The 53,789-nt window shown below is 34.5% G+C and overlaps 5 protein-coding genes across 8 annotated transcripts; all 5 read left to right on the top strand.

Annotated features, from left to right (window-relative positions):
• The first annotated feature begins 1,034 nt into the window (after positions 1-1,034).
• LOC100261134 (uncharacterized) lies at positions 1,035-6,744 on the top strand. The gene is made up of 10 exons (XM_002263353.5): positions 1,035-1,578; positions 1,741-1,927; positions 2,232-2,365; positions 2,454-2,566; positions 2,731-2,854; positions 3,539-3,688; positions 3,844-3,999; positions 4,614-4,693; positions 4,782-4,831; positions 6,413-6,744. The coding sequence occupies exons 1-10, from the start codon at positions 1,180-1,182 to the stop codon at positions 6,550-6,552; spliced, it is 1,533 nt and encodes a 510-aa protein (XP_002263389.2). The 5' UTR covers positions 1,035-1,179; the 3' UTR covers positions 6,553-6,744.
• A 1,332-nt stretch (positions 6,745-8,076) lies between these two features.
• LOC104878449 (pathogenesis-related protein PRB1-3-like) lies at positions 8,077-10,921 on the top strand. The gene is made up of 2 exons (XM_010648895.3): positions 8,077-8,530; positions 10,722-10,921. Exons 1-2 carry the CDS (start codon positions 8,077-8,079, stop codon positions 10,919-10,921), a joined length of 654 nt encoding a protein of 217 aa, XP_010647197.2.
• Positions 10,726-25,394, top strand: LOC100245758 (protein CROWDED NUCLEI 4). 4 transcript variants are annotated; one of them, XR_009466238.1, is made up of 9 exons: positions 10,726-11,325; positions 12,662-12,871; positions 12,995-13,248; positions 13,624-13,894; positions 13,970-14,053; positions 14,235-16,114; positions 16,245-16,587; positions 24,610-24,801; positions 24,901-25,394. XR_009466238.1 is itself a non-coding variant. In XM_059738620.1 (8 exons), exons 1-8 carry the CDS (start codon positions 11,143-11,145, stop codon positions 24,736-24,738), a joined length of 3,354 nt encoding a protein of 1,117 aa, XP_059594603.1. In that variant the 5' UTR covers positions 10,758-11,142; the 3' UTR covers positions 24,739-25,394. The 4 variants fall into 4 exon arrangements, 2 of the variants coding, with proteins under 2 accessions (XP_059594603.1, XP_059594602.1); XR_009466237.1 differs by having other exon boundaries at positions 13,624-14,053; XM_059738620.1 differs by having other exon boundaries at positions 10,758-11,325; positions 24,610-25,394.
• A 2,348-nt stretch (positions 25,395-27,742) lies between these two features.
• LOC100853545 (branched-chain amino acid aminotransferase 2, chloroplastic) lies at positions 27,743-37,089 on the top strand. Its single transcript, XM_059738618.1, has 11 exons — positions 27,743-27,829; positions 27,910-28,104; positions 28,302-28,390; positions 28,877-29,051; positions 29,480-29,656; positions 29,752-29,883; positions 30,630-30,728; positions 31,482-31,598; positions 33,654-33,749; positions 34,810-34,922; positions 36,685-37,089. The coding sequence occupies exons 2-11, from the start codon at positions 27,979-27,981 to the stop codon at positions 36,800-36,802; spliced, it is 1,242 nt and encodes a 413-aa protein (XP_059594601.1). The 5' UTR covers positions 27,743-27,829; positions 27,910-27,978; the 3' UTR covers positions 36,803-37,089.
• Positions 37,090-49,991: 12,902 nt separating this feature from the next.
• Positions 49,992-51,671, top strand: LOC100244588 (transcription factor RAX3). Its single transcript, XM_010649185.3, has 3 exons — positions 49,992-50,376; positions 50,479-50,608; positions 50,739-51,671. Exons 1-3 carry the CDS (start codon positions 50,241-50,243, stop codon positions 51,490-51,492), a joined length of 1,020 nt encoding a protein of 339 aa, XP_010647487.1. The 5' UTR covers positions 49,992-50,240; the 3' UTR covers positions 51,493-51,671.
• Positions 51,672-53,789: the final 2,118 nt, after the last annotated feature.

Genomic DNA, 53,789 nt, shown 5'->3' on the forward strand with positions numbered 1-53,789 from the left:
TTTTACGAAGGAATTTCAAATTAATGAACTTTTAATATTTGGGAATCATTCACTTGAAATAAAAGTGATGGGTGATTCCCAAACAAGGGAAAAGGAACCATCCTAGGGGCACCTGAACATCATGTGGGCATCGAAAGTAGAATCCAAAATTTCCTACTTTTTGGCAATCAACTTGGCAAATTTTAAACCAATGATTCAGGGAATAAGAAAATATGGTACACTACAGGATAATTATTCAGTAATCATCCCACCAAAGGTGGAGATTACATTGATAAAACTATAAGCATTGTGTCTTATCATTCACCAATCACAGAGAGATTCATTTCTTATCACAATAATCCAACATCAACATGGTGGGTCCAAAGCTGCTTTACTTTTCCCCTTAGGTACAAGAAGATCTTTTCGTATAAGGTATACTCATCTCCTTGTGGTCAAACCACAATCATCTACTGGCTTTTCTTGTTCAATTTTCTTTTTTTTACAAGGGCCGAGATGCCTATGTGCTCTAATGGGTGATGCCCCATTTCATTTGTGGCTTCTATATTCTCTGTCTGCATTCATCATGGATTATTCCTTTTCAATTCAGGTCCTTATTCTAGTAATGCTCATTAGGCTTTTTCCTGGATTCATTCCCCTTCTGCGATTCAAAAACATGGAACGTTATTTCTCAGAAAAACGCATGGCTTGTGCCAAAAGTGATGAAATGTTTATTGGAAAAAAAATTATTTCTTTGTAGTTGGTCAGAAGAATCAGAAATTTCTACAGATTATTCGATAATACTATATATAGATTGAGATATTCGGGAATTTTTTGAAGATTTTGTTTGGTTGATGAGAAAATGTGAAATAAATTTGGGAATTATTATTACATTTCTCCGGTGGAGGGCGAGGCACGTACCAGCTTAGTGGACTGCAGGGAGTGCATGGATCTGGCACATCGTCTTGCATGAGACCCACTTACATGATGGGCCCAAACTAGCCCATACATGTTGCCCATGATAGTGAGTGGAGTGAAACCTCAATGCGCCTTAGCTAAACAACTGTTTGGGCTCCAAATCTTAAACAAGCCCAATCGAAGATCAACTGATTCAACTCCATTCCACCTCTATCAGCTCATCATCAATTCATCGTCACCGAAGCGAATTAACGGTTTCATACTAACTGTTACCGGGCTGGTAAAATGACGAAGCTAACCCTTACCTCTCTCCTCCTCCTCCTCCCTCTGATTTTCATCGTATTGACTTCAGCTCCGCCGACGATCGCATCAGAAGCGGCGACCAAAGGGTACTCCAAGTCAATCCCCCGTTTTCTGGGAAAATTCGCGTACCCAAACAGGGGGAAACCATTCCAATATGAGACCCGATATTTCGAACAGCGTCTCGACCACTTCAGCATCGCCGATCTCCCGAAATTTCGGCAGCGGTACCTCATCAGCACCCGACACTGGACTGGTCCGGACCGAATGGGCCCAATCTTCTTATATTGCGGCAACGAAGGCGACATCGAGTGGTTCGCTGCCAACACCGGCTTCGTCTGGGATATGGCTCCTCGGTTCGGTGCTATGGTCCTCTTCCCTGAAGTAAGTCATCTGTTTGGTTTCTGAGAAAATAAAAGAAAATTTTTGAGTTATTTTCTTTTCCAGTCAAGGCAACTAGTTTATTATTAAATACAGCGTGACTACCATTTTCGAAGTACAAAGCCAATTTATAACTGTAATTGATCTGGAGGATTCATTTGGCAGCATCGATACTATGGCGAGTCAATGCCTTACGGAAGTAGGGATAAGGCATATGCGAATGCAGCTTCCTTGTCCTATCTTACAGCGGAGCAAGCACTCGCTGATTTTGCAGTATTGGTTACTAATTTGAAACGAAATTTGTCTGCTGAGGGTTGCCCTGTTGTGTTATTTGGTGGTTCCTATGGTGGAAGTAAGCCACCAGTTCTTCCTACCTTCACTTTCTTACGCTTCTTATTTGTAAGTTAATAAGAGATATAAATAGGTACAAGCTTGATGAAGAAAATGCTTTTTTTCCTTCACAATTTGTTCCAAAACGCTATATAACTTAAGATTGTGAATACACTTTCAAAATTAACGAGAAACTGGTGGAATAATTGGGATTACATAGGATTACATCGACCCATATGGAATTATAATGTAAGTTTTTATTGAACATTGATATATATTCCTTGTTAGCTACATTTTAAGTCTTCTTTCTCATGTAACTGGAACAGTGTTAGCCGCATGGATGAGACTCAAATATCCTCACATTGCAATTGGTGCACTTGCTTCTTCTGCCCCAATTCTTCAATTTGAAGATATTGTGCCACCAGAAACATTTTATGACATTGTCTCCAATAACTTTAAAGTGAGTCACTCTTAATCTTATTTTCTTCCTTGATGTTTTATATCATATATATTCTGCATTTTAACCCTACTGAGTCTCATTCTCATAGCGTGAAAGTATCAGCTGCTTTGATACTATAAAGAAGTCTTGGGATGTACTAATATCTGAGGGCCAGAAAAATGATGGGCTTAAGCAACTGACTAAAGCTTTCCGCCTATGTCGGTAAGAGCAACATATAAATAGAATGTTAGTTATATAATCTGTATGTATGCCCTGTTATATTTAGGAGTGTCATCATTGCATTGAAATGGTCTTGTTTGTACAAATTATTCTGGTTTTGCTTGTTTTGTATTATTGAGTTTGTACTAATCAAAGACAAATGGTAGGGACTTGAAAAGGACAGAAGATCTTTACGACTGGTTGGACTCTGCTTATAGTTTTTTGGCAATGGTGAACTACCCATATCCTTCTGACTTTCTAATGCCTTTGCCTGGACACCCAATAAAAGAGGTAGGTTGGTATTTGTGACGTGACTTGTCTGATGATCTATTTGCTGCTTCCAAAGCTGCTGCTTTTCATTTATCTTCATAAAGAAGGTGTCATGTCCTAAGTGGCTAGGCTTGAACTGTCCATATTCAGAATATCTGTCTAATGATATTTTTGAAATAATATATCCTGGAATGGTAATCCAAAAGTTTCACAATTTAAGTCTTGGTAGTTTTGAAAGTTTCACTATTCAAGTCTCATTAGTTTTGATATTGTTACAGAATGGCCCTTTATGTGCATTTTTGGGTGTGTGTGAGTGGTTTCAACTTACAAATCTAGAAAGGGATGGTCTGTAACAAAGATAAACAATGATTGAAAAAATATTTTCTCAGCCCAGAATAATAAGGATTCAGAGATTTTTACTTGCACTCAATAGTTTATATCATGAATCATACCTACGCACCTTATGACCATCTCTTTCCTAAGTGAAAACTTCTCCCCCTTTTGTTCTTCAATGATTATTGAACAGTCCTTGACTTGAAATTTACTGATTCATGGTTTTCTGACTTCTGAATCTTTTCTTCTATGGCCTTTTTGTGCCTTTGACATATTTTTCTTTTTGGACTAATATTCTTGTATCTGGTAGGATATCTCGTTAAGATCTTTTCCTATTGAATTAAGTTAATCATTTTTTTTTTCATTGTCTAGGTGTGTAGAAAGATGGACAGTTGTCCTGAGGGAACAAGTGTTCTGGAGCGCATATTTGAAGGAGTAAGTGTCTATTACAACTACACTGGTAAAGTTGAATGCTTTCAGCTTGATGACGATCCTCATGGCATGGATGGTTGGAACTGGCAGGTTTACATTGATTATGATACTTTTTCTTTTCTCTATTTTTTTTTTTTTTTTTTGTGGAAATCAATTAATTGTTTCTTCAAAATGTTCGCACCAAATTTTCCTCAAATCACTATATCTAATTAAGGGCTTTCTATATTTCCATTTCCATTTTGTAGGCATGCACTGAGATGGTTATGCCAATGGCTAGTAGCCGGGAGTCAAGCATGTTTCCAACATATGATTATAATTACTCCTCTTTTCAAGAGGAGTGCTGGAAGGATTTCAGTGTGAAACCTAGGCCTACATGGATAACAACAGAATTTGGCGGACATGTAAGGAAGCATTCATTATAGATTTATCAGTGTCTCTATTTTCCTTCAGAATTTAAATGAAAACTCTCATTTCAAATAGCATATAGTCAGAAGAACAAGCACTAATAATATCATTTCAACTTCTTTTAATCAATTATCAACTAACCCAGCTTCATAAAACAGTTCCTCAGACACTGTGGATTGTGACTAAAATTTTGAGTGACCACTTCCTGTTATAATGTGATTTTGAATAACCTTTTAATTTTATGTTTACAGTAAATATAGATTTACTGTCTCAAAACTGGTGCCCTCTTATAACTGTAGAGTTGTTTGGCCAACCAAAACCTTTGAATAGTGAGATGTGCTTCTGTGACAGTAGGAACCATTCCAAGTTTGTCTTCTCTGTCACCCTCATGTCTTATGTGAATTATGATGCATGGTAATACTAAAATATGTTAATATAAGGTGGGTTTGATATTCAAAATTGTATGCCTCTTCCCTTGTGGGTTCTGTTGCTTTTGGATGATATGAATATCATGAGCTTCTCCCATTCTGTTGCTTTTGCATGAAATGAATATCATGAGCTTCTCCTGTGAAATAATTTGATTCTGATTTTTTTTCTTCTTACTGTGAAGGAGTTTAAGACCACATTGAAAGTTTTTGGAAGCAACATTATTTTCTCCAATGGTCTGTTGGATCCCTGGAGTGGTGGCAGGTGATTTTTTATTCTGAAGATTCAATAGTTTGTTTTGTCAAAGATTCATGATCTGAGTTCTGATGGATGCTGATGATATCTGTTGCAGTGTTCTGCAGAATATATCTGAAACTGTTGTTGCTCTTGTTACAGAAGAAGGTAATGCTTTAATCATTTTTCATTCTGAGCAGTTAGCAACATCACTCTTGTGCTAAAGCAACCATGCATTTGTTTTTGTTATATCCATAAATGGTACTGATTGTTTGGATGACCTTGACTTTTGCCATATTGGCCCAAGCCCTGAAGAGCGTTATAGCTGCTGTTAGATATGCTATGAACATGAAATGGACCATTGATGCACCAATCCTAACTGTTTTAACAGCAGACTACAACCTTGAGGATAAGATTTAATTAGTCTGACTACCCTGAATTGGTGTCTGGTAGTATGGATGTCCAATCATTTCAAAGGATCTGATCATGGATCAATTAGTTTGATTGGCTTGTTTGGTCCTGGTTTTAAAGGGATTTAGATATACTATCTAGGATAGGTTGTACAGATCCCTTTTCATTGTTCTTCTCTTAGGACCATAACTGTCGTTCATCCATACAGTTCCACTTCAATTATGGTAGCCCAAACCAAACCTAGTGGTTGGTCCAATCATTTCAAAGGATCTGATCATGGGTCGATTAGTTTGATTGGCTTGTTTGGTCCTGGTTTTAAAGGGATTTAGATATACCATATGGGATAGGTTGTACAGATCCCTTTTCACTGTTCTTCTCTTAGGACCATAACTGTTGTTCATCCATACGGTTCCCCTTCAATTATGGTCATCAGTCTTCATGATCTTTCCTTGTCCTTTTAATGTTTCCAATAAGAATCATATCACTCCTTATTGGTGCAATTACTTGTCATTATGGCATCCAATCAAACCATCTCAAAGCCTGTCCCATATCTTGGCTGCCGTTATGGACTTGTCTCATATGTTGTCTAATGTTGTCAGTCTGTCTCTTATCTTGTCTGCCACTGTCAGCCTTCTCTTATCTTGTCTGCTGCTGCCAGTACCTCTCCATCTCAGAATCCTGATCAACCATAGGGCATGTTCTAGAGCAAAGAAAGGAATTGCACAATATACCAAGTTAACTATTGGGTCATGCTCATACCTTCAACATGATGACAACCCAAAACACATCAAAGATAACTAGCCATATAGCTAACCATGTCCACCTCATTTTGTAATTGTTCAGCTTTGGAAGACCTGGGTTGTTTTATGCCTGGTTTATCATTCTGAACCATTCAATCATGAATCATGTGCTTGCTGAAAGCTTTGAATCTATCTGGTTCTACTGTGCACATATAATCTCAGTGCCAATTGGTCCTTTATATAATTTTATGTAAACTTCCTGCTTATATAACGGGAACTTCTAAAAAATATTGAAGAATTGTGTTTTGACCTACTTCCTGAGAGAGTGGAGTATGTTTCATGCTGCAAAATGCTAACTGCTGAGTCTTATAAAATCATTGTTGAGGTTTGAAACTGCTTCTGCAGCTTGACTTGCCTTCAGGCATCCATCCACAAGCCGGGAGAACTCCATGCAATATTGTCCTGAATGCTGTCAATAGCAAAAGGTCATTGCATGTGAATGGGTTTGGTTTGGTTGATCATCTCATGGACCTGTATTTTAGTAGCTTGACCAAATTAATTTATTATGCTAATAGTGATCCTTCCAATTCTTAATTAGGTGCACATCACATCGATTTGCGTTCCTCAACTGCTGAGGATCCTGATTGGTTGGTCGAGCAGAGAGCATTTGAGGTGAAGCTGATCAAAGGCTGGATTGAAGACTACCACCAGAAACGCAATTCAGTTTTCAGCATATAGAGCTCGAAGTTCCATGGGGCTAACATCTGTATGTTGTAGATATCTCTCCTTTTATGCCTCTTTTCAGCTCCTTACGAAGTGAACACTGCTGGTGTGTTCAATTATGCTTGGGCTAATCTGTTGTGTTTATTATCAAAGGACGATATTGTAAGGACTAAGAATATTATTGTAAATAAAGCTCATCTTAACCCACTCTAGCCTAATTCAAATTCTAACTAGTTATCAGAGCATCAAAGACGAAAATGATTTTTAACGGCTATAGAAATGGGCATGGCCTTAAATTCGAGTGTTGACTCATAATTATTTCCTTTATTTTTTATTTTTTTATTTATTTTTAGATGTTAATAATGTTCTAACCTAGTACTTTTTAACACATTTTTTTAATCGGATATCATCATCAGTTATGCAAGCTTTCTTGTATTCTCTTTTGCTTCCTATATTTCTTTCTTTTTTAGCTTAATATCCAATTAAATATAATTTTATTACACCTCAATTTTAGAATAAATTGAAACAAAAATAATAAAAGTATTTAATTTCCAATTTTTACGCATTTTATATCATTTTTTTCTCCTTTCTCTTTTCAGCATTTTAGCTGCAGAGAGCATCTGGCAGCAGATGAAGTAAAATAAAATTAATTAATGTGATTTAATTTTATATTTGAAAATTATATTTCAAAATATTTTTATTATTCCAAAAATTGTATTTACATTGTAACTTAGAAAACGTAAGTTGTTAAAATTATCTCAAAAACTAAGTATAGTTCTTCCTCTAAACAATATATTTTAGGGTATGTTTGATAACTGTTTTAAAAAATAACTCTGAAAAATAGTTTTCAATAATAGTTTTTTAAAACCTTTTTTTAATATTTATAGAAAAAAATATGTTTGAAAACTTAAAATATTTTTAATTTATTTATAATATTTTTAAATATATTTTATAAATAATTTTTATATTTAATATTTTATTTTTAATTATTTTACATTTATATAATTATTTTTTTAAATAATTCTTAGAAAATAATTAAAATAATATAAATCAATTAAAAATATTATTCGAAAACACTTTATTTTAAATTAAACACAGTTTTTTATTATCAAACATGTTTTTGCCTTTTTCTATTTTAAAAAATAAAAACAATTCTCCGATACCAAACGTACCCTTAACTATCCCATTGACTCTCAGCCCATGTGGCACTTCCTCGAAAGATTTGATCATTTGACATGGATAGTCTTTTTAAGTAAAACATTCGGATTACCAGCAGCGGTTATATCATTAGTGAAGATCGACTTTCTCGACGCCATTGAAAATTTGAACGATTTCAACCCTACCTCCACCACTCACATGCGACGTAGTAGTGAGCAGTTCTACGGTTCTACTTCACAATTGAAACTTTCAACTCCGTTTGGCTGTGCCTTGCCACCAGGCCCACCACTATATAAATCCAAGACAACACCACAGATTTGCAAAAACTAATTACAATCTAGAGAAATGGAAAATTTGCCACAACATTGAGCACTGCTATGCATGGTGGGTCTAGCCCAGACCCTCGTTTCTCAAGCCCAGAACACCCCTCGTGACTTCCTCCAGCTCCACAACGCGGCCCGCAGAGAGGTCGGGGTTGGACCCCTCAAGTGGGACCGCACCCTGGAGGCCTACGCTAAAGACTACGCCAAGCAGAGATCAGGTGAATGCGAGCTCGTCCACTCCGGAGGACCCTACGGCGAGAATATCCACTGGGGATACGGTGGAGGTTATACAGACGTAAAGGCCGCCATGAAGTTCTGGCTTGACGAGAAGCAGTCTTATGATTACGATAGCAATTGTTGCATGTTTAGGAAGGAGTGTTTGCATTATACACAGATTGTGTGGAGGAATTCGAAGCGCCTCGGCTGCGCTAGCGCAGCCTGCCCAGACGAGAGGGAGTTCTTCACCTGTAACTACGATCCTCCTGGGAATTTCCATGGAGAATGCACTTCTGGTTTTGGGTTTAGCTACAAAGTACACCGAAATAAATAAATTTTATAAAAAATGAAATAATTTTCTCCATGTATCAAACTAAAAAGGAGCATGCAAATTTGGATGGAATTATCGATGGCATGAGGGCATTGATTGCTTAAAAAAAGGCACGTTGATGCATGCTTTTGAATGGACCGGCCTTTCTTATGTTTCTAGAAGAAAAAAAAGGAAAAAAGAGAAAAGGAAACTTGTAACTAGCTTTCAAGTATCGTTTATGCTAAAGTTGCAGTTGAAATTAACTTTAATTGCTGCCTTCTCCTTTTACTTTTAAAGTTTGAAATGAGAAAGTTCAAAGGAAGAAAAAGTATATTTTGATTTCCCCTTTACTGATAAAATGTAAAATAAGCCAAGCTTAATTTCATCTATAGAAGTAGAAAAATTACTAATATAGTTTATTGTATTAAGTTAAAAGGGAAACAATAACAAAATTATTATTAAAAAATATAACAAAAACTTTCTCACAAATCGGCTTATATTCGAAGTTTTTTTTTTTTAATTTGATTATAAAAGAATCACGTATCAAATGTTTCTCCAATAAAACATTAAAATCATTTTAAAATATTTTAAGTAGTTTGTCAACACGATTGGATGTGACTAATGAACAAATCAAATAGTATAACTCAAGTATAAGTATACGAGACATCAATGACACACATACGTTAACACTCCCCCTAATGAATGGAAATTGATCATTTACATCTTGCTCATCAAATAAGGGTCTTGCTACGTCCCTTGGTGAGGATGTCAAAAATTTGATCCTCACTAGAGATATAAGAAGTCCTTATGATCTTTGTCACCTAATCTTTGACCACCATTGAGTCTTAGATAAATAATTAAGCTTGATAAAATGATTTGTCAATAAGAAAACAAGAAGCTCCAACAAGAGTTTAATTTGTCAAAAACTTAATTTTTTTCAAAAGCATTTTTTAGGTTAAAGACATGTTTTAGAATTACTATAAAACCAACTTTTAATTAAAATTGTTATAAATATAACATGTTATACAATGCTAACCATTAATTTAAAGTGGGGTTCTTCTAATAACAATTTGCGGAATCAATGAGAGAGAATCGCTTATCTTTACATTGTTAAAGGACTAAATGTATAAATGAGAATCAAGCTTTTATTATTCAAGTGAGGGATTAATGAAAGAATAATGTCTCCAACATGCAATTAAAATATCATTAAAAACAATATATATTTAAATTACACTTATTGATTATGTGGTCTAAAAATCCACAAAAATATGTTTGGCTCAAAACTCTACATCAAAGCATCAAAACCATTTTTTTTAAATAATTAATTTTAAAAAAATTCTTTAAATGATAAAGGTCATACCTATTCATTTATTTCTCTCAATAACGTAACTTTACATAATTTTCCTAATTAAAATTTATTTTTATATTAACATTGAAGCGAGTATTTTAGGTAAGTATTTGTTTTGACTTCATTGAAAATACATGCACCGGAGTAATACTTGATAGAAATTTTGAAAGGTTCGATTCTACCGTTCTAGAAGATATATTATTGAATGAAAATTAAATATGGATAATAGAACTAATGATGCATTATTTGAAGGAGAATAATTTTTAAATGAATCCCAAATCATTTTTGTGCTGAACGACTCATCCTGTAATAATACCGCATGCTTTTTCAACCTGTTCCCTTCGAAACGACTTCTCAAGTTTTCTAATCAATCATCACAAACAACCAAAATATGTGAAGTAGCACATGGTTTCCTTACTTCTCAATTATTAGGTAAATGTTTAATATTTGATTGAGGTATGATATATTTCTCCATTTTAATTCATCTTTTGAAAGACATAAATACCCTTCATATATTTATTTTAATAAAAAAATGGTTATATTTAGTATATTGAAAAAGGGATGTTATTTTTTTAATTTGGAAATTGTTCTCTTACTTTTTATTCAAATATATCAATATTTTAATTTGCTATACCAATTTAAGATTGATAAAATAATATTGGGTAAGATCAAATAATTAAAATGGTAATTTATTATATTTTAATTAAATAATTTAAAATATTTATGGTATTTATCTTATTCAAAAAACAAGTGTATTCGATTTTTCCACCCTTCATATATATATATATATTTTTTTTTGAATTTATATTTCTAAAATCGAATTATGTAGATGCGTTGTTGAATTCCTTCCGTCAGAAGCCACGGAACATTTTTGTAATTTCAAAAATTTCCGCCGCTAAGGAAGCAAGAGGCGGCCGAAAGCCGAAGTCGATATCCAGTATAAAACGACAGCGTTTTGTGCAAACAAATGAAACAGTTGAGCCTGATCGGAGTGATCTGGACAAAAAAGGGTCTACACGCCAGGACTAAACAGTCAATTTATGCAATAGTAAAATGCTCTCAAAGCTAGAGTAACAGGTCCACCATCACGGCCAATCACAATCCGGAGTGGAGTCTCTCTGGAAAAAGGCAGGCAAAAGCAAGAGAAGGTGGAGTTCGCGTTCCTGATTCCACCACTCAAGCGACAGATCACACAAAGCGGAAGCAAAAGCGAAGCGAATCTAGGGTTTGTTGATCGGAAGAGGACTTCCATGGCGAGTCCTCAACCGGCGCGATTTTCCATCGCGGCGACGCCTGGTTCTAGGGTTTTGCAAAGCCCTCTCAGTGATGATGCAATCTGGAAGCGACTCCGCGACGCTGGCTTCGATGAAGAGTCGATCAAGCGGAGGGATAAGGCTGCTCTTATCGCCTATATTGCGAAACTTGAAGCGGAGGTTCTTGCTCTTCTTTCCTTTGCCTGTTACTAATTCACTGTTGCTGTGAAATTTGGACTTGTGTTGTGTTGGATTTTGCATTAATTGGTGGTTTCTTTGGGTGCGTTTGTTGCGTTCGTGATAATTTGAGTTTCTTGTAAAGTCGATACTCTACTTGGCCTTGGTGGCATTTCAGAACCAGAGTGTTTAATGAAGAAGGTTAACGAGACAAAAAAAGAATTCTGAGGGTCAATCTTGATTTATGCCTCACTTCTTTACTGCTGCTAGATATGGAACTAGCTTAACCTTTTTTTTTTCCACATGAAATGGCATAAAGATACGGCTTAAGGATAAGGAAAATGAATAGTATGAATAGTCATTATCTAAGTATGTCAGATGTAGAAGTGCAATATTGGAAACAATATAGGTGTAGTGGTATTTTAAGTTTATGCGGAACTCATCCACCTTAATGGTGATTAAATTCAGTTTCCAATTGGGCTTAATCTTTGGGTGCTGAGTGAAGAGGGGAAAACTGTGCCCATTAACTTTGACTTGGAGGAGGGTGAGCTGAACACGGCAAAGCCATATGTGCATGAGGGATTGGATGTTTATATATTTTAATATGCTTGGGTATCTCAGGCATTTTCTTCTACCAGGAGTTTGTGTATTACTGATAACAATGATACTTTGTTTTTGAAGAGCCATTGCATGTTAATTTTTTCCTGTAATTAGGATTCTTGAGAAAGAATATTTGATTTTTGCAGTTTTTGTATGAGAAGATTGGCATCTAGGATCCAGTTAGTATGTAATAGCTTATAGCAGCATCCAAACTTCACTGAAGAGTTACTATTTTTGAGGGCTCTGGGTGACTAAGATTTAAACATGCTACTCTTCAAGGAAACCTTGGCTGAGATGGTTTCCCGACTCATTGTACTGATTTATGAAAGTCATTCCACATTCAGGGTTAAGCAACGTGACTAATTCAATATCCAGGAATTATCCAGCGGCAGTATTCTAGAGACATCTCTGTCACATTTATTTGACTAAATTGTCATTATAAAAGCTAGTTTTACTTTGGAAAGTTGCTCATGAAAACTATGCCTTATATTATCTTCATTTAAATTCTGTATGCTTAAAAAGCAAAGGAGTGAAGGAAGGGTCTATATCAGTTCCATGGGATCTATAAAATTGTTTGTCATTGTTCTCAAATCCTTTTTTGTAAGGGCATGTGCTGGTATTAGTAATCATTACATAGATTGTTTTCCCAATTGTTCCTAATATAGCCAGGCTTTAATTCAGTATAGAGACTTTCTTTTCCCCTGTTTCAATGTATACTAACCAGTTTAATCTCCTCTAGATTTTTGATCACCAACACCATATGGGACTTCTCATATTGGAAAGGAAGGAGTGGGCTACTAAGTATGAGCAAATTAAAACCGAAGCTGAATCAGCTGAAATAGTATATAAGCGTGATCAATCTGCACATTCATCTGCTTTAGCTGAAGCAAGGAAACGAGAAGACAGTCTGAAGAAGGCTTTAGAAATTGAAAAAGAGTGTATTGCAAATGTAAGCTTATGATTTGGGTTTTCTATCAACTGAAGTAAATTTCTCCTTACCGATTTAATCCTATCAGTTGGGATTTTCCTTATTATAATTGGTTAAGCAGTAACTTCTTTATGAATTCTGTAGCTTGAGAAGGCCTTGCATGAGATGCGGCAAGAATGTGCTGAAACTAAGGTTGCAGCTGAGATTAAATTGGCTGAAGCGCACAGTATGGTAGAGGATGCACAGAAAAGGTTTGTTGAGGCTGAAGCAAAGCTGCATGCAGCAGAAGCTTTTCAAGCAGAAGCCATCTGCTTTCGCCGTACTGCTGAAAGAAAGCTACAGGAAGTTGAAGCACGTGAAGATGATCTACGGAGACGTCTGATCTCTTTCAAGTCTGAGTATGTGGTCCATTCATTTGCTCGATTCATGATTTTAACTTCACATACTCTTATTGTTAGGTTTACTAGTTCTATCTGAATGATGTTTGGTTTTCTGATCTAATGTCAATACAACCTGTGTGCCCATCCTCTAAAACTTAAGCAATAATAGGAAAACATGCCAGGACCTGTCCACTGAGAGAGCTCATGCACACCCATACTGCTGTTTGCCAACAAATCCATGATATATAATCCCATTAAAATCATGGCATATAAAAGTTGTAGAGACATAATCAAAGTTTTGGTGAAAATCTGCATCCCAGTGATGATGTATAATTTGGTAGAAAGTGGTTTGATTTTGAGATTTTGTTAATTTGTATTATTTTTATCTTCTAGCTGTGATGAAAAAGAGAAAGAGATCATTCTTGAGAGGCAGTCATTATCTGAAAGGCAGAAAAATGTGCAGCAAGGACAGGAAAGATTAATTGATGGACAAGCTTTGTTGAACCAGCGGGAAGAGTACATTTTTAGTAGATCCCAGGAATTAAATCGACTTGAGAAAGAGTTGGAGGCCTCAAAATCTAACATTGAGAAAGAACTTAGAGCCCTAAATGAAGAAAAATCTAATCTGGAGCTGAAGCTGGCTTCCTTGACAACAAGAGAGGAGGTTGGTTGTTTATATCTTTTGCTCTTTATTTATAGGAAGAGCTATTTATTTATATTCTCTTTTGAATGCGCCCAGGATGTTGTCAAAAGAGAAGCTTTGCTGAACAAGAAGGAGCATGAGATTCTTATCTTACAAGAAAAAATTGCAAGCAAGGAATCTGTGAGTTACTGCATGTGTCTTCATTGTCAATTTCCATCATAATGAAGTTGAATAGTTATTGAATGCCTTTGGCTGGAACATTATTCAAGATTTTTCATATGTATTAGGGGACTAATGAAACTGGCTTTTAATTATAACCGGTGCAAAATTTTCTAATCCTACTACTTGGTGTGCTGTGCAGGATGAAGTTCAAAAACTTATGGCTCTTCATGAAATTGCTTTGAAAACTAGGAAAGCTGAGTTTGAAGCAGAGCTGGAAACAAAGCGCAAGTTGGTGGAAGATGAAATTGAAGCTAAGAGACGGGCTTCGGAGTTGAGGGAGGTAGATCTTAGCAACCGGGAGGACTTTGCCTTGGAAAGGGAACATGAGTTGGAGGTTCAGTCCAGAGCACTAGCAGAGAAGGAGAAGGATGTTACAGAAAAGTTGAATTCACTTGATGAGAAAGAGAAATATCTAAATGCTGCTGAAAAAGATGTTGAGTTGGAGAAAATTCATTTGGAGAAAGAAAAAGAAGAGATCAACAAGATGAAGCTAAATATCGAGAAGTCCTTGTCTTCATTAGAAGACAAAAAGAAACAAGTTGATCATGCGAAGGAGAAAGTAGAGGCCATGAAAAGTGAAACAAGTGAGTTACTAGTTCTAGAAATGAAGCTTAAGGAAGAGATTGATGTGATCAGAGCTCAAAAACTGGAACTAATGGCTGAGGCAGATGAGTTGAGAGCACAGAAGGCAAATTTTGAAGCTGAGTGGGAATCAATTGATGAGAAAAGAGAGGAACTTCGAAATGAAGCAGAACGTATTGCTGAGGAAAGGCTAGCTATTTCCAAGTTTCTCAAGGATGAGCGTGATAGCCTGAAACTAGAGAAGGATGCCATGCGAGATCAGTATAAACAGGAGGTTGAGTCACTTTCTCGTGAGCGAGAAGACTTTATGAGTAAAATGGTGCATGAGCGTTCTGAGTGGTTCAGCAAAATTCAGCAAGAACGTGCTGATTTCTTGCTGGACATTGAGATGCAGAAGAAGGAGCTTGAGAACTGCATTGACAACAGGCGTGAAGAATTAGAGAGTTATTTCAAAGAAAGAGAGAAGACATTTGAGCAAGAAAAAATGAAGGAATTACAACATATCAGCTCAATGAAGGAAAGAGTAGCAAAAGAATTGGAACATGTTGCTTCGGAAATGAAAAGGCTTGATGCTGAAAGGATGGAGATCAATTTGGATCATGAGCGAAGGGACAGGGAATGGGCAGAACTAAGTAATTCCATTGAAGAACTTAAGATGCAAAGACAGAAGTTAAAGAAACAGAGGGAACTATTGCATGCAGATAGAAAAGAGATCCATACACAGATTGAACATCTGAAGAAATTGGAGGATTTGAAAATTGCCTCAGATAATATTGCTTTGGCTGAGATGCAGCAATCCAATCAGGAACCCAGCCAGAGAAAAGTTTATGTAAAAAGATATTATAAGGCACAAAACACAATACCCAATGCTGATTTTGAATCACATCAGAAAATAAATGTTGTGAAGAATGGCTCTGGGTTTAATTTGCCTGCTTTACCAGACAGCTCTTCTCCTTCTACTGCTACTCCTTTCTCATGGTTCAAACGATGTGCTGAATTGATATTCAAACTTTCTCCTGAGAAACCCTCAATTAAGCATGGAGAGAAGTCTTCGATATCTAACTCTGAAAATGCAAACTTGACATTGGCTGGAAATTTAGATTTGTCTGATGGATTTGATAGGGAAGTGCATGACAGAAATGAAAAGACACACAGCATCAGTGATAGACAGCCCACGAGGTATGCTCTTGGAGAACCAAAAGTGATACTGGAAGTACCTTCTTCAGGTGAGGATGTAAAAGGATTGCATACCTTGGAATCTGAAATTAAGAAAGACACCAGTGAAAACTCAAGTCACTCATTTTCTGAAAAAGAGCTTCTGGCTGGAAGGAAAAGAAGAGTTGTAAACTCTTCTTCCAATGATTGGGTTGACACAACTCTAGAGCAAAGACAGAAAAATAAGAAAAGGCGCCAACAGGAAAGTGCTGCTGATCCATGGTACTTTTTCTCAAATAAATTTCTTCTTGTGTTCCAGCTTATTGCTAATATTAGTGCCGTGATAATTCTTATTGGATTTAGTTTAACCATTGTTGTATAGATTGTTACTTATATTTTTAATCTTATTCAGTGGGGTCTCAATACAATCAGATGCGAGAGAAGGTCAAGATGTATCAATCTCACTGAATCAAACTCAAGGAGGTGCTGAAGAGACCAATCTCTTGATAACAGATGAAATCATCAAAATTTCAGAAGTGACATGTGAAAATGTGGTCTTTGACAATCAAGCCAAACCAAATGCTTTGCAAAATTCTGTAGTGGAACTAGGTCAGGATATTCAACATGGAGGAACAAACGGCCTTGCTGATTCAAATGCAGAAAATTGTGTCCTATCCTCTGACTTTAAGGCACAGGAAAAGATAGGAAAAGAAGTGCTCTTTGTGGATGTTGGACAAGTTATTGAGCATAGTCAGGTAGCTTCTAATTTTCTCAACTAGTTCCTCCATGATGTTTTTGCTAATGAAGTGCAGCATTCTTAGACACATATCAGAACATGTACAGTCCACCTGCTCATTTATGCTCTGAAGGATTGTTTGGTTTTTATCAGATCCTGCATGATCCTCTTGTGATTAAATAAAATCTCAATCTCAAATGCATATGCCTTTAGCATAACCAGCAAGAAACTTGATTGCAGTGCTAGGGGAAATGGGCGTCAAGAGCTGATCCAGTATTTTACCTTAAACTTGTCATCATAGATAAAATAGCTTCATTTGAGATATGTGGTAGGTCATTAGTTTTATGACTTGAAAGCATTTGTTAAACTGTGGCTAGGAGGATAGATATTCTGGGTTCTAGATTTGAAGCTCCGAATGTCCTTGAAGCAGTGGAGTTTATGTTGTACTTTAACTCCACTAGGACCATAGATATGTGAAGGTTTAAAATATATAATATCCAACTTTTAGTAACTTAAGGGTTTCTAATTTGTTGGGTGTTTACCAGTAGGATTGAGACTGCTTATTGTTTATTTCTGTTCTGCTTGCAATTGGATTCATGAAGTGTTCTGTGCTCAGACAGTTCTTTTCAAAATTGTCTGAGCTTACATTGAGAGGAGCATTTGGAGGATGATGATATAGGTAGTGAAGTTTACATTTTCTCTTTTTTAACCCTTTTGTTATTGCTGTCCGTCTAAATATTTAACATTGTCTTTCATCCCAAAACATTGGGTTAATTGGGCTGTCATGTGAGGGAGGAATAAAAAAATTTAAGCTGCCGATCTTACGGTTGCTGTAATCACTTATAAAAGATCCATACCAATGCAAGATAATTTCTTTTATATCTGGAAGTTGCTATTTACTTAACAGAGATGGGTTTGTCTCTGAGCAACATCCACGCTTAGAAGCTAATAGCTAGGTTAACAATGCTGATTTACATATGCAAAAATTTGGTCAAACAATTCAAACCACACAAGTCCATTTATGCTATATGATATATATTTGTGACATTTGAAATTAGATTGTTTTTGTAAGTGGACATCATACCATGATTAAACGGGGAACCCCCCCACCCTACGTTCTCATCTCGGAATTTACTTTCCATCACAAACATTTTGATCTGGCAATTGAGGAGCTAGTATCACTCCTTGCATCTTTAGGCCATATGTACCATTCACATATTTTTCTAGCTGTGAGGATTTGGTTATTAATATCCTTGGGTCTTTTCTCAGTGAGGTCTTTTATTAAAGGTTTTTATATCAATTGCTTTTTCTTTTGCCAAATTTCTTTTATATTTCAAAAACTTATCCCAAGGCATAGTTTTAAAAGGCTCAAGGCGCACCAAGGCGCAAAGTAGTCCTGGAGCTTGAGGCGCAAGGCGCATCTAAGGCACGGGCTTTAGTGAAGTGAGGCGCACCCTAATTTACATATATATTTTTATATAATATAATCAAATTTAACAATCATTTATTTGTCCTAAACACATAAATCATCAAATATCATCCAAAACTTCAATTTAATAAACAAAAAACATAAAAATAAAGAACTCCAAGCATAAAAACAAATCCAAATCCATATTGCTAATTGCCTAATACATATCCAAATCCCAAGTTTCCAAACCTAAAGGTCCAAAACATGAAATTTGTCCACAATTCAAAAACATCATTAAAAAACACTTAAATCACAAATTTGTCCACAACAAGCAATCATCACTCCTCCTCTAAATCAACAAAATCATCATCATCATCATTTCCATCACCACATTTGTAGCCTTCCCCATCTTCTTCATCTGCTGAATCACCATGTCTCCATCTTCATCTTCATCTATTAGTGAATGAGAAGGCAAAGTTCTAGAACTTGAAGCTATACCCCTTGTTGGTGGTATTATGCTTGAGCTTGCTCTAGCTCTAGCTCTAGTATCAAACCTGACCTCCTCAGCTCCAGCAGCTCTAGCAACATCACCCCATGTCAAATTGTCATCATCAAATACAAAATCATCTTGTGCACCTCCATGAGAATCCTCATCTTCCATTCTTCCTATCAACCATTCATTGCTATCATCTATATCTTTCAAGGAAATTGGGTCAATGGTGTTACGTTCATTGTATCTTCTCTTCAAGGCTCGATTATACTTAATGTACACCAAATCATTCAAGCGTTGATGATCTAACCTATTTCTCCTCTTGCTATGAATCTACAAAAATTCATAAGCTCATAAATATATTTTAAAGTTTTAACTTTTAAGTTACATTCAAGACTCTATTAGACTATTACTTGTAATTATTTTGGATTTGGTCATTCACATTTTCAAAGATGCTTCAATTTCGTTCACAACCTGATGCATTGCATGTTAAGTTGAGGACTTTCATTGCAAACTTTTGCAAATTTGGAGCTGAAGCTCCATATGCAGCCCACCATTCAGCTGTAGTATAGATATTAACAATTTAGTGAAACAATTCACCTATTTTAGCAAAAATACAATCTAATCATTTAAATAAACAAAACTAAATAACTAACCTGGTGCTCTAGTCTTTCTTGTCCTAACAGCTAACTCATTCCCGAATAGTCCTTGGGCATTTGTGAACAAACTCACTTCGGCCACAACTTTTTCTTGCTTAGCAGGGTCTCTTGTTAAGCCTTAAGATGCATTTATACAAATCACTCATAATCTCGGCATCATGCTCTATTTCTGGCTTATCATAGAAGAATTCCGGGTTCAAAAAGTACCCTTCTGCATGCAAAGGCCGATGAAGCTGAATCTCCCACCTCTTATCAATGATGTTGAAGATTTCTTTGTACTTCTCTTCATTTCCATTAAAACTTCTCACAATTGCATCCTTAGCTCTATTCATGGCCTCATAGATGTATCCTATAGGAGCTTTTTTTTCACCATCAACCAAACGAAGCATACGAACTAGGGGACCCGAAACCTTTAAGCAAAACACAATAGTGTTCCAAAATGAAGGCATTAGAACTATGTTGGCTATAGTTTTCCCCTTCTGCTCTTTTGCCCATTTACTATCTGACCAATCCGAGCTTGTAAACATCTTCCTCAAATTGTTTTTTTGTTCATGCAATCACGATAATGTGATGAAAGTAGTTGCAAACTGAGTCTTAGCAGGCCTAAGCAATTCCCTTTGTCCAGTAAACCGCCTCATCATGTTGAGTAGCCCTGAGCGATTATAAATATACCCATTTAGTGATATAGCCCTCTCCAATGTCTTCTTGATGTTTGGTAGCTTTCCAATATCTTCCAACATCAAGTCAAGACAATGTGCAACACATGGTGTCCAATACAAATGTGGGCGCTTTAATTCTAACAACCTCCCTATATGAAATTGTAGATAATAAATTTACATAAGTTCTCAAGATAAATAATTCAAATTTTAAAAGTAAATAAAAATTCAAGAAATAGTATTTATTACCTGCCATCGCATAACTTGAGTGATTATCTGTTATAACTTGAATAACATTCTCCTCATCAACTTGCTCTACCCATTTGTCAAGTAACTCAAACGTCTTTTCTCCCATCTTAATCATTGAAGAAGCATCAATGGATTGCATGAACATGGTTCTCTTTGAACAATTAACCAAAAAGTTCACCAAAGTTCTCTCTTTCCTATCGGTCCATCCATCCGACATAATTGAACATCCATTTTTCCCCCATTCCATCATATGATCTTTCATCAAATCTTTTGTGAGAGCCAATTCTTTCTTAAGGTTAGTAACTCTTACCTCATGAAAAGTTGGTCCCTTCATACCCACACCATATTGGCCAATAGCCTCAATCATTGGTTGGAAACTCGGATATGTGACTGCATTAAATGGAATAGCAGCCTCATACATCCATCTTGTGATAAGCATACAAGCTTTTTCTCTTGCTTCCTTTTTGTAGGCATCATTGATGGTAGTTTGATTCACCTATAAAAAAAAATTGATGGTAGTTTGATTCATCTTTCCACTCCTTCGATTTTGAACAACCATCTCTGCATTAGGAGTGAAAAAATGATCCATAAGATCTTTTTGTCTTGGTTTTTTTGAAGAAAACGTCCTACCACCACTTCCTCCTCGGTTACTACCTCCACTAGAAATGTTGGTGACATTCGTTCTACTATTAATCTCCTCACCAATATCTTCATCTTCCAAACCAAACAAATCTTCATTAACATATTCGCTCCCCATATTCATTTGCTCTTTTTGATTTTTCTTGGAACTCATGTACTCTTTCATTTCTTTTCTAACAAGTTCCGGACATTTTCTACACTCTTTAGCATTTCTATATCCACCAACAAGATGTTGTTTGTGTCTATATATGCCTCATTTGGTTATTTTGTCACAAAAAATGCATATGATGGTGTTCAAATCTTTTTCATTAACCAAACGACCATATTTCCCCCCCGGATCTCTTCTTCCACTTGCACTAGAGTCCACTTGAGTTTCACTCTCATTATCCATCTTGTAAACAAATTATCTATACTCTACAATAAAATAATTATAATTAAATTAAGAAAAAAAATTGAAAAAAAAAATGCATATCACATTATCAAATATCACATTAACAACAAATATGCATATGAGTGCTTTTTATTTATTTATTTTTATTTTGTAAAATTTTCATGTCAAAAACTCAAAATATAATATTTATATTTAAAAAAAAAAATTACCAATGATAGTTATGAGATAAGAATGGAAAAAAATGCAGAAAAGTGAAGAAAAAAGAAAAATACCGAGGTTCGGAAGGTACGTGACTATTTCCCCTTTATTTTTCTCCTATTTTCCCCCTATTTTTCTTCTTCTTTTTCTTTTTCTTTTTCACTTCTCCAGCATGGAAGAGGCTAGGGCAAAGAATGGCAGTGGTCTTGGGTTGAGAAAGCCAGAAAAGGGGGCTGGATGGGAGGAACAGGCCAAAACGTCGTCGTTTTGGCCTATTTTTTTTTAAAAAAAGAGCAGGCTCCAAAACGACGTCGTTTTGGGCCTAGCAAATAAAAAAAAAATTAGGGCTCCCACGGCCCCGCCTCCTCTCTGCAACTCGATGGCAGGAGGGAGAAGAAGAAGAAGAAGAAAAAAAAAAAAAAGAAGAAGGAGAAGGAGAAGGAGGAGTGCGTACCTGGTCGAACCCTCGGAGGCGACTCGGGCGACTGCCTCGCGCCTTGCCGGAGGCGAGCGCCTTGCGTGCTTAAGCGGCGCCTTCGTGATGGGGCGTCGCCTCCCTTCAGGCGAGGCGCCAGAGGGTGGCGTCGCGCCGCCCCGAGCCTAGGCGCGCCTTTCAGAACTATGACCCAAGGTTAAGGTTTTTGCATAACTTCTTGTACAAAAGAAGGTAAATACTAAGATTTTTATTTTTTATTATTATTTTTATCTACATTAACAATGCCTAGCAAAGAAGAGCACCAAAGTACACAAGTGTACACAAAGGGTGTTAAGATGCATAAAGAAAAAGGAAAGAAAGGGGAAACAAATAACAAAACCCACCTTTAATCTAGCCCCCAACCAATCCACAAAATCTCCCATGGACATATAATTTCCCATCTATAAATCTCCTAAATCAGATCAAAAGATAAGGAAACAAGGATTTGGGCGCTTCAATTGGGTACTATTCGCTTTCAAATGATCTCCAACTCCCTTTTCTTCCATAATATCCAAAACACACCCGATGGGACAACCCTTCAAATCTTTTTCCAGTTTTTTTGCCACAAAAGGACTCATGCCAACCTAAGAGTCTTCTTGTTAATGATATGAGTTCATCATCTTTGTCTACTTCACCCTTTTTCCAGAATTGATTGAGTGCACCTAACAGGCATAATAGATATGTCAATTGTTATAGGTTGAGATGTAGAGAGTTCTTTGGGGAGTGGCTATGCTATCTTTGATATGGTGGTGCTCCTTTAATCATAGTGTTTTCTGAGTTGAATAATGTTCCATTCCAAGAGATTTGGTAAGGCAGAGATGGTTGCCTTCTCAAAATTATAAATATTGCGAGTGAAGTGCGATGTTCTTTCTCTTTTTTTCATTTTTTCTTTTTGATAAGTAAGCAAAGAGAAGTTATTAATAAAAAAAGCTATACACAAAGGTACACAAGTTGTGTACAAAGGATAACAAAAGGCATAACCAGGAATAGGTAAAATATAAAAAATTGCTTCCTCCCTCATAGATCCCACCCAATCTACAAAATTGATTACATGCATTGGTCCTTCTGCTATGTTCATCCTAACCCATGTTGACAAACTTTCAAACAAAAGAGCTCTTCGATGGTTGATCCAGTTGTTCTACATTTTCAAAGGCTCCTCGGTTTCTTTCCTTCCACAAAGTGCAAAAAATACACAAAGGGGTGGCTCTCCAAACCTTTTTGTGCTTTCTTCCTTCAAAGGGGAGCTATCCCAACTTAAGTGGGATGCTCTTTCTCTTGGGTCACTCAGAGTCCCCTAATACCTTTTAGAAAGATGTTTTGTTTTTTGTTTTTTGTTTATTCCCTGCCCCCCTTTTTATAGGTAACCTCTTTTTTTGTCCCTTTTTGAACCTAGAACCTCCCACATCCCAACCCTAATCCTTTTCTACTTGAGCTTCTTGTTATTGTACTTACAGTTTCAATGCCATGTATATATGTTTCAATGCCACGTATATATGTTTGTGAAAAAGTGGGTTCCATCATTTGCTACAGTTGCTTCTTAAGCAGTGAGGTGCTTTTTATACATTGAAGCTCCTTCATTTAATAAATGCCATTTGTAGCTTGTACATATCCATAAATCATCCAATAATAGGCCTTTCATGATGAGATCTACCTATGCAAAATAATTTGTAGTTTGCGATGTGTAGGATTATTATGTTTTAGTTAATGAAATGTAATGTGACATGTATCATTGTGTACATACAATTCTTCTTAGAACTATAAATAATCTAAAAGTTAATTATATTACATTTCATGTATAATAACACAAGTCAGATTTGGATTTGGGCTCTACGAAAGGAACCTATGAACATGTCATCGCACCAGATTGGGCTTTTGGATATTTCCAGCCCATTGCAGAATTGATTCATTTACAAGCCTGAAATATAGTTTGTTTTGCTCTGATATGAATTCAAGGAAATTTACAGTGTTACATACCATATATCAAGTACATAAGAAATACGTAATATAATTTTTTTTTTTTAAAGTAAGGTTTATTTATGCCATTTTTTGTGGTTGGTAATAAAATCAGGCTGATATCCTGGATACCTCTCTTCCCTAAATGGGTTTTGCTTCTGATTTTTTCTGGACCATTCTTTTATTGGCTCTAAGTCCATGGAGGTGTTGAATCTGCTGCCCCTTAACTGAAGTCCTCTCTGTTGTAGAGACATTGTTCTGACTATTGAAAGCATTGACCAGTCTATTGGCGGTTTGCTTAATAAACTGGTCCTGTAGGTCTGTAAATATGTAAACATTGGAGAATAAAACTTTTGCCTTCTCATGCACAATAATCTTCACTGTTGATACTGCAGCCCCTAGTTTATTAGTAATGCAATAGTTTTGCCATTACATTTTCTTTTGTTCAGCTAGGATTGGAACTGGATTTTGTTATTTTTCAAGTTCGTCTTTGTCTATTTCAAGTGTGTTTCTTGCTGAATGGAGATTATACACAATGTGGCTAAATATATTTTTTTTCAGAGTGTAAGCCATAATCATGTTCCATTTAAATGTACCTTAGTAAAGTTTCCAAGGATATTTGCTGCTTGCATAGCTCATTTAGGTTTTAACATAGATTTTCCATGATTTTCTTGCTACTTTATTAGTGCTCCCCCTGATATTCCAGATACAGCGCAAGGTTTTGGATCTTCAGTATAATGAATCACATTTTGCATTGTTGTTGTATTTCATGTGATTAGTGATTTGTGACTTCTAGGTCAAGTTGTTGTGCCTATACTTTTGTCTTTCTTTCTTCTTTTATTGTCTATGATTTTTTTCTTAGTCTAGAAATTTATGCGTGTTTTCCCCCTTTTTCTCTCTATTTCTTATTTTTATTTTTATAGCCTCAAGATGAATCCATATCCGAGAAGAGTCAACAGGAGCTTCAAGAACAGGGTGTTCCCAAGTCAGATGATGATAAGAAGTTAAGTGAGAAGGTTGGAAGACGGATGAGATCAAGACAGAAGTCATGAAGTTGTGATTGTTTATGTACTGCAGCTGTAGTTTACTGCATGAAGCTTGAAGTATGCACAAAAGTATCTCATCTTTCCCTCATCTTTTTGGTTCATTGTTCCTTTGTAAAGCATTGTGAAATCTAGTATGATGACTAATATTCTTCTTTTGGTGTAAAACAGACGTGCAAGTTGTTGATATAGTCATGGAGGGGTTCTTTTGTCATCGCTGGAGACTTGTCTCAGAGTAGGGCAAACATGTAAATGACTCAACTCACTAATATTTTGAGAGATGTAAATGCTTTGTCCATCATATATGGTCTTTAATTGTGTGGAGTGTTTACTTTAGGGCAGTAGTTTACTGTTGATATTCATTATTTTGTAGAGGGGCTTGGTGGCATTTGTGGGGTGGGGGTTTTTCTCCTCATTCATGGCTTGTGAGTTGTTTGCTTTGTTGTTTGGCGAATTAGTAACTAGCTTTTGGAGAGGTAAATTTATCCCTTGAAACCTTTTGGGAAAATACCATAGAAGTGGTGTGTTGATGTTTGCTAGAGGCACCGGGTGCAGGTGATGAAGTTTATAGTCAGTAGTCAATAGTCAATGTGAATGGTGGTGTATTTTCCATGTGTGATCTTAACTACATCTTGATATTAGTAGTTTGAATGCTGCTATGTTGACGTCTGCTTTGTCATTTTCTCATGATGGAATTTGAACATGTATGAAGGTGAATGTAATAACACAAATGGGACAGTTCGTAGCGATTAGTTGGCATCGGGTATATTAGTAATTTAGTACCACCTTTGAAGGAGGTCCGTTTGATATCCAAAGCTACCCAACAAGTACCTATCTAAAATGCAAATAAACATTAATTTAAAATGATAAAAATCCTTTAAGGTTAAAAAATATATAAATAAAATATAAACTTTCATTTATCTAAAGCACACTAGTAGAAAATGAGGGTTAATATTTTATTTATTTAATTTACGAGCTTTCTGGTTTTAAGTATATATATATATATATATATATATATATATATAAATATATATATTTAATTTTTAAGTTTTTTAGTTTTCATTTTATTTAATTTTTAAGTATTTAAGTTGTAATTGTATTTTAAAATTTTAAAATTTCTTATTTTATTGTTGGTATCCACAAACAAAATTTTTATTCAATTTTATTAAAAAAAAAAAAAGAGAATATGAGTAAATTTATATAGTATAAAATATAAATTCCTTATTAATTAGAAAATTATAAAGATTTTATCTCAAATTATATAATAAAAAAATTATAATATATTTATTTGTAAAATGCTTTATCAATTTTATTTAATAATATTAAGTAAAAGGAAATTTTAAAAAATAATTATTTAACTTATTTAAAAATATATGTATTTTAAAATATTTTTTTATGGACCAAAATAAAATGAATTTATAAAAGTTAGAATTGCTACGCTAGGACTTTTTTTTTTTTTTAAATGGAAATTTCCCATATATTTGGTTATTTTTTCATGTGGAGTTGGGAAATGTATTTATCAAAACAGTAGGTGTTGGAAAAAAAATCCCCGTTTATGTCATGCTAAAACTGTACTAGATTCACTGAATATGCAGATGACAATTCCAGGTCAGCGTATTCTGAAGTTGAGGGATTTGGTAGGGTCAATCTATGAAATAAAATATTTTATTTTATTTCCCAAAAATCATAGTCCAATTCAAAGGCGGCAGCTTTCTTTGACCGTTCATCTCCTCTCTCTTTATTTCCTATTTATTTATTTTTTTTCACTTTCAACTTTTTTATTATTAATCAAATTTGGGATGCTGGACAAATATGAAGTATTGAACTATTAATTCAACTTTCTACTTATGCCAAATAAGGTATAGATTATTTTTCACAAAAAATTTAATTGCCACGTAATCAAAATGATTACACCTAAGAAAAAAAGAAGAAATATATATATATATATAATAAGCATTTCTTTTTATAGTATGTTTGCTTTTTGGAAAGCGTCAAAGGAAAGGGTAAGATATTAATGCCACGTTTGATTAGGGAACATTGGGAAGGAAAAAAATGGTAAAAAAAAAAAAAATCATTTTTTGTTTTAGAAAAAATTGTGCATTTTCAGATTTTTTTTTTTAAATTTGATATAATAGGATAAATGAGTTGGAAATAATACATGAAAATAATTTATTTATTTATTTTAAAAATTTTCTTACCATATAGCTTAAAATATATTTTTATATTTAAATACTATGAAAAAAGTGAGAAAAAAAAATTTAAAAATGTAAGAAAATATTTTTCTTATACAAACGTGAGGAATTTTGAAAAAAAATGTAACATTCAGTAATTAATTTTTTTCTCATAAGATAAATATTTTTAAGAAAATTTTGAAAACAAGGCAATATTCAATAATTAGATATTTTCCTCGAAAGAACCAAATAAGAAAAATATTTTATAGATTCCTTTTTTACCTTTTTTTTAAATTTAAAAAAGGTATAAATGTTTTTTTAGTGAAGGTTGATGATTTTATAAAAGTGTAATATTTTTTCTTTATCAAATATCTATAAATATTTTATAAAAAAAATTGAGAAAATAATTTTATTATCAAAATAATTTTTAAATCAATATGACTTATTTATATGGGTATCATAAAACCGTAATTAGTAATTATAATTTTCAATAAATTTTAAAATAGTTAAAATTGTAGTAAGTTATTATAATTATAAATTTAAACTTAAAATTACAATTGAAGACTACGATTTTAAATTTAAGCTTCAAACAAACTCTGTAATTACCAACTACAATCTTATATTTAAATTTTTTTTGTGATGGAAATATTAAAAAAAAATTCCTGAATCACATGGATGTCCAAGTAACTAAAATACATTAATTTGAAATTTATTTTGATAGGAGATTTAATTTGTGAATATTTTTTTCAAACGAATTATTTTTGCTCAAAATTCTATTTTCTTTCGTTTTGTAACTCGTTAAAAGGATTATGTCTTTGGCCATTTATCACATAAAGTCGTGGGTTGCACTGAAAATCTTGGTTTATAACTGAGTTTTGGATTACAATTGATGAAGGAAGGGGATGAGGTTCTTTTAGAACGCTGACGTGGTAGGATCCGTGTCCTTTTTGTAAGTTATTATTACTATTTTATAATATTTTTGGGGCCGAAGTTGAAATTTCAGTTTTAGTTGGAGGCTCAGACGCATAAATGGACAGAAATCGAGTGTGACAAGGTTAGAGAAGGGAAAAAAGGGGTAATGGAGAGCGCCGCCGTCTTCTCAGGTCTGGGATCAAATTACCTTCTAGGTACTTCTCGCGGCGTTTCTTCTCATCTCCCCCCATTCTTCAATGACAAAAGAATCTCCTTTCCTGCCCCACTCCAGGTATCTCCATTTCCTCGTTTATATGACATACGTGTACGTATTCTGTGTTTGATTGCTGAGAAAGCCTAGGAAAATATGGGTAGAAAAACTGGAATATGTCACTGTATCCAGTCTGATGTGATTTCTCGGCAATCTAACGGAAGCTTGATGTGTCGAACTGATTAGTCTAATATGGTGTCGCACGCATATGTTTGCAGCTTCAAAAGCAGTCTTCTTTTGCTTCTTTTAATAATGTTCAAGCGGCTTCTTCTGCAAGGTTTGATGCGGCAGTATCTGGTGTTTACAGGTGCGCCTGAATGGGAGATTCCCACTAGTTTCGCTTTTTACATGAATTTTTTCCCCTATTTTTGATTTACTTTCTTCTTGTGCTGTTGGAGAATGGAGAGACATAGAAATACCATGGAATAAGTGCTTAATATATTCCAGTTTCACGTGAATTTTCCAGAAATGAATGAATTGCTTATGCGGGAGAAAATGCATTATGTGAATTTGACCATAGGACTGTTGTAATTCATATCAAATTTAATTGCTACGAAAGATATTTATTAAGGAAAACAAATGTAAAACTCGAAAGAGGTTGCTAACCAAATCCCAGTCCTGATACCATATTTGCTTAACTCGCTTTTGCCTTGTGACATGTTTGGCAATTATGTATTCATAGTGCTTTAAAGTTTTATTTATTTATGTAGTGAAATTAGATTACATCTGTTTGATATTTGCAGATCTAATCTGTTGATTTTGCATATTAACAAGTCTTTGTTAAAAACTGCAGTGAAGTATCTGAATTAGCTGACATGGACTGGGACAACCTTGGATTTGGGTTTATGCCTACTGATTATATGTATGTCATGAAATGTTCTCGAGGTGGGAACTTTTCCAAAGGAGAATTGCAGCGATTTGGGAACATTGAGATGAACCCATCAGCTGGTGTCTTAAATTATGGGCAGGTTAGATCTTTGAATCTTCATAGTCCATTGATGTTCAATTCTTTGTCAAAATAATCTATTTAAGGTCCTAGGTTTGGGTTTTGGCACAACAAAAAGCAAAATTTGCTATGGGAATAAACTTTACCTTTGGCTAGTTGTCTACTTTCCCATGGGCTTTGTGGCCATTATTATTTAACAAATATCAATTTTATTTTGTGGACCATGCTAAAAGTTCTTTTTGCCTTTTGGATTTTGAGAATTGCAGCGATTAGAAGATCTTTGCAGAATTAATTTCACCTTTTTACATGTTATCATTCTTGTTTAAGTTGTTGTTTGTGGATTCATATGGCAAATGGTCACAAGTTTCATCTTTTATGTTTAGCGTCCTGTGCCATTGTAATCTCAATTTTTTTTAGCATAGCTTATTCTCTACTTGTTTGCCCCCCTAGGGACTATTTGAAGGTCTGAAAGCCTATAAGAAAGAAGATGGTAAAATTTTACTGTTTCGTCCTGAGGAAAATGCACAGCGAATGAGGATGGGTGCTGAGAGAATGTGCATGCCTTCTCCAACAGTTGAACAGTTTGTGGAAGCTGTAAAGGTTACTGTTTTAGCAAATGAACGCTGGGTATGTGCAACTTCAAATTTCTAGTGAAAAATTGCACTCGTAATTGGTATTGCTTGTTAATTTAGTAAGTTGTACTCTTTAATTTCTTGTTTCAGGTTCCCCCACCAGGTAAAGGTTCCTTGTATATCAGACCGTTACTTATGGGGACTGGAGCTGTTCTTGGTCTTGCACCTTCTCCTGAATACACCTTTCTGATTTATGTTTCTCCTGTTGGAAACTATTTCAAGGTTTGTTAGTAATATTCTTTAGCATGCTTATCAAAGTCTTGTGGTCACTTAAAAGCAATCATGTATCTCTCTTTGTATTAGTCCTTTGATGCTTTACAAAGCTAATAAATTTTTATATGTGATAATTGAATATTTGATTTCATATTCCCTTTTGAATATTTAGCTTTCAATAAGTCAATAGTATCCGTTCTGCTTTCAATTAGTTTTGATCACTCATTATCAGGTCTATAATTTAGAAGATAGAGCTTTTTCTCCAGCGTTGATTTAATTATAAACATGTGACATCCTAGGTCTTCCTTTTGTAAATGCATATTAAAATGTGCTTTGTTTTATGCATCATTGGATTCCTTTTATGTATGATTATACCTTATGCCATCGCAGTGTTCTTTTTATTATTTTATTGATGTAATGTGCAAAATGAATTATGTTTATATGCATGCATATACCATAGTGGGATAGTACATTTCTCACAATGTATTGGAGCATCAGTTACAAAAATATGGACATGATCAATCTCTATTTGATTATAAGGCCAGAAAGTTAACTTCTTGATTCTAAACCAAAAAGCTTCATAAGTTTACTTTCCTGACAAGTAGAAGAATTATCACATACTATCGAGTGTCTTTTAGCGGATGACTGTATTCTGCAAGTAATTTGAATATCATATTGCAGCTTCCCATAGTTTTAGGCACATCTTCCCTCCTCCATAATGATCCAAGGTTGTATGTTCATTTTTCTCATGCCAGGAAGGGTTGGCACCAATAAATTTGGTGATTGAGGCTGAAGTCCATCGTGCAGCCCCAGGTGGTACTGGAGGTGTAAAGACTATAGGAAACTATGCTGCGGTAAGTTAGCCTTCTGTTTTTTTTTTGACCTTTTCATGGTTTGCTATTTGTTAATACACCATCTTGTGATTGTACATGGTTTTAATTTCTCTTCCACGGGTCCTAGAAAGTATGCTTGTATGTTGCATTATTTTTGTTCATCCAAAAAGTATAAAATTAACGTCAATCTTAGAATTGTAAAGAAACATTCTTTGATGTCCCTTGACTGTAGTTCCTTTGAACCCCCGTATAATTGTTTGTTTGTTTTATAACTTTTTTTTTCCAAATAAATAAAATAAAAATAAAACCAAGTGTCTTTACATGTTGTGGTTTTTCTGAGTTATGTTTTGCAAGTAAGTTGCTTCTTTGTTTCCTAGAAAATTATGTCCATATTTCAACTGCAAAATTTTGTTAACAACAATTCACGGTAATGAACCTGAAGTAATATATTTTTTGAAACTTGTATTTCATATTATTGTTTAACATGATGTTGGATTTTGGTATGAAGCTACTTTTCCAAGAAGATGGCTTGGTTGTGCATATTGAAAAGTTGATGAAAAATGTTGTGTTTATTTCACATTTCTTATTCATTCATCAACCCCTCAGAAACTATATTTTGTTAAATTGGGGAATTTCAGAGCTTGATATTGGAACATGGAAAATATGGTCTTTTGACCATAGAAGAGTATCTTTAACATTCAACTTTTGAAAATTGGGTTACAAATTTGTGGTTTCTAACTTATCTTTGTTCATGCGTTTAATTCATCTTTGCAGGTTCTGAAGGCACAGTCTGCTGCAAAAGCCAAAGGCTATTCTGACGTTCTGTACCTAGATTGTGTTCACAAAAAATATCTGGAGGAGGTTTCCTCATGTAATGTTTTTACTGTAAAGGTATACTAATTTTTGAATCAACTGGTCTGATACATGTGCATATTTACATCTGCTATCCTTATTATTAAGTTGAGACAGCAAAATTTGGCCTCTTTGGTTTATTGGAGGAAACTCCATCCAACATTTTTTTCTGTTTTCTATTTTCTTTTTCTTTTGTTTTCCCTTTAAAAAGTTATACATCTCATTGCCTATGAAACAATTATTAGGCTATTAACTATGATTTGAAACAATTGTACTGTTTGGAAGAACCATGCATTTTTACATGCTGAGATTTTGTTTCTTTTGAATAGTAATCATATATTCATATCTTATCCAATATTATACAGACCACCTTACGAAGAAAGTTTTATACCTACTCCAACAAGCATGTGATTTTTTGATGTTGGAATGGCAATGCATGCTTGTAAGCATTGTGCATCATTCATTTCCTTAAACGCGATTTTTTTTTATTTTTTTATTTTTTTATTTTGTCTCCTTTTGATTGTTCTGGAAGTTTCCCTTGATACATGGATTTTTATATGGATTTGTGTCCCTCAATTTTACATTTTTTTTGACAGACAATTTGCCTCCCTCAATTTTTACTCATTGTCTTTGGGCCATAACCCTTGGAGTAGATTGGAATTCCACCCAAAGTCCTAGAATTGGATTTTAAGTTTTTGTGGGATTTTTAAAGGACCATAGGGAAGAGATATTATCTATAGTTCCCTTCCATGGCCTCCATCCATCATCTTTCTAAGAATCAGTTGCCAATGCTGCCTCCACTACCACCTTTTGGCCTTGGCACCACAACACCAGTACCTGCATCAGCATCAGCATCACCGCCACCACTAACTCAGATGCTCTCCATCGTTGTAATGAAACTATTCTAATTGCCAAAATTGCTGTATACAAATCCTCTCTCCTTGTACTGCCTTTGCACTGGTTAAAATTCATTGTACCATCTACTAAACTGTTACTATTTCATGACCATGATATTAATTCTAATCCTCCTCTATGACCACCACTTCTACCTTGTTTAATGGTTCATCTTCACTGCAACCATAATCAGCATAGTGCCAGCTCCAGAAAAATTTTCACTAATTACAGAACTACCACCATCTTAGCACCACACTAGACTAAGTTTGTCCCTCTCAATCTATGATCACCTTATAGAAATTTCTTACTGGTTTCACTGCTTATGAAAAACTTTTGCCAGAATCCTACTGCTGCAAGCTGCATCCTCCAATTCTCCAAGACATTGCGCATAGGATAGCCATCACCACCAACTAAACTGCTAACTCTGTCAATGCTGGTTTCAATTTCATTTTTTTTGTTTGATGATTTAATTCTAGTTCAGGTGAGAACTATAATTGTATATACTCATCAATACAGGTAATTTAAATTTCAATTCTTTGAACAATCTGGGGAATTTCTGTTTGTGTGGAGCAAATGCAGCCTAAGGAGTAAGGTGTTCAGTTTTTCCAGTATGCTGAATAAAAATATGAGCTTCAAATCATCTTATATTGGGGGAGTTGTTATTGAGTTGATTGGGGGAAAACTGTTTGAAGATGTGAACCATTTTCATATTTATTGAGCACAAGATCTGGACTTTTCCCTCTCTCATTAGTTCTTCAAGTATGATATGATGATTAGGATGGTCCAACAATTCATACAGATGAAATGTTGGTTTTCTGTGTGTACCAATTTGCTGTTTCTTCAATTTTGTATATACTGTCAACAGATTGATTTTACCCCTTCAATTGGATTCTTGCTGCTACCCTATTCTTAGTTTCTTGTTAGGTAAACGATAATGATTCCATTATTCGTTCATGTTTATCATGTATTGGCTTGAATAGTAGATGGATTTGCTGTTGTTTTTACCACCCCCCCCCCTTCTTTTTAAGCTTTAATTTTTATGTAGTTTGTCAATCCTGGATTTAATGCAGTTTCGTCGTAAAGTATACCTCAGTTCATTTGCGACATTTTTCTTAATGCATGCTTCATATGCCCTGTTAAGAAGAATTATGTTATCAGAGGCTATTACAGCTGATATTTCTTATTCACTGTACCTCTTAGGGTAACGTTATATCTACTCCTTCAATCAAAGGGACGATCCTACCTGGCATTACACGGAAGAGTATTATTGATGTTGCTCGTAGCCAAGGTTTTCAGGTACTTATTTTGGAAGGCAAGGCAGCTATTAGTGAATAATTGTTATGTTGTTCTTGGTATTTGCTTGGTGACTATTTTATGATTAGATAGCAATCTAAGGGCAGAACCTCTTTTCTGCATGAATACTATTTTAAATGATACTTCTTTTGCATAATAATATATGCTGAAGAGTTCAAGCTTTTCTTGATGCCTAGAGTTTTGAATTTCCTAATCATAACAAACTAGGACAAGGCCTGTCTGAGACCTGTAATTAAGTTATAGTTGTGGAGGGCAATAAAATTGACATTATGGTGGGAAGGTCATTGAATGACCCTATTTATATTATGATGGACGTGTAGGAGCATGATATAACCTAAAGTCTACAAACTTAAGCTTGGTATCAAAACTTTGGTTAACAAGAGGCTTCGGTCCTCCATTTATTTATTTGTGATAACAGGTTTGTAATTTGTTTGCTGCTATTACAATTTGTGCTCCCATTTTAGTGGGAGGTTATGAATTCAAATCTTCCTATATGTTTATTTATCCCAATTTATTGAGCTGCATGCAAACCCAAAGAAGGTTGTTATATACAAACCCAAAGAAGGTTGTCTGTGAAGGGGGTGTTAAAGCATATTATACATTGTCGGCCCAATCCTACTTGTGGTTAACTTGTAGGTTCTCCCAAGTTTCGCAAATAAGTAAGTATTTTTCAACCAAGAGACGAGTACATGTGGTAACTTGCTTCCAAACTTGGGGTTTTTTTATGGGTTAGTTTTGTGCCTGATAACTTGAGTAAACTCCAAGCAACTGAGGGGACTTTGGGTTTTTATTTATTTATTTATTTATTATTTTTTTTAACAGTAGAAAGGTAATGATAACTACAGTTATTGGTTATGACCTCTAATTTCATCATTGATTGAGTTTTCTGAAATCTGTGATGTATCTTTTAAACACTTGGTGACTTGCATTAGTCTTCCTTGAGTTCCGCAGTTTTAGCTCATCTGCATCAGTCAGGCTTTTCAGTTTGAAGTCTTTGAATCATTTAACACTGTATCTTTAAAGCTTGTCTTATGAAATGCAGGTTGAGGAGCGCCCTGTATCAGTGGATGAATTACTTGATGCTGACGAAGTTTTCTGTACAGGAACAGCTGTTGTTGTATCACCTGTGGGTAGCATAACTTACCTTGGCAAAAGGTACAATTATATTCTTATTTTGCGGTTTTATTTTCTTTTACTTTTTGTTAGATGGCTTATTTTTTCTTGTTCATGGAATTGAACCTGCAACCTCCGCATTCCACCCTAACTCCTTACCCACCAAGGCTTTTTAATTTTGATTGATTTTTTTCTCTAGTAGAATGGGGAGTCATCCTTGATTGATGAAGCATAAGAATAAGTTATTATTTTTTATTTCTGGTTGGTGCGAGGGTGAGGAATGATAATTAATTGCATTAGAAGTAGAAGAATTTACATTGTTTAAGAATTGCATTTAATAATCTAGTAACTTTCATATTATGGCCATTCATTGTCTTAAATGAAGAGCAGTAGTTTGTGGGGTTCAGTCCATGTTAAAAGTGCTTCACCATTATTATATAAATGCTCCTGTTTCTGCTCCTTTAATTCCTTTGTATACTTTCCAAACTTTGGGTGAGGAGAGAAGTTTTTTATATTAGATAATACTGGAAAAACAATAGTTTTGGTGCCACATATGATCTGATTGGTGGAGGATAAACCCTTGAATTTTCATTTCTAGACTGTTGCTTGGATGTACTAGTATTCAAACTTACTGACTCAGAATGTTCTGGACCATAGGCTGTAGGCTTCATATTTTTTTGATATGTAAGGCTGTAAGCTTCATATTATGATAACATATTTTCATAATGAAGTTCTAAATATATATGAATAAGCAACACTTGCATTTAAATCTATGGTTGATTGTATGAAATTATGAATAGGTATTTGTTGTAGGAAAATGTGTTGACTTATCATGTGGTTTTGAATGTGTAGACTTACCATGTGGTGGTGGTGATAAGAACGAGAAAATAGTGCTAAAAATAGGAATGAGAAAATGCACAGATGAGATCCAATCACAAGAAAATAGAAATGAGCTGGAAATAAAATAAATAAATGAAGTCCAAATATGAAGCAGTCCCAAACCCAAATAACCCAGTTCTACGCCTGAACAAATGGGCAATAGCTACATTTTTCTGGCCTTCCTTAGGCTGTACAGTGCTTTCACCTTGGATCCTGATAATTACTCCATATTGTTGCAGCCACTGACCTCCATTGTACATGACCAAACATTTTACTCAACTCTCTTGTTTGGTCCTTAATTGATGCTATCTCTAGAATCATGCTAGGGCATTTGTTTCTTAATCTGTTTTTGCTTGAGTTGCTTTTTCTTCCATCTTAACATGCCCATTTTAGTTGTGCTTATTTTTGGACTTGTTTCATTTTTGTTCCTTTTTTGGTTGAGTATTCAGCATTCTATACCCTTAACCATTGCCATAGTTACAAGATTGTATGGTATTTTTTGAGATTGATTGAATTCTCAGATAAACATGTTACCCGGGGTGGATGGGGAGGGCGGTGCTTGCTTCAAAGAGAATTTACATGTGACTAGCTTTAACATTAGTGATGAATTCATTTAAGAGTGGGTGTTTAAGATGATCAGGGATGGATAATTTTTTGCAACATTTGGTAGTAGATTAGAGCTGACTAATGAGGGTGTTAGGTCAATGTATTTAGATAAGAAAGTTTTGACATTTTTTTTTTTTTCATTTGATTAAAATGAAGGAAAAGTGCTTTCCTAGGCTTCTGAAGGCACATTTCTAATCAAAGATAGCCCACCAAGTGAGGCTTTGTTAGGGTAGCTGACCTGATTCAAGTGTTTATCTGAGCTTCCACAGGGCCCTTAACTATGAATAAGATAATATTCACTGTATATTTCATTTTGCAGGGTTTCTTATCAGAATAATGGAATTGGTGTCGTATCACAACAACTATATTCTGCACTCACAAGACTACAGATGGGTCTTACAGAGGATGTGATGAACTGGACCATGGAGCTGAAGTAGGCATACAGGAGAACATAACCAGTTTAGCTTGCTATTTGACTTGTGCAGAGGTAGCCTTGATCCATCCTCTGAATGTAAAAATTACGCATTAGTGTCAGTTTTTCAAGTGATCTCTTGATGGTTTTCTAGAATGCTGTTTAATTGTCTTCATATTTTCTACACTCTGGGACTTAGGTTACTGAACCAATCTTGGTGATTAGGCCCAGGAAGATTACTGTTTGATAGGAAGGTTGTTTTTTTCTCTATTATGATGTTGGTAATGCCTATTTCTAAGTAGTTGCATTGTATGATGAATGTGGCGAGGTGAAGAGGCTTGTTTCCTGAAAAGCGACCATACAAAATTAAGAAAGAATCTCGCATCTTGGTGGATCGTATTTCTTATCAACTGTCATCAACCATTTTGATGGTCTCCTCTTAAACATAACCCAACTTCCGGTTCCCACGGCCCAGTGCACTTCACTGACACTTTGGGCTATGTCAGGCCAAGGTAATCCTTGTCTTGGAAGCCTAGTCCATTGTTCCTCCCATAAAAAGCTGGCAAGAGAAAGATCACAGTACTGCTACTAGACAAAGTTGGAAGAGTTCTACCACAAGTTCTTATGGACTCTAAAATTTTCTCCCTGTTTATTATCTAGGAAACCATAACCATTATGGTTTGGATATAGCAGAAAATGAGACGGGTGCGCTGTGTGGATGAATAAGATGTTTATAAGATGTGGCAACATGAAATGAGGGTTAGGTAATAACTTTTTAAAATTATATTCACACTTCATGCCTTCATTCATGATTTTGATTCTGAATTGGAATAATGCAAGTGGTAAATAAATGGCAATTACTATTATTTGTAGTTTTCAAGCAGGTTTGAAGTTGAAACTGCAAAAGTTTTTGAGACTATGGCAACAGGTTCGTTGTGACAGAAGCTGCGGTCATCGGTCTGTTCTGGAAGCTATTCTTCAATTTGGCCAAGCCGTGTATTCAAGGAAAAACTGGGAACTTTGTACTTCCCATAATTGTATTCGTTGGCGGTTGTTCTTGGAGTCGTATATAATAGATGTTGTCGGAAGTTGTTCTTCCTTGGCCTGGGTGATCAGTGCCTCAACCGTTTGGCCACGGCCATTAGGGCACGGATCACTTACGCTCTTCCTTCTTTCTTTCTTCTATTTTCTGCGCATTGACTTGGCATTTTTGAAAACCAACAACGGTAGATTCCATCAGCGTGCTTGTGGGGGTGCGTCCTAAGAACCTTGGGTTTATTATGGTTTTAATTTCAAAGCTAGTCTCGCGTTTTCTACGCCTTCAACTTAACATCCACAAGCGCAAGTGGCCTATCTTTCTAGATGTTGAATTATTCTGTTTTATTGGTTCAATGGGGCGTGGATTTGAATTGGACTCTTTGGTAACCCGCTTTAATAACATGGACCAATTACAAGTATACACAAAACTCGGAAACTTATTCAAAGACTTTGATGCGCAAACTTAGTAGATTGCTCCTTCGTTGTTGATCTCGTGCAAGCCTAGACCCCTACAACTTGAAAAGTAGAATAAAAGTGGGGAAAGATGGGTGAAGAAAGGGTTAGAAGATACCTATGTTAGTTAGATCCTGAGGACATGGGACATGTCATCATCTTAGCATATTATATGGAGTTATATTACAATGTTCTATAAATTAGGATAGAGTCCTTAAAAATATGTTCTTAAAAGTATGACATAATGTAATGATAATGAATTTATTGTTTATAATATGATTCTAATTTTCCAATTTATCTATTGTATTAATGTATTATATTCTTTGAACATTCATGTATGATATTTCTTGCATTGTAAATGACTTGAGTGTATTAAGAGTTACATAAAAACTCTAAGTTTGATGTGATAGTACCCTACCTTCTAATTAGAGGGATGACTTGTCTTTGGTCATTGAGATTAATTTCTCATGGTGATTGTACTAATGTATATGATTATACATTAGATAGGATTTATGGTGAGTCATGACATTGGTAATTGAGTCATGATCTTATCAAAATGTTATATTGTATGAATTTTTAACATTGAGAGGATACTGAGCTTGTGCTAGAGTTTATAGAAACTTTGACTTAGGGATAAGACTTCGAGGTGGTCAAATATTCCTTATGAATTAGGCCACTATTAATAAAGATTTGTGACATCAACTTAGGAGAATACTTCCCTCCGGAGTTCTTCAATAGAGGGATGGTGACATCAACTCATATGGTCTCTTGTCATGAGATTTCGGAAGAAGATGAGTCAGGTAAAGATGAAGAAAACGCTTTTGGTGTAGAGCCAAGCAAAACCAAGGAAGATCATGAGATGCATAGGAATCCATCACTTTATGCCGCAAAAATAAAGGAGGCAAAACGATTTGAAGACAAAGGTCACGATTGTGTGACATGTTGTGCAAACATCACCTACACTAGCGGTGATGAAAAGGGCGTGACATCAAATTTTACCACAATTGTTTTCAAACCTTGGCATTCCAGTGATGCTCCTTAAAGCATGAGCTTAATTGCTCCTATCCTACAAGAGCTTAAATTGTAGTGAAAAAAAAAAAATCATCATTCTTGGCAAACTTCTTAAACGAGGAACAAACTCTTTGTATTAAAAAAGTCAAATTCGAAAATTCTAAACTAAAATCTCCAACTTCTCTACATACAAGTGTTCTTTTCTTTCAGCATGACGCGTTCTCAAAAAGGCGATGCAACCTAGAAGCTAAATCTAAAAATGAAGCTTCAAAAGTCAAAGCTAAACTCCAAACATTCTTCAACAAGCTCATGGAATAATATCAAACACAAACAAAAGTGTCATTCATCCACCTTCAAAACTAAAGAAGACAAGGTTGGGTTCTTTAAAACACTTGAGGAAATTGTTGATAAGTTTACTTGAGAGCAAGTCATTATTGACTTTCAATTAAATTTTGCTTCAGGAACATGTTTTTACCACCCTTGGATTAAAATCAAGTCCAAGCTTGACACATTCTTCAACAGGCTCGTGAAAGAATATCAAACACAATACAAAAATGTCATTCATCCACTTTTAAGACTGAAGAAAATCAAGACGAATTCAAAGGACTTCTTTTGTTCTCCAAAATGCTTAAGAAAAGTCTTCATAAGTTTGGTTGAGAATAAGTCATTTTTGACCCTCAATTAAACTTTGTTCCAAGGACATGAATTTATTATCCTTCGATCAAACTCAAGATAATTCACATCCTTCAATCAAACTCAAGACAAGTGATGCTCCTAGCCCGCATGAGCATTAAACTGTGTACAGTGCACTAAAAAAAAAAAAAAAAATCTACTAAGTTGAAAACCTGAAAAGGTGACTTTGGCAAAAGTTAGGGCATATGCTTGCAAGCTTAAAATTTTCTTTTAGTCTTGGCAAAAGTTAGAGCATTAAAAAAAAAAAAAAAGGTCCGCTAAGTTGAAAACCTAAAAAGGCGACTTAGGCAAAAGTTAGGGCATATGCTCGCAAGAATAAATTTTTCTTTTAGTCTTGGCAAAAGTTGGAGCGTTAAATAAAAAGAAAAAAAAAAGGTCCGCTAAGTTGAAAACTTGAAAAGGCGACTTAGGCAAAAGTTAAGGCATATGCTCGCAAAATTAATATTTTCTTTTAGTCTTGGTAAAAGTTAGAGGGTTAAAAAAAAAAAAGTAGAAAAAAATGAATAAAATATGGGTCTAAGTTTTTAAATGCCACTATGCATTTAAGTCAGCCCAATTTGCATGGGTGAAGACCTTAACACTCAAGTCGTATTAAGTGTTGAAAGTACAACACCGTGTAGCATCAGCTCCATAACTTGTTTACATAGATATCAAGTATTGTTCTGGTTTTAATTAAATATTAAAACTTGAACACCACTATGCATTCAAGTCAAGCCAATTTGCATGGGTGAAGACTTTAACACATAAGTGCCTCTTAGGGCTATGACTTGATTACATGAGAGTCAAATTTTAAATATTCATTTTTTTTATGGATATTTAATTTTATTTAAAAAAAAATTCCCCTCAAGTATTAAGGTAATTTTTTTTTAAATTAATTAAATTACCTGAAATCAAATTTGCCTTTACGAATAATGGAGGCTGACACGTGTTTGAAAAAGGTAAGTCTTTTTCTTCCTTGAAACACCACTATGCATTCAAGTCAAGCCAATTTGCATGGTTGAGGACTTTAGCACATAAGTGCCGAAAGTACAATACTGTGTAGCATCGGGGCCATAACTTGTTTGCATAGATATCAAATATTATTTTGATTTTAATTAAATATTAAAACTTGAATACCACCATACATTCGAGTCAAACCAATTTGCATGGGTGAAGACTTTAGCACATAAGTGCCGAAAATACGACACCGTTTCATGTCAGGACTACGACTTGATTACACGAGAGTCAAATTTTAAATATTCATATCATGGATATTTAATTTTATTAAAAAAAAATCCACTCAAATAGTAAGGTAACTAAAAAATTAATTAATTAATTAATTAATTAATTATTAAATTACCTGAAATTAAATTCGTTTATGCAAATGATGAAGGTCGACACGTGTTAGAAAAAGTAAGTCTTTTTCTTCCTTGAAAAAAAAAAAACACACTTACAAGTTTGAAAAGGTGAAGATTTTTCATGGTGAATTCAAGTCGGGTTTCTCAAGTTGGGTTAAAGAACACTCAAAAAGATCAAAAGAGCTTTTTAAAAAAGTTCAAGTCCAGTTTCTCAACTATTGTCCCCTTTATATATTTTAAAAAATGTATATAGGGATGACAAATTGGAAGAGGACTAAAAGTGTAAAACAAATAGGAAAGCGAAGTGGAGTTTGGAAAAAAATGGAAAAGAAATATTTTTTTTGGAGAAAATAGGAAACTTCCTATTCAAATATTTCTTTGAAAAAAAAAATTACTTCAAAACTCACCCCATCCACATGACAATGCATGTATGTGATGCGTCTTGAAGTGGGGGCATTTGTAGACATAAAAAAATTAGTGGATTAAATTACCACTAATTTGGTCTTAAAAAAAAAACTCTTATGGATAAGTCTCTCTAATCTCCAACTATAAAAAATGATAATAATAATAATAAGAAAATTATTATTATTATCTTGTTGGTAAAACCTCTCGGAGAAGAAAATTTGCTAGAATTAAGGAACTAAATCCCTTGAATTAAGCAATTAAAATTGGGGAATTTGAATTTCAAATTTCCTATCTCCTATAAATAGAGGTGTCTTCTATCAAGATGAGGGGATTAAAAAAATCCAGAAAGGAAAATCCTAAGGAAAAAAAAATCCAAAGGTAACTTTGTAGGGGAAAAAAAAGGCTTCACAACAAAAGAAAGAGTTTCATTAAATCTCTCTGCAAGTTCAGTAAACGGAAAAAGAACTAATACACTCGTTCTTGACCATTCAACAAGGTCATTCGGGAATAAGCCACTTATGGCCCTCGATTGATTTCGATTGATTTTCGAAATCAAGAAAACGTCATCGTTGTATTCCAAAGTGTGATCAAGGCAAAAGAATCAGAGGGAAAATATTCTTTTGGAAAGAATATTATTTTTTGAGATTGTACCCACAACAATATTTTTAATTTCAATAAATATTTTGTTTGTATTATTTTCCTATTTTTGTTTTGCTAATTTCGCAGGACAAAAAATTTACGAAATTTGTGCGTACAGATATATCATGTCCCTTGGGTTTATCCTAATGAGATGTAATCATGAAATTTATGGTTATAGTAATTCCTTATTTGGAATTTGACATATGTTCTTTTTGAGTTATAATATGTTAGTTGGTCATAGAATAGAAGGATTTTAGACTCAAAGATTGTACATGTAATCTTGAGAGATTGATAACATCCACCTTATTATATTATAAACACTAATTTATAAGGAGTTTGCATATAGTGGATAGAATGTCACAAATTTGAGTTCTTGTATCTTGTTATAATATCATATAATACTAAAGTATAGTTGACTCTCTGTAGTGGGATATTGAGTCAATTTCAAAATTGAATTTTGAGGGAGTTAGTATTTTCCCATGGGTCATAGTGGTTCTCATTCAAACACATATTCCTTGATAACATATTTATTTAGGGGTATTTTGGTTCTTTATTCATATCTATACATAAAAGCATTTTGATAAATAGGGATATTTTGGTTCTTTATTCATATCTATACATAAAGGCATTTTGATAAATATGCATGGTTGTACAAGAGCTTGTGATTTGCTAATGATCTCTCTAGATTGTGCTAATTGATTAATTAAAGCCCAATAAGGCTAATTAATTAATAAATTACAACCTAAAAAGGCTGGATTAAGTGATAGAAGCCTAAGATGAACTCGTCACTTAAACCACTAGGAAACCTATATAAATCCCCATTTGGGGTTTATGGTTTCACTTTTAAATACTTTAGTCTTCCTATTCACTCCAGAGAAAAGAGAGCCCTAACCACCACCATTGTGTGAGGTTTTCACCATCTCAAGTGCTTAAATCCAAGGAAAGAAAGCGATTAGGTGAAAGATCTCTTGATCTATGAGTTCTGTATTCATTTTTCATTGACAAAAAATGATCTAGGAACATCCAGATAATAGGCAAAGCATTCTAAACCTCTATATTTATTTATTTATTTTAAACTTGTATGCTTCTGCTTGTTAAATTTTAGAAAGCTTTAGGAAGTTTTTGCAAGTACCTTATCAGTTCAAGGCTAAGAATGGAGTAATATAGAGATTCCTAATGCTATGTGATTGCTTCTATGTGAAATCCTAAATAAAGGGAAATAAAAAAATGATATTTTTTTTTAGACTTCAACACTCTAGCACTATTATAGGAGCAAAGGATGATATCTATCATGAGTTCACCAATAATGCAAGATCCAAGAATGGAGGGAACAACACAAAAAAAGAAGGAAAATATCACTTTACAACAATTGTAGGAACAAATTGAGAAGCAACAAGAACAACTAAACTAGTTGATCATTAGCTTGATGTAATAGAATGAGATGTTGACTCATGATAATGAGGAATTGAGGGTGTGGTTATTAGGATATCAATCTTGACCCCACTCCTTACACCATACCTACATTATCATCTCACATGGATCCTAATATGCCGATTCTTCCTCGATGGAAAAAGTTGGTTGGAAATGAAATAATGCATTTTTTTTTTGTTTTTTTTTTTTGGGAGAAAGGTGCTTTAGAGTTACAATTAGATGAATTGAAAACTAGCTTGGATTCCATGAAAAGAAAAACCATATATCATATATCAACAGAATTATTTATTAGTTGATTAGTACTCCATTTGCTTCATATGTCCCCCACGTTGACATCCCTTAGGGTTTATTTTCCAAAAACTTCAAACTTATGATGAGATGAGAGTTTCATTGGATTATTTGATGCACTTTGGATAACTCATGATTCTCATGCAAGGGAATGGTGCCCTCACGTACAAAGCTTTTTTGTTAAGTCTATAGAAACCAACACTTGTTTGGTTCCATAACTTGTCAAATGGATATCCATTACTTCTCTTATCTCTATATGATATTTGTTTCATATTATATGTACTCTTTGAGGCAAAGATGGAACATGGATTCATTGTTCAAGGCCAAAATGGTAGATGGAGAGAGCCTCAAGGAATATATGTGTTGTTTTGGTGTTATTTGAATGTTATGATGATGCTATTGTGAGGATAACTTTAAAAGAGGATTGCTAGTCAATTCTAATCTTTGCAAGTCCTTAGATAAGAAAGAGATAACAAATATAGGGAATCTTTTACCAGGGCATATAAATAGGCAAGTTTGAAGTAAGATGATGTTGTAGGAACTCCAATTATTATTGTAACCAATGAAGAACAAAAAAGACAATTGTCTTAAGGAGAGGGGTCTTAATAGAATAAACATACTAGAGATAAAGGATCCCATGCTTCTCAACAATTGAAAACTGAAAAGAGAGGGTTTGAAACAACTTTACAAAGTTGAACACTCCTTACACACAAGTCTTCCAAGAATTATGTAAGTTGCAAGACTTTCTAAAAATGAAGTGACTTTATCCTTGCTAAGGGGAAAGTGACTTTACCAACAAGCGTAGGGCCTATAATTGTATGGTCAAGTTTCTTGTTGTGACAATTGTTTCTCTCTTTAATATGATTTGAGGAAGAACATAGATTTGTTAGTTGAAGGTCATGCCACCAACTTAATGTTAAAAAGATTTTGTTTTCCAACTTCTTAAGATGTGATCGAATAATAAGAGAATCAGGTATCCAATAAAAATTGTTGTTGGGTTGGTATGAAAGGATCTTTCATAAAAATAAATATCATATCAAGAAAATTTTTGCAATTAAAATGTGGTGAGAAAGTGTGGTAATTCTTTCTTGGCCACATAAGACATGGAGAAAGTTAACTTGGTGGTATATCTCTTGCTAACATAGAGAAAATTAACTTGGTGGAATAACCCTTGCTAATATGGAGAAAGTCAAATTCTCATTCTCTAGTAATTTCCCCAAATTTGTTCTTTAAGCCTTCATTACAATTTGGGTGATTAAGAACAAGGAAACACAATATTTTTAACAAGGACGAAAACATGTACTGTCGTTTTCAAATTTCTTTAGAATGTAAAGAAACAAAATCACCCATAACTCCAACCCAAGTCGATCTGTAACTTATGACTAGACAATGGCCTAATCACATTGAAGTGAACTTAACTTGGATGTAATTTGAAGAAGAAAAGAAAGCAATGAAAGAATGAGCAAAAAAGAAGCATCGGGTGTATCTAAAAGTAGTAGTATAGTATAATTTTATTATAATTATCAGTTCCAAAGTTCAAATATTTGTTATATGGAAAACAATGAATACATACTTGCCTATCCACCTCATATAAGACACAAAACATCACTTCTAAACTTTCCATCTTTCTTAAGTCACTATTGAAGAAGATAGGGTGTGATGAAGGAGTTAGAAACAAAAGATGGATACTACTTGAAATAAAACGCTAATTTAATCATATCTAAATAGCATAGAACTAGAAATTACCAAATTAAAATGTAAAAATTAATCTTGTATTTGACAAGAAGTGAAAAGTCATGTCCTTAGGAACCTAAAGGACAAACATTAGGTGATGGGTGCATTTATAGCACCATAGTCATAATCATTTAAAATTTGAACTTAAGTGCATTTCCCACTTCGTAGCTTATGAGACATGATATCGTCATCATGAGTGAGGAAGATGTTGTTTGCACTAGTAGTCAGAGAAAGTTCACCACTCATTGAGAAGGAGACATTTCTAGTAAGGGGCATATTAATAGACTCATTTTAGTAACATAATACATGGACATTTTAATAACATGATATACAAGCCAATATACAAGGAACTCGAAGGAACCTTATTCAAAGGCATTGTCAAGCAAACTTAGCAAACTGTTCTTTCTTCAACCTTGTAATATGAGCACCTAGATCTTGAAGAGTAAAAGAAAAGTATGGGAAAGATAATAGAAAAGTGGCAAGAGGATGTCTTTGTTAGTTAGAGGACATTGGATGCATAGCCATCTTGAAATATAATACAGAGTTATACTTATAAGTTCTATATAATTGTTTTCATGTATAATTATAAATAATAAAAAGAAAAGAAAAAAGGAAAAAAGAGAAGGGATTGACCATTTTTTAAGACTCCAATAATCTCTTACTACTAGAAATGCCTTGGCAAAACATAGATTTATATCTCAATTAATTTTATTTTATTATTCATCTTATTTTTCATTTCTTTAGGGATCAATAATGAAGTAAAAGGAAAGAAATCTCAATTATTAATAGTAGGATTAAGCTAAATGATTAAAAAAGAAGAAGAAGAAAATATAAAAAAAAAAAAGAAGAAAATTGGTGTGAAAGGTTTTTTTCAATAGCCTAGAGCACATGCAAACTTGAACTAACCTTTAAATTAATAGTGTAAAACAAAATCCTTAGCATCAAACATAGAAGATGTTAAGATAAAGAGAAAATAGATTAAAATAAAGGAAAGGTGCCACGTATCAATAATAAAATATTTTAAGATCCCTTTCTAGAAGAATTGAAATAATTCACGCATGATTACGTAAAAAAAACTTAATGGGTTGGTTTCTAGAAAATTATTTTGGAGTGACTCGATCAAATTAGAAGTCAAATTAATTTAAGTAAAGTAATTGGACTTTTGATTTTGTAAAAAGATGGTAATATCATATTTGTCCATATAACCATGAGTGTGAAAACATTAACGTTATTTGACATAAAATTTAATAATTAAGTGACATGTTAATTATGATTTATTATTTACTACACAAAGGGAGAGAAAAAAAAAAGGATTAAGGGAATTTAAAAAAATATATATAAAATACCCATTAAGGTCATTTCACAAATTCACGTATAGTAATAGTTAGGACACTCCCAAATATCTTAAAAGGCATCTTAATAATTAGTTTGTAATATTTCAAAGCCTATAATTGAAATAATTTTGTAAGGAAATGACTCATTTATTTCTCAAGAAAGAGTGAGAAACGTGCCCAACTTTATTTGATTGAATAATTGACTCCTGAAAAAGAGTATGTTGGAGACTCAGAGACTTGTCAAATTCTTCTACTCCATTGTCCTTCATTTACACAAAGGAAGAGGGCTTTTTTTTGCTTTTATTTATTTATTTATTTAAAAAAAACTTTATTTTTAGGATCTACAATTTCTTTTATTTCCTACTATTTTTTTTTTAATTTTAAAATAATTATAAAATTGCACCAGACTAGAAATGAAAGAATATAATTGCAGGTATGAAACTGGGAAAGCCCGGTAGCCAAGAAGTGTGAAAAATGCGACTGAAAAAGATAGTAGAAGCGAGCTGTACTCTAAGACTAGTTCAAAACAAGCTGGGTCGTAAAGATGGCCCGCCATTAAGACCATTTCGTTCTTGACGTGTCCAAAACGTTATGTACTTTTCAATGTTTTCATTATCATAGGCTTTATTTGCAATCAGGCACACAACATGTATGAAATAACAGTGAAAAATCAACACCCATATCCTGGTAAACTTTAATTTAATTAAAGCCATCTTTGACTTTTTATCATTTCATCTTCTCTAGAGTCAAGTTCACTTCTTATTTTCTATGGGTGTTCATATACCTTTTAGCTCCTCCCTCTCTTTTTCCCTCCAGGGAACACTCGAAGAAGTTCAACTTTAATTTTACAGTTCATTTCCAAATTAATTTAAATCACATACTCAAAATTATAAACATAAAAAATAAGTAGCTTAATGAAAGCGCAACATGCGGGCAAAATGGTCAAATTCGTGACGCAATTGACTTTGACAGTGGCTGCTGCTTCTCCATTTTTTTTTTCCCGTGATAGTCTTGTACATTGTATCTTTATCATGTTTCAGATTAATGCCCAAGGATAGACACTTGTCCATGGTTGGCTTCATTCGTATTTGTCTAATAAGATTAATGTTATAGTACATTGCTTATATTGAGGAAAAGACATATACGAAGAAAAAAAAGCAAAGGTCGGAGTAGAACGATGACATTTTTCATTTAAGTTTGTATTTTTATTGTTAATGACGAATGATAGATTAATGCATTGTCACCTACGATATGGTTTAAGGATATTTTTGAAATTTCATTATTTGAAGATTAGTATAAATATCTTTTATATAATCATAATTTGATATATAATGAAAGTCTTTTTTCTTGTTCATATAGACATAGACAATATGTTGAATTACGTTAATTTTATGTGTTTTTTTTTTACTCTAATTTCTTTACCAGGAATCGTTACATGAATATCAACAATTAATTAATAATATTATTAATTTATAATAGACTTTTTTGGCACACTTTTGGACAATGTTTCGCCGGTGAATGAAAACGATTAACCTTCGTATATTTATACTATGAAAATAAAATCCCCACTCAATTTCCTTGGAATGTCGATCATAAAGATGATCAACATGTCTATGTGCAAAAAATTTGTTTGACTACCACTTTCACTTTTAGTTTCTTTTCTAGACAGCAGTCCAAAGGTGGGTATGTTTTATCTAAAGGTGGCCATTATTATTTTTGTTGCGATCATCCAGAACCTTTCGTGTTGCTCTTTTGATCTTTTTAATCTTTTTTTTTTTTTTTTTAAATTAAAAATTAAAAATTAGTGGTCTATTTCAAACCGTGAGCCAATATTCACCACAAGCTCGCGTCAAAGGTAATTAATCTTCTACGTGTTGGTCATTTGGTCACCTACCAAAAGGGTAGTACCAACATCCTATCCTCCTAACCCACATGATTAATGCAATAGCTTCTAGATACATTCAGGTCTTTGTCATCTTATAATTTATCAGAAGCAAAACAATGTGATTCGAGAGATAATTTCTTCTGATTTTTGATTAATTTACATATCATTGAAATTACCAAAGCAAATTAAAAATGGATCATTTAGAAATAATTTGGTAAAATTACATATTTTTATCCCATATATTTTTTTTCTAAATGAAATGGGGAAGAGTGAAAATAAAAATAAAACGGATAAAAAATATATTTGATGAAATTTTAAATTGATAACAATCCATGAAATTAACCCATAAAAATGAATATTTTAATAATATTTTTTAGTAGATGAATATTATTAAAAAATAAATAAATTTTAGAAGTTGTACATGATAATCACTTTAATTAGTTTTTTTTTGGGTCCTTTAAAAGAGATTTTTAAAAGCTTGTGATTAGTGGTTTTGATTCTCCTAAAATGGGAAAATAATGATGGAACATATAGCTTAATGATATAAAATGAAAATGGAGCTCGAAACTTATACACGAACATCCCACATAGAGGAGGTCTCAAAAGGTTACAACCGATACGGAAAATAACATCCAAAGAGGAGAGTAATAATCCACTAGGGTAAACTTTGAATGTGATAAACAACACAGGCCCCTCCATCATTGATCATTAATGTGATGACATGCATGGCAGGCTTTTATGGTGGCTACACCGTACCTGGGCGGACCCGAATGGAGAGGAGCCAAATCCACAACACACACCGAATGTACACTGAACGTTTGGTCTCTCTCTCACCTGCTCACCTACTTGGGTCAACACATCGGACGATCAGGATGATCCGAGATGGTACGCACACCAGAATTAACTTGATAGTGGAGGCGTGTGTGCGAGATTATGTTATAGGGTTATTAGATTCTAGAGTGAGAAAGACAATGAGATAAACTCCGGTCTCCACACTCTTGTTCTGGCATTTCTAATTTCCACATTATTCTATTCATAAAGGACCTTCTTTTTCCCATTCTTCTTTTTGAAATTCTGAGACCGTTCCATGTTTCTCCTTCTCCAGTTATTATAATATATCTATCTCTGGCCAGGCGCATATATATTATAAAAGCATCTACTACTGGATAATAAGGAGAAACCAACTTTCACCCTCATAGCAGCAACACCAAAAACATGGGGAGAGCTCCTTGCTGTGACAAAGCCAACGTCAAGAAAGGGCCATGGTCACCAGAGGAAGATGCCAAGCTCAAGACTTATATTGAGAAAAACGGCACTGGGGGCAACTGGATAGCCTTACCTCAAAAGATTGGTAAAGGAATATCAGTAAACATCAGGCTTCTCTATCTGTTGATTTTAGATCTCTTTCATGGACTCAAAACTGATGAAAATTGCATATTTTTGTGTGGTTTAGGCCTTAAGCGATGTGGGAAGAGCTGCCGCCTCCGCTGGTTGAATTATCTCAGGCCCAATATCAAACATGGAGGATTTTCAGAGGAGGAGGATAACATCATTTGCAGCCTCTATATAAGTATTGGAAGCAGGTGATCTTTTCTTTTTTCAAGAATTAATATATCCTAATTACATGAATTCTTTTTCTAGCTAGGGGCTTGTGTTCATTGATAAGTTATGGGCTCGAAAGATTAAACGAAGTTATTGTTTTTGAGTGCATAGGTGGTCCGTCATCGCGACTCAATTACCGGGAAGAACTGATAATGATATTAAGAACTACTGGAACACAAGGTTGAAGAAAAAGCTACTCGGCAAGCAGCGGAAAGAACAACAGGCTCGCCGAGCTAACTACGTCAAGCAAGAGATGAAGAGAGAACCTGGGATTTTTGTGGTTCCTGATCAGGCCGTTGGCAGAAACCCTTATTGGGCGGAGCTACCTGCAGTATCTGTGCATCCGAACCAAGATCCGGATATCAAGGACCAAGCATCCATTAAGAAATTGCTGATCAAGCTGGGAGGAAGATTTGGTGATGATGGTCAACAACCAGGCAGTAACAGCATAAACTTTCAGTACCCTCTTGATATTTCCACCGCACAAGATGGTCCATATGAGACATCCATGAACATGTTTGCCTCATCTACGTCGACCATGAATTCAATCAACAGTACGGGTTCCCAATTGCCAAACACCCACTATGACGTCAATGGATCAGCTTCAAATGTTCTTCAAGGGTATAACAGCCTCCTAAATGAACTGGTGTATGGCAACCCACAACAATTAGATGGCTCTGGGAGCTTTTACGGAATAGAAGACATCGCCAATGGTAGCACTGGGACTAGCTCCGCAGAAAGCAGCAGTTGGGGAGATATAAACTCTCTGGTTTACCCCTCTATCATCTCCAATTATGGAGTTGGCCAACAAGGGCCATTACAAGATTCTGGTTTTGAAGAGTTGAGGTACCTGGGCTCCCAATAGCAGCACTGTACATTGGTGGTGTAAATTTGTACCACTAGGGGATTCGATGGAGGAATTTCATAGAATCTTAATGAACTCACTCAGAGTTTTGTTTGTTCTGTGCTTTCACTTTCATTCTGATTTGTGCTCTCTCAAATTTGCTTGATTTAATTATAAGCTATTTATCTTTTTCAGTTCAATTTTCCTCCACGATTTATACATCTTTAAGAGCTTCACATCCTAGCGAGGATAGCACTTCATCGCTATTGTTTGTCCATTTCAGCCTACACCCTGAGTGCATTCATGTTTGGATATGTTTCTCTTCTGATTGGTCTCCTTGGATTACAGAAGCCTTGGAACAATTTTTTTTTTTACCTATGCTTAATTACTACGTAAAGGTCTTTTGCTTTTTCCTCTTTCTTCTAAGTTCTAACACATGGGTTGAATGGGTTGAAATGTATCTGTCACAAAGTTCCCCTTTACCCTCAATGAAAAGGCAGTAGTAAAGTTGGAAAGGTGCTTTGACATTTTGGCCACAACTTGCTCGGCTCTTGCAGCTAGAGCATCCAAAAATGGCCGCATTCCCTTATTGTTATCTTCATGTCCTTAATTACAGTAAGAGCTGTGAGATCACATCTTATCGTCAGTCCATCACATAGTTCCAACTAGAATAAGAAAGCTGGAGTCGCCTGAAGTTACACTTTCTATGTTCTGGGTATTTCAGTTGGGCTAGTTCAAGTACCTGGTAGATGAAAATGGCATGTCTTTAGTCCCACCACAATCAAATTCAGGACAGATCATTAAACTCCTTCTCTTCGTCTCCTTTTTCCTTTTGCCGTTTTTTCTGGGGGTTGCCCCTTTTTGGAGTGAGTTAATTAATTGTTTGCTCGTAGTATATATGTTTCTCCACATGATTTCATTTCTCCTTTTTTACAGATGTATGTGGGAGATAATAACATGACATCATAATTTCAAAAATGCATGTTTTGATCTAGCTTTATGCATATATCTGCTTTTCTTTGGGCTCTTTTATTTGGTGCATTGATGTTGAGAATGGATCAAGAATTAAAAAATTCCAGAAAGTATGTCAAAACCATTCATGTCCACTTTTCAGATCATAGCTCGCCAACATTGAACAGCACCACATCAAAATCACATTTCCTGTTCCCTGTCTGATTCTATCTTTTCTTCAACTTCACAAAGCTTGCCTGGCATTATTGGACAGGAAGTACAAGTTGTTTAATGGAAAATGGATAAATGGCCCCATTTAGTGTATAAGTGAATTCCAGATAATAGCATCCCGGGTTCCTTTATTGAGATACCCTTCTTCTGAAGATGGACTTTTAAACTAATAGTTTTTTTCTTCAATGTATTTAGGTAGACCGGAACATCGGTGTGATGTCCACAGCATCCTCTGGCTACCCACACGGAAGATCACCAAGCTTTATCATTCATGAATTAATGCCCTCTTCAGAAACATTTTGAATTAGTTTTCTTTGAATACCGAAAAGAAGATATATATATCCTACATATTAATAATGATATTGAAGAGTTCACCATAGCATCGTTTCCTGTTACATTGGTTCTTAATGGTATAAAATGAGGATTAATTACTCATCTCCAATAATTGAAATATTCTGAATTGTCAGTTGTACGAAGGCATGTCTGGTTCTTATTGATGAAATAAATTCAAGTTTGTAACTTGCTTTCATCTACTGGTTCTTGTTTGGGCCATACATAGGCCATCATGTCAATTCCCTATGATCATAAGAATGAAATTTTCAGGACCCTTCCTCAAAATGTCTGGTTAAGGGCATTACTGTACTGGTTGTCTATCCATTGGAGTATACCACCTTTCTCCAGGCATGGGTCCTGGTCCTGCTATTCCAATAATATGATCCATGACTTCAAAATGGGTCACCTCTGGTTATTTTCTCAATGAGGCATCTATTTTCACAAACAGCATCATCAAGTAGATTGAAATCCATAATGACATAGGGAAGAATTCATATTAGCTAAATATTTATATATTGTAGAAAGAACCAAAGGTGCCCAACCTTTGAATATAAGAAGCTCAAGCAGGGAAAAGTAACGTCCAAAACTACGAATACATGCCAAACAAAAGAAGAATTGCTGATTTAATGTCAATCTGGGAAATCATTTCCAAGAAAAACATGTCTAACAAATGCAAGACGAAACTCTTATGCAGCGCGTTTGTGATTAGAGAGAATAATTATCAACACCTTACACAAGCGCGTCTGTAAGAGATCCATTGGATATCATCTATCATGTCTATGCTCTCAAGTCAAAAGTGGATA

Source organism: Vitis vinifera, chromosome 7 (genome assembly GCF_030704535.1).
Source record: "Vitis vinifera cultivar Pinot Noir 40024 chromosome 7, ASM3070453v1".
NCBI classification, from domain to species: Eukaryota; Viridiplantae; Streptophyta; class Magnoliopsida; order Vitales; family Vitaceae; genus Vitis; species Vitis vinifera.

Coding starts and splice junctions, on each gene's coding strand:
- LOC100853545 (XM_059738618.1), top strand. CDS start 27,979: ATGGAGAGCGCCGCCGTCTTCTCAGGTCTGGGATCAAATTACCTTCTA. Junction 29,884..30,629: donor CTGTTGGAAACTATTTCAAG/GTTTGTTAGTAA, acceptor TTCTCATGCCAG/GAAGGGTTGGCACCAATAAA. Junction 31,599..33,653: donor GTAATGTTTTTACTGTAAAG/GTATACTAATTT, acceptor TGTACCTCTTAG/GGTAACGTTATATCTACTCC.
- LOC100244588 (XM_010649185.3), top strand. CDS start 50,241: ATGGGGAGAGCTCCTTGCTGTGACAAAGCCAACGTCAAGAAAGGGCCA. Junction 50,377..50,478: donor AGCCTTACCTCAAAAGATTG/GTAAAGGAATAT, acceptor TGTGTGGTTTAG/GCCTTAAGCGATGTGGGAAG. Junction 50,609..50,738: donor TATATAAGTATTGGAAGCAG/GTGATCTTTTCT, acceptor TTGAGTGCATAG/GTGGTCCGTCATCGCGACTC.
- LOC100261134 (XM_002263353.5), top strand. CDS start 1,180: ATGACGAAGCTAACCCTTACCTCTCTCCTCCTCCTCCTCCCTCTGATT. Junction 1,579..1,740: donor CTATGGTCCTCTTCCCTGAA/GTAAGTCATCTG, acceptor TTCATTTGGCAG/CATCGATACTATGGCGAGTC. Junction 2,366..2,453: donor TTGTCTCCAATAACTTTAAA/GTGAGTCACTCT, acceptor TCATTCTCATAG/CGTGAAAGTATCAGCTGCTT.
- LOC104878449 (XM_010648895.3), top strand. CDS start 8,077: ATGGTGGGTCTAGCCCAGACCCTCGTTTCTCAAGCCCAGAACACCCCT. Junction 8,531..10,721: donor CCATGGAGAATGCACTTCTG/GTTTTGGGTTTA, acceptor CGAATTATGTAG/ATGCGTTGTTGAATTCCTTC.
- LOC100245758 (XM_059738619.1), top strand. CDS start 11,143: ATGGCGAGTCCTCAACCGGCGCGATTTTCCATCGCGGCGACGCCTGGT. Junction 12,872..12,994: donor AAAAAGAGTGTATTGCAAAT/GTAAGCTTATGA, acceptor TGAATTCTGTAG/CTTGAGAAGGCCTTGCATGA. Junction 14,054..14,234: donor AAATTGCAAGCAAGGAATCT/GTGAGTTACTGC, acceptor TGTGCTGTGCAG/GATGAAGTTCAAAAACTTAT.